A 72,089-nucleotide genomic window follows, 5' to 3' on the forward strand; every position below is an offset into this window, starting at 1 on the left:
GACCCTGCTGCTCCCCCCTCTATGGACATTCTACCCTGCTACTGCCCCTTTTGACACTTACCATGCTCCCACCCCACCACCCACTGGAGATGTATCATTGCTACAGTTGTAAATGTGTCTATATTATTATTATTTTTTGTTATTATTGTCTCACTCACTTCTCTTTTGACCTGCAGTGTTGGAGCTCTGAGCATAAGAATTTCACTGTATCCTGCAATTACATTGGTTTAGATTTTGGTTGAGATAAACAAATGTAGTTCGCTAGCAAGTTAGCTCTGCTCCACTTCTTAGTAAAGTAACCAATTAAATATTACCCCAGCGGCCAGTGCTTGCTTGTAGACTAAGCGTAAACATTGCTGACAATCTGAAATGGTCCACCCACACAGACAGTGTGGTGAAGAAGGCTCACACTCATGAGACTAAAGAAATTCGGCTTGGCCCCTAAGACACTCACAAACTTTTACAGATGTACAATTGAGAGCATCCTGTCAGGCTCTATCACCGCCTGGTACGGCAACTGCACCGCCCGCAACAGAAGGGCTGGCCAAAGGGTGATGCAGTCTACCCAACGCATCAACGGGGGCACACTGCCTGCCCTCCAGGACACCTACAGCACCCGATATCACAAGAAGGCCAAAAAGTTAATCAAGAACATCAACCATCTGAGCCACGGCCTGTTCACAACACTACCATCCAGAAGGCAAGGTCAGTACAGGTGCATCTAAGCTGGGACCAAGAGACTGAAAAACAGCTTCTTGAGAAGGCCATCAGGCTGTTAAATAGCCATCATTGCAGCCCAAATAAATGCTTTACAGAGATCAAGCAACAGACACATCTCATCATCAATTGTTCAGAGGAGACTGCGGGAATTAGGCCTTCATGGTCGAATTGCTGCAAAGAAACCACAACTAAAGGACCAATAAGAAGAAGAGACTTGCTTGGGCCAAGAAACACAAGCAATGGACATTAGACCGGTGGAAATCTGTCCTTTGGTCTGAATAGTCCAAATTTGCGATTTTTGGTTCCAACCACCATGTCTTTATGAGACGCAGAGAAGGTGAACAGATGATCTCCGCATGTTTGGTTCCCACAGTGAATCATGGAGGAGGAGGTGTGATGGTGTGGGGTTGCTTTGGTGGTGACACTGTCAGTGATTTATTTTAGAATTCAAGGTACACTTAACCGGTATGGCTACCACTGCATTCTGCAGTGAAACACCATCCCATCTGGTTTGCGGTTAGTGGGACTATCATTTGTTTTTCAACAGGACAATGACGCAACACACCTCCAGGCTGTGTAAGGGCTATTTGTCCAATAAGGAGAGTGATGGAGTGCTACATCAGATGACCTGGCCTCCACAATCACCCGACCTCACCCCAATTGAGTTGGACCACAGAGTGAAGGAAAAGCAGCCAACAAGGGCTCAGCATATTCGGGAACTCCTTCAAGACCGTTGGAAAAGCATTCCGGGTGAAGCTGGTTGAGAGAATGCCAAGTGTGCAAAGCTGTCAATGCAAAGGGTGGCTACTTTGAAAAATCTAAAATCTAAAATATATTTTGATTTGACACTTTTTTGGTTGCTACATGATTCCATGTGTTATATCGTAGTTTTGATATCTTCACTATTATTTTCCAATGTAGACAATAGTAAAAATAAAGAAAAAACTACTTTTGACTGGTACTGTACTTTTTTTTCTATTTTAATGTGTATATACTGTATTCTATTCTACTCTATTTCAGTCAATGCAACTCCGACATTGCTCGTCCTAATATTTATATATGTAATGAGTTCGCTGAGAGTCGGGAAGCAAGTTCAGGGAGTGAGTGTTTTAATAAATAAAATAAATAATGAACAAGAAACACAAACAATGCACCGACATGAAATCAGCGTGAATAACACCTAAGGAAAGAACCAAGAGGAGTGACAGATATAGGGAAGATAATTAGAGAGGTGATAGAGTCCAGGTGAGTGTCATGAGGCGCAGGTGCGCAAGACGATGGTGACAGGTGTGCGGGATAATCAGCAGCCTGATGACCTAGAGGCCAGAGAGGGAGTATACATGACAACATATTTATTATACTTTTACTTTTAGATTTGTGTGTATTGTTGTGAATTGTTAGATACTACTGTACTGTTGGAGCTTGGAAGATAAGCAATTCGCTACACCCGCAATAACATCTGCTAAATATATGTATGTGACCATTTTGATTTGATTTAGTGAGGAAATTCTTGATTTTTATGACATATTATATGTTACTAACATATTAATGGACATATACAGTGAAAGAGCAGCAGTGAAATTTCCCCTTTAAAAACCTGTTATTGTTTTTCGTTCAACAGAAGCATGCCATTCCCCAAGGAAGTAAGTGGCCGACATCCGCATAGCAGATGTTTTGGCAGTGTTGGAAGTGTAACTGCAAAAACCACTCCCTACCTATTATCCCTAACGCATTAGTTCAAAACAGCGATAAAGTATAGGCACTATCGATGATAGAAATATTGATAGGCTTATGCATATTTTGATGTTCATTTGGATGGGGACCGTCAGTCTAATCGAGGTGTAGACAATAGAACATCACGCGTTCGAGCATTTAAACTTGTAACGCAGCTGCACAAACTTCTAACGGGCTTCATTGGAACTTGTAACGCAGCTGCACAAACTTCTATCGCTTCATTTAAACTTGTAACGCAGCTGCACAAACTTCTAACGGGCTTCATTGGAACTTGTAACGCAGCTGCACAAACTTCTATCTGGCTTCATTGGAACTTGTAACGCAGCTGCATAAACTTTTAACGGGCTTCATTGGAACTTGTTACTTGTTTACTGTATGCTTCCCAGTCTAAACAGTTTGTGCATATACTGTATTCAGTGGCAATTTTAGCATGTAAATCTTGGTGGGGCAAAAAAATAAAATGTGGGATGCATGCCAGCAAAGCCACCACACTTCACAACACAACACGAAACAATACATTAATTGCACTATAATGGCGACAAACGGTGTCCACAAACTGTTAGGGCCTATATAAAGCTGTACCAACAGCAGAGTCCCAACAGCAGTCCCAACACCTTACCACTACTACACCTGGCTATAAGCGGAGCCTTGTCTGGCAGCGAAACAGTTCATTCAGTCTCATTTACTGCTTTAAAAAAAACATTGCTCATATGGCTGACTTGCTTAAACAAATGTGGTTTCTACTGACAATTGAGATGTACAAACTATGGTATAAGGGGACGACAAGCGGATAAGAGGCATCCGTAATTTCGATTAAGGCATTAACGAGCGAGTGACGACGGACGTAGTCAATATAACTATTTGTTCAGCACTTTTGAAATGTACAGCGACAGAATTCAGAACATGGGCCGTTCTTACAGTGTTCCTATGGTTCTGTACACCAAGTCAGAACCATAGGATAAATAAAGGGCTCTTACAATATTCAATGATTACATTTCTCTAAAACAGGTTATAGGCTACATGTGCACCACCAAATTAGAACAGCAGGTGAAATTAAGAGGTGAAAATAGACCAAATTACTGGGGTGAGGCACATTGAACGCCTTGCATGTCAAAAAAGATGCATGTCAAATAACACTATTTGACATGTTAAATAAGCTTTTAATTTACACGTCAAATAACACAATTCTATTATATAATGAATTTGCATGTGCAAGCCAAGCGCCACCACTATTATCAGTAGCACTGTCAAAGCTGTACAAAAAAAGTCTGCAAACAAGCACACACCGGCCAATACCGTGTTATTGAAAACAGACCAAATTATTAAAGACACATATGCTACAGCTTACTACACAACAAACACTTAGTATTACTTTCTTAGCTACAGTATACATATCTCCCTTGCATTTCTCATTCAACAACAGACGACTAGTTTTCATGTACATGTTTTCACTTGAGAAGTACTGCATCAAACATCTTAGTTGGATGTAAAAATGTGCATCTAAGTCCACCTCTGCAAAAATGTCCAAATTATTATTAGTGTACTGGTTTACGGCATCTCAAGAGGGACAATCAGTAATATTGTCGCTTTTTCAAGCAAAGGTATTTAATGGTAATGGGAGCAGAGACGTTCACTTCGCCTAGACAAATTCTGCTAGGAGCAAACCGAACCTATGTATGTGGACACCTTTATGGACCAAGGTCTCTTTCACACCAATACACATCAATTATAGACACCAATATACACATCAATATTAATTCACATCAATACAGGAAAAGCAAAACACAATCATAGAAAATGAACACATTCTTTAGTCAGCCTTTTGAATTGTCCTCGATGCACCAATTCATTGAATTTTAGAGAGCCTTGGAGATTATCCACAAGTAAGGTGCAAAAAAACTAAAGGCAAATTGACCTAACTCAGTGGAGATAGAAGGGATATCCGTAGATAGTCATCCCTGAGACCAGGTCTGGTATCTCCTACGTTAACAATGAAGTATACGGTGGAAGGTCATGCAGGAGGGTTTTATATAAGAAGAGTGAAACGCATCGATCTACGAGACTTCAGGCCAGTCTACTTTCTGATACAGAATGCAGCAATGTGTTCTGAACCTATCGCCCGTAATAAAGAGTAGTGAGCTATGATGATAAACGGCATCCAATGGCTTCGATACAGTGGCAGTTGTATTCATATAGACAATATCCCCATAGTCTATCACCGAAATGAATGTTGACTGAATGATTTGTTTTCTACTATTTAATGAAAGGAATTACTTATTCATAACAAAATAACAATTCTTAACTAACTCAATAAAATGCTTTTTGAAAGATCACTTTTCGTCAACCCAGATGCCCAGATATAAACAGGGACACGCTCATAAATCAGCAGGTGCATTTTACGTGATTTGGAAAGGACTGTACTTGGTTTTACCTGCTTGTGGATTTAACATCTCTAATGCTGTTCCACCTCCGACACTGGCAAAAAAAACCTACTATGCAGATATCAGCTAGCACGGATCTGATAGAATCTAGCCCGAGAAATCAGATTTGATGGTAAATTAGCCAGCCTTAAAGGCCCAGCGCATTCAAAAACGTGATTTTCTGTGTTTTTTATACATTTTCACACTTAGGTTGAAATAATACTGTGACATTGTGAAAATGCCCTTTTAGTGTACGAGCTGATTGAAAAGGCCACCTGAAATGTCAGCCTGTTTTGGTGGGATGGAGTTTTGGACTGCAGTATAAATTTGGCAGTATAAATTAATAGACCAATGACAGACAGCAATTTTTTTAGGCTCAGTCAATAAGACCCCACAATCAGATCACTCACAGTCACTCCTGGCAAACTTACTTATTGAGAAATTGCTCTTTGCTAAGATGCTACTGTATTTATTTTTTGACCATTTTAATTGAAAACATTGAAAACAAGGTACTTAATTGTTACCCAGAAATGATTTGATATTGAGATAAAAACAGCTGCATTGGATCTAAAAAAAATAAACAGATTAGTGTGTTGGTGACAGAATGGACCTCTAACAGTGAGCATGGGTCCTCCATGTGTCCTCTTTTTCATTGGTCAGTTGATATTCCTCCATGTATGGGCCATTTTTGCCATTCACATTGAAGAGGCCCTGATTTCCATGTCTAACCCCAGTGTCAGTGGGCCACATAGCTAACCCATCAGTGCTTCATCAGCAGGTGCAGCATGTCAGCACCTCACATGATGCACTTCGAACAACTCCCCTACTGCACATGTAGGCCCTGACGTTCATTTGCTCAAAATATTGTCCTTAGACTGTTACCATCATCTTTTCTCCCCTGGGCTTTCAAGAAAGTCAACTCTGTCTGCTAATAAGGACAGTGAGTTTGAAGATGTTAAGGGTGCTGCCTAGTGTTGTCTATGATGTTTGTGAAGTTAGGAGAAGGGATGGTTAAGCCCATGTCTTTGAACTACGGTGTTGGGTCAGACAGTCAAGGCAGATATTTGCACAGCAAATATTTTAATCCCTAACTAATCACTTGGTGAGTCCAGTGTGGGTGGAGGTTTTTGGGGGTGATGGAGGGGTACGGGGGGCTGACGTGGTGGCCTGGCACATTCCTCATGTCAATGACACCTTTGTTCCAGGGGATTGTGGGAAAAGTCAAACAGGGTGATCTCTAGAGTGGGCCACTGGATGGCCGGAGCTGTCGACTAAATGCTCCTGTTCCGCTTCCAGCTAGGCCACATGGATGGATGCATGCACGAGACCCACACAAACTTACAGCCATGCTAGCCCTAGCCAGACCAAGGCACACTGCATGGCTCCAGGGCCAGGCTTAGTTAGTTATCCCAGGGGCCTTGTCCACAGGATGCCTAATGTTTACTGGATGCCACAGGTGTGTCTGGGAATACATTTTAGAAGTACCTCTCAGGTTTTACACCTAGTGACATATGGCTCTGGGTTGGACAAACTAATCAAATGTCTTCCAATGGCCATCCTGCATCCTGCTTTCTTGATTCATGGTCTCAAAAAGGCTAGGCGCACGCACGCACGCACGCACGCACACGCACACACACACACACACACACACACACACACACACACACACACACACACACACACACGTAATACTACACATGTTAGCATCCTTCCCTAGTCACCCGTTTGGTGACTGTCTGCATTTACTTTTTATTAAAATATTCCTAATCACCATGGAGACAGCGCCAGCCGAGAGAGCAGACAGGAAGCGTGATGGACAAATTAGTCAGAAGTGCTGCCTAAATGGATGGTAAGGGCAGAGGGGGGGAAGGGAGAGTGAGTATATATGTGAGAGAGGGAATCAGAGAGAGAGACCAGGAAAGAGAGAGGAACAGAGAACCATCTCCATTTCACCATTCAGCTGTGCCTCATATTGCCGAAGCACTCCGCCAGATCACAACCCACTAACTGATAGAGAAACAAATTAAGGAAAGGCTGTTCAAATAGATATGCTTCTAAAGGAGATTTAAGGAGTGGAACTGATTGTTCATGTTGGATTCCGGCGCTTCAGAGCCCTCACCCAGGGGGCTTGGCTTTCAAAGCTGGGTGACTCGCACACAGAAACAGTCCATTAACAAAGTTCACCTCTCCTCAGTGCCCCTTCCTCCTCCTTCCTTACAGCCCCCCTCTCCTCTCATCAGTGCCCCCTTCCTCCTCCTTCCTTACAGCCTCCCCTCTCCTCTCCTTCCACACCAGCCCTCTCCTCTCCTTTCCTCAGTACCCCCTTCCTCCTCCTTCCTTACAGCCCCCCCCTCCTCTCCTTCCACACCAGCCCTCTCCTCTCCTTTTCTCAGTGCCCCCTTCCTCCTCCTTCCTTACAACCCCCCTCTCCTCTCCTTCCTTACAGCCCTCTCCTCTCCTCAGTGCCTCCTTCCTCCCCCTTCCTTACAGCCCCCCTCTCCTCTCCTCAGTGCCCCCTTCCTCCTCCTTCCTTACAGCCCCCCTCTCCTCTCCTTCCACACCAGCCCTCTCCTCTCCTTTCCTCAATGCACCCTTCCTCTCCTCTCCCTCCACACCAGCCTTCTCATAAGCAGCAAAGTAATTATCTACTGACTTTTAGCTACTCAACTGAACGCAGCAGCCCAGTTCTTGCTAATGATGTTCCAGGGAGCTGTGCTTTAATATATAGGCTGGGGACAATCTGAGTGTGGTAAATAGAGGGTCGGAGTTACAGTCCTGATTACGATGACTACTGGGGGGGGTTACAATAAAATAAATAGCTGCAGGTTTAAAGAAGGACAGAGATCATTGGCCATACACAGAAACAGAATGGTTCTGAACAGCACAGAGCACAGTGCAGTAGCTCGGCCGTTGAGTTCCTGGATTAGAGTGTCATGGGACCAGGCAGGACCATTACCCTTGCCTGGCTACCCATCCACATCACACCGGCCAACTGACATTTCTTTCCCACAATGAGTCTTGATTTGCCTCCCTCCCCAATGATTTCTAGAAAGAGAAACACATTCTGAACATTCTGATTGGTTCCAGAAACCAACACGATCAACTTTGATACTCTGATTGGTTAGATTTGTTCGAGACGATCCAATCGCTGATTCATTTGTTTTGTACAACGCCCCTCATTTTGAAGTCACACAAACAACTTGTAGGATGGTAGTTTCATACTGAATGTATGTAGCGATCAGTAGATCAAGGGAATTACATTCAGGGTGAGTCCTCAGGCAACCATTACCCCTGAGTAAAGGAGCTCAAACCCAACCCTCTCACTCAGATGGAGAGGAAAAGACTGCCTGATAGAATGAAGCCTGCCGCAGTCTAACAGATAAGTGCCGCAAAATTACTGTAAGTGGAGCAGAATGAGGAAGATGGGTTTCTTCCTGATGGTCTGAGAGTCTCAAGATCAATTTTCATTGATGAATGCTTCAGAAGATGATCTCTTTTGGACTTGGCGGTGAGATAAATGAACTGGTGACCAGAGAGGTTCAGGTTGAAATCCCAGGTTGGGAAATGTTGATATAGGTTGTTAACCTTCACTTTAGTCAGTCTTGGATTATTCTAGCCCTGGCCTTCAGATTCCCGCCCAAGTTGTTCTTTAAAGTTGTTATTTATCATTTTTATTTCTCTGCATTTGTTGTAACTTTATCGCTGTGCTCTGTTCTGTGTGTCTGTGGTCTTGAGGGCAAGGAAATATTTCAAGATGATATGCTTCAATGTGAGCAAGGTGCATTATACAGATTTCACAGACAGTGCTCTGCTCAAGACATGGAGACTTGAGATTAGTGTGAGAGTCAGACATTGAATGAGGTGCAGTAGTGAAGGTTTTTATTTGATGGGAAAAGAGGAGTGGAAAAGGAGAGGAAATCTCTGAGGAGGAGAGATAGAGAGAACAAGAGCCAGAGAGGGAGGGAGAGAGAGAGAGAGAGAGAGAGAGCGAGAGAGAGAGAAATATATGGATGGCAGGCAGCAATTACTGAGGCTCCATGTGCAAAGAGCTGTGTGTGTGTGAGAGTGAGAGAGAAAAAGAAAGATAGGGAGGGAGGGAGAAAGAGAGGAGGGAGAGGGAGGATTGAGATCTCTGCCTGGGCCCCTGCTGACACTCATACAGGCAGATCACAGGCTCATCATGTCAGCTCTGTTTGTGGCAACCCTCCCTCATCAAATGACAAATTTGCTCCACGTTTACCTTTATCAGATCTGGGGAGGGGAGCGAAGGAAAAGAGATGAGAGAACGGGGAGGGGGGGGGGGGGGGGGGGGGTTGCGAGTGCCTCTCTGCCACCGCCATCGTCAAGGGGCCAATTACTTGCTCCTCCGACAGCAACTCTGCCATCCCAGCCTTTCATTCGGCCGCCTGCCCTCTTCCTCCTCGTCGTCTCTACTGCCACTGCAACATCTGCCTCTGAATATGCAATGAGTTTGTCAAGGAAGAGAAAACCCTACATCCTGCACAAAGATAATATTTGTGAACATCAAACCTGTCTGTTGTGGCTTGAGCGGGATGCTGCCGGTGCTGCTGGGAGTCTCTCCTCCTCCAGCGGTAAGATTACTGGCCCTGTTACTGACTCCTCGCCTCGCTGCCCTCCTACTCCTCCTCCTCTTCCTCTCTTCCCCATTGGCCATCCTCCCCTTATCGCCCATGCTGGTCCATCATTTTCTAATGGAGTCTTAATTAACTGGACCAGGGCTCATCAGTGTGGTAATTACTGTGGAATGCTTGCCTTTCAAAATGAAAACACTATATCAACAATTTCTTTAATTTTAATTTTCATCAGAAATGATTGCTTATGGGTACCTTCATGTGTGTGTAAATTATTACTGTTCTCAGATTGTTAATTAATGATTTTTGATGTGTATGAAAATGTTTTTATTTTTGCAAAATGCTATATACTACATCCATTGTGTAGCTGGAATAGAATGTTCGTATCATGTATATTTTAAATGTGAAATGTGGTTTTCTCACCTAGCTATCTTAAGATGAATGGATAAGAGCATCTGCTAAATTACTAAACTGTAAAATCTAATACTGAATACTTAATTTTTTGTATTTTTTTTACCGTGTCACAAATGCGCCATTTGTACATTTCTTAATAAAAAACGTAGCTATTTGTTCAACTTGACTGTGTAAAACCTAGCAGTGAGGTGGATATACAGCATTATTTGTCCCTGTGAACTGAAACCGTCAAGGGATAGATTTTAAACAAATACATGTCTGTCCTAGAACAACCCCATGTGAAAAAACACCACTCTCTTTCATCATTTACCAATATTTCTGAAAATATATATAGCGTTTTGGAATTAAACTCTTCAATTTATCAAAGTTTGACCCCCGAAAAGGAGACAGTGAAGGCTTGGGACTAACTGTGTTGTTTTTGTATAGCTTTTGTATTTGTAGTATATTATGACCTGGTAGGCAGAATGATCAGGACAAGAGGATCACAGGAGTGCCAACAGTGACTGTAAATGAATGAAGATCCCCTTGAATAAAGATCTCCATCATCTGACTACACTATCAACACTTAATGAGTGAGAGAGATGAAGAGAGAGAGTGAAATAGAGAGAGATGAAGTGAAAGAGTGAAATGGAGAGAGATGAAGTGAGAGAGTGAAATGGAGAGAGATGAGACGAGAGAGTGGAATAGAGAGAGATTAAGAGAGAGTGAAATAGAGAGAGGTGAAGTGAGAGAGTGAAATAGAGAGAGATGAAGTGAAAGAGTGAAATGGAGAGAGATGAGGCGAGAGAGTGAAATAGAGAGAGATGAAGTGAGAGAGTGAAATAGAGAGAGATGAAGTGAGAGAGTGAAATAGAAAGAGATGAAGTGAGAGAGTGAAATAGAGAGAGATGAAGTGAGAGAGTGAAATAGAGAGAGATGAAGTGAGAGAGTGAAATAGAGAGTGAAATAGAGAGAGATGAAGTGAGAGAGTGAAATAGAGAGTGAAATAGAGAGAGATGAAGTGAGAGAGTGAAATAGAGAGTGAAATAGAGAGAGATGAAGTGAGAGAGTGAAATAGAGAGAGATGAAGTGAGAGAGTGAAATAGAGAGAGATGAAGTGAGAGAGTAAAATAGAGAGAGATGAGGCGAGAGAGTGAAATAGAGAGAGCGACAACGAGAGGGAGACACTCTGACAGCTGTCTTTTTCCCAGGCAGCTCTCTGTCTCTGCAGGCTGATGAAGATTATATATATATATATATATATATATATATATAGAGAGAGAGAGAGAGAGAGAGAGAGAGAGAGAGAGAGAGAGAGAGATGGGAGAGATGAAAAGAGGAGAGGGGCAGAGAAAGAGATTATAGAGAGAGGGACAGGAGATTGACAGAGAGGGAGTGGGAGAGAATAGAGAGAGTGAAAGAGAGAGAGATATTGAGGAAAGGGAGAGAGCATTAGCATAATGTCCTCCACCACAGTAGGTCCCTGAGGCTCCCCGTGCTGGATAACAGAGGGCCAATACTCTTAATTCAATCTCTTTATTTTTTCTAATACTTCAGAAATTAATAATTCTGCCCCCCCCCCCCCCCCACCCCCCCACCCCACACACACACACACACAAACCACCGTGAGCGCTGAGCTGAGCTGCCTAACTTTGTAACTTTAACCCAACCAATTGATGTGAACAGGCCTTGAGGCAGACCTGCTAATGAATGGATAGAGGAGAAAGAGGAAAGTTAAAAGATGGTCTTTTATAAAGTAATTTAAGAAAATCCTGTTAGCTGGATCAAGTACAAGAGTATAATTTCTCAAAATGGGAAAAATAAGAGCTTTTTCCCCTCACTCACTGAAAATGTAGGAGTTAGAGAGATAAAGAGAAGGAATCAATTGAGCCAGTAAATAGTGCTGATTGCAGAGGGGTTGGGATGGTAGGATGGCACATGGCGGTGGGATGGGGGCACTGTGTTAAAGTAGATAGAGCCCTGCCACAGGCTCACTAATCACACTGCACCACCCACATTGACAGGCCAGTTCAGGGCTAGGCTGAGGTTGTGGCTGGGTAGCCGCAGGCACTCAGGATGGTTGCCCATAGTGGATACAGTATGTAGGACTGAACAAGCCTGTTCATGTTTGCTAATGTTCACTGCAATAAGCCAGTCAAATCAAATCAAATTGTATTCATCACGTTTTGTAAACAACAGGTGTCGATTAACAGTGAAATGCTTACTTATTGGCCCCAACGTGGCGGCAGGCAGCCTAGTGGTTAGAGCATTGGGCCAGTAACCGAAAGTTTGCTGGATCGAATCCCGAGCTGACAAGGTATAAATCTGTCATTCTGCCCCTGAGCAAGGCAGTTAACCCACTGTTCCCTGGGCTCCGAAGACGTGGATGTCGATTAAGGCCCCCTGCACCTCTCTGATTCAGAGGGGCTGGGTTAAATGTGGAAGATATATTTCAGTTGAAGGCATTCAGCTGTACCACTGACTAGGTATCCCCCTTTCCCAATGCAGAGAGAAAGAAAATAGAGAAATAATAGAAAGGTAAAACACGTAATGATAAATATACATTGAGCAAAGATAAATTAGCTAGATGTACCAGCACCGAGTCTATGGAAGAGATGTGAATGACATTTAATGAAAAATAAAATGTTATTATAGTTGCGAATTTAATAAGGAGTATTGTAAATGACTGTGTGTAACTGCATTTATTTTGACGTCATTGTTTTTACATAAAGAAAATAAGCTATAATATAAATAAATATAACTTTGCCGAGAATATCAAGTCTGAAAAGAGATCATTAACATAAAAACAGTTTTTTTCTTCGGTTTGATTTGATTTACCTTACAAAAATATACATGTTGTTTGTGTGAACTGAGGTGTCCAGGTTATCTGCTGTAGTCAGTGTGTCCCAGTGTTGTCTTCTCCAGGCCTTGTATTAACACTGACACTACAGTGTGGACACATCCACAGCCTGTTAACCAGACAGACGATATACTGCCGGAGATCAAATCAGATCATCACACGGTTGCCATCTCAAAGGGAAGTGATCCGTCACAAAGGCTTGGCCAGGCTCAGTCAGTCAAGAGTGTCAGTAAGTTAATTGCAGAAATGTGGTGGTCTCGTAAAGGTATATTCAGCGCGAAGAGATACCTGAACCTCTATTCACTCTTTTATAGACTTGATAAACTCGATGGCCTTGATAGCTTTGGTCTCAGGGATTGAGTGAAGGAATAATACAACCATTATGAAGGTATGATAATTATATGTTCAAGGTCACTTTATAGGTTGCTTTTTAACAGAAATGTTCATTACCGTAATATGAGTAGCATGTGTTGAAAAATGTGTCTAAACTGCAGTGGACAATTTCCCCTGGATAAGAAAACACTTGCTTCATGTGCACTATAAAACATCTTCTAATACAATATGATAACGTTAATCATTATTTTAGAATATATATTTATATTGTAATATCCCCGTGTCTAATTGTGTGTTATGTTTAAGTTGTTGCAAGTGTAGAACTGATATCTCAAACAAATATTGCTTCCACATTGGCCTATCTACAATTACAATAATATTAAACTAGCCTTAAAACACTGTAATTACACAATTATAGATTATGAATTATATCAAATACAAAATCTATCCAAATGTATCCTTTAATCATTAACATGTAACAACAGTGTGTTACGTGTGAGACAGTGAGATAATTACATTTTAATATTGAAAATAAAGGCCTAATTGCATCCTATACACTCACAGGATATTTAGCAAAACAGAAATTGTTGTGCAAATGATTTAGATGTACATGTAGTACAGTAAGCCCAGACATTGTTGTGCAAATGATTTAGATGTACATGTAGTACAGTAAGCCCAGACATTGACCATAAAACCCCTCGATCAGGCGATCCCCCTCTGTACAATGCTCTCATTGATACAGTGTGGATGACTGCTCTCTGAAGGTATGCCAAACAGCGTGTGTATTTGATGTTAAATCCCCTGTGTATTATGACTGCTCTCTGAAGGTATGCCAAACAGCGTGTGTATTTGATGTTAAATCCCCTGTGTATTATGACTGCTCTCTGAAGGTATGCCAAACAGCGTGTGTATTTGATGTTAAATCCCCTGTGTATTATGACTGCTCTCTGAAGGTATGCCAAACAGCGTGTGTATTTGATGTTAAATCCCCTGTGTATCATGACTGCTCTCTGAAGGTATGCCAAACAGCGTGTGTATTTGATGTTAAATCCCCTGTGTATCATGACTGCTCTCTGAAGGTATGCCAAACAGCGTGTGTATTTGATGTTAAATCCCCTGTGTATCATGACTGCTCTCTGAAGGTATGCCAAACAGCGTGTGTATTTGATGTTAAATCCCCTGTGTATCATGACTGCTCTCTGAAGGTATGCCAAACAGCGTGTGTATTTGATGTTAAATCCCCTGTGTATCATGACTGCTCTCTGAAGGTATGCCAAACAGCGTGTGTATTTGATGTTAAATCCCCTGTGTATCATGACTGCTCTCTGAAGGTATGCCAAACAGCGTGTGTATTTGATGTTAAATCCCCTGTGTATTATGACTGCTCTCTGAAGGTATGCCAAACAGCGTGTGTATTTGATGTTAAATCCCCTGTGTATCATGACTGCTCTCTGAAGGTATGCCAAACAGCGTGTGTATTTGATGTTAAATCCCCTGTGTATTATGACTGCTCTCTGAAGGTATGCCAAACAGCGTGTGTATTTGATGTTAAATCCCCTGTGTATCATGACTGCTCTCTGAAGGTATGCCAAACAGCGTGTGTATTTGATGTTAAATCCCCTGTGTATCATGACTGCTCTCTGAAGGTATGCCAAACAGCGTGTGTATTTGATGTTAAATCCCCTGTGTATTATGACTGCTCTCTGAAGGTATGCCAAACAGCGTGTGTATTTGATGTTAAATCCCCTGTGTATCATGACTGCTCTCTGAAGGTATGCCAAACAGCGTGTGTATTTGATGTTAAATCCCCTGTGTATCATGACTGCTCTCTGAAGGTATGCCAAACAGCGTGTGTATTTGATGTTAAATCCCCTGTGTATTATGACTGCTCTCTGAAGGTATGCCAAACAGCGTGTGTATTTGATGTTAAATCCCCTGTGTATCATGACTGCTCTCTGAAGGTATGCCAAACAGCGTGTGTATTTGATGTTAAATCCCCTGTGTATTATGACTGCTCTCTGAAGGTATGCCAAACAGCGTGTGTATTTGATGTTAAATCCCCTGTGTATTATGACTGCTCTCTGAAGGTATGCCAAACAGCGTGTGTATTTGATGTTAAATCCCCTGTGTATTATGACTGCTCTCTGAAGGTATGCCAAACAGCGTGTGTATTTGATGTTAAATCCCCTGTGTATCATGACTGCTCTCTGAAGGTATGCCAAACAGCGTGTGTATTTGATGTTAAATCCCCTGTGTATCATGACTGCTCTCTGAAGGTATGCCAAACAGCGTGTGTATTTGATGTTAAATCCCCTGTGTATCATGACTGCTCTCTGAAGGTATGCCAAACAGCGTGTGTATTTGATGTTAAATCCCCTGTGTATCATGACTGCTCTCTGAAGGTATGCCAAACAGCGTGTGTATTTGATGTTAAATCCCCTGTGTATCATGACTGCTCTCTGAAGGTATGCCAAACAGCGTGTGTATTTGATGTTAAATCCCCTGTGTATCATGACTGCTCTCTGAAGGTATGCCAAACAGCGTGTGTATTTGATGTTAAATCCCCTGTGTATTATGACTGCTCTCTGAAGGTATGCCAAACAGCGTGTGTATTTGATGTTAAATCCCCTGTGTATCATGACTGCTCTCTGAAGGTATTCCAAACAGCGTGTGTATTTGATGTTAAATCCCCTGTGTATTATGACTGCTCTCTGAAGGTATGCCAAACAGCGTGTGTATTTGATGTTAAATCCCCTGTGTATCATGACTGCTCTCTGAAGGTATGCCAAACAGCGTGTGTATTTGATGTTAAATCCCCTGTGTATCATGACTGCTCTCTGAAGGTATGCAAAACAGCGTGTGTATTTGATGTTAAATCCCCTGTGTATTATGACTGCTCTCTGAAGGTATGCCAAACAGCGTGTGTATTTGATGTTAAATCCCCTGTGTATCATGACTGCTCTCTGAAGGTATGCCAAACAGCGTGTGTATTTGATGTTAAATCCCCTGTGTATCATGACTGCTCTCTGAAGGTATGCCAAACAGCGTGTGTATTTGATGTTAAATCCCCTGTGTATTATGACTGCTCTCTGAAGGTATGCCAAACAGCGTGTGTATTTGATGTTAAATCCCCTGTGTATCATGACTGCTCTCTGAAGGTATGCCAAACAGCGTGTGTATTTGATGTTAAATCCCCTGTGTATTATGACTGCTCTCTGAAGGTATGCCAAACAGCGTGTGTATTTGATGTTAAATCCCCTGTGTATTATGACTGCTCTCTGAAGGTATGCCAAACAGCGTGTGTATTTGATGTTAAATCCCCTGTGTATTATGACTGCTCTCTGAAGGTATGCCAAACAGCGTGTGTATTTGATGTTAAATCCCGTGTATTTTATGACTGCTCTCTGAAGGTATGCCAAACAGCGTGTGTATTTGATGTTAAATCCCCTGTGTATTATGACTGCTCTCTGAAGGTATGCCAAACAGCGTGTGTATTTGATGTTAAATCCCCTGTGTATCATGACTGCTCTCTGAAGGTATGCCAAACAGCGTGTGTATTTGATGTTAAATCCCCTGTGTATCATGACTGCTCTCATGAAGGTATGCCAAACAGCGTGTGTATTTGATGTTAAATCCCCTGTGTATCATGACTGCTCTCTGAAGGTATGCCAAACAGCGTGTGTATTTGATGTTAAATCCCCTGTGTATCATGACTGCTCTCTGAAGGTATGCCAAACAGCGTGTGTATTTGATGTTAAATCCCCTGTGTATTATGACTGCTCTCTGAAGGTATGCCAAACAGCGTGTGTATTTGATGTTAAATCCCCTGTGTATCATGACTGCTCTCTGAAGGTATGCCAAACAGCGTGTGTATTTGATGTTAAATCCCCTGTGTATTATGACTGCTCTCTGAAGGTATGCCAAACAGCGTGTGTATTTGATGTTAAATCCCCTGTGTATTATGACTGCTCTCTGAAGGTATGCCAAACAGCGTGTGTATTTGATGTTAAATCCCCTGTGTATTATGACTGCTCTCTGAAGGTATGCCAAACAGCGTGTGTATTTGATGTTAAATCCCCTGTGTATTATGACTGCTCTCTGAAGGTATGCCAAACAGCGTGTGTATTTGATGTTAAATCCCCTGTGTATTATGACTGCTCTCTGAAGGTATGCCAAACAGCGTGTGTATTTGATGTTAAATCCCCTGTGTATCATGACTGCTCTCTGAAGGTATGCCAAACAGCGTGTGTATTTGATGTTAAATCCCCTGTGTATTATGACTGCTCTCTGAAGGTATGCCAAACAGCGTGTGTATTTGATGTTAAATCCCCTGTGTATTATGACTGCTCTCTGAAGGTATGCCAAACAGCGTGTGTATTTGATGTTAAATCCCCTGTGTATCATGACTGCTCTCTGAAGGTATGCCAAACAGCGTGTGTATTTGATGTTAAATCCCCTGTGTATTATGACTGCTCTCTGAAGGTATGCCAAACAGCGTGTGTATTTGATGTTAAATCCCCTGTGTATTATGACTGCTCTCTGAAGGTATGCCAAACAGCATGTGTATTTGATGTTAAATCCCCTGTGTATTATGACTGCTCTCTGAAGGTATGCCAAACAGCGTGTGTATTTGATGTTAAATCCCCTGTGTATCATGACTGCTCTCTGAAGGTATGCCAAACAGCGTGTGTATTTGATGTTAAATCCCCTGTGTATTTTATGACTGGAAAGTAATTGTAAGTATTTGTATTTGTTTCTTTTGCTGTGGTGTGTTCTGGGTAATTCTTAATACCTTCCAGAGATTATACGGTAACTCCCAAACTCCCATGATTATAATTAAGCCTGACTTGGATATAAAATGAGCAAATACCAATTTAGTTTTGCAACGTGTGAGGGAGCATCTCTGTGTTTCTCCTCTGTGTCCCCTTGTGTCTCTATTTCTGTATATCCTCTGGTATCTGTGTTTTATGTTTGATGGTTGTCTCTGTGTGTGTGTGTGTGTGTTGTGTATCTGTTTGCCTGTGTGTGTGCGTGTGTGTGTGTGTCTGTTTGCCTGTGTTTGTGTGTGTGTGTGTGTCACTGTGTCAGAGGAAGGTCTTGCTGGAGAAGAAGACGGGCAAAGGGCAGGTTTGGTGAGGCATGGAGACTGCAATCATCTCCCCTCTGGCAAAATTCACAAGCATTCCCCCATCCATGCTCTCTTCTTTCTGTTCTTTATCTGTCATACACTGTCTCCTCAGCTCTCTCTTTCTCTGCGTCACTTACAAAGGCAGCGGTTTCCTCCTCCAAAATGAGGCCACGCACGGAAGGTATGCAAATTAATCATTGCTCGTGGATTAGAATGGGACACCATATACCCTAAATCATGATTGTCAATCATGGCTGGGGATTAAGGGATATGGGCTTACAGACCTAAAAAAGCTACATTTCACCCCTCAGGAAGATCCCCATTGTGAGCAGCTCTGAGGAAGAAAGAGTTCTTCAGGGGAGGAGAGCAATACTAGAGCACTACTGCCCTCTGCTGGCCTACTAGAGGTACTGAACCATTTCTACTACAGCAGCACGGCTACTCATTCCACATGGGAAAATACTTGGGAGGAGAGCACAGAACACATTCATTTACATTTGATCTACCCTCAAGGCAAATGCTTGATGAAACAAAAGCATGTGTTGTTGTGTTGACGTAGTGTTTCATCTTTAGTCGAGGAGAGAGCGGGAGCTGTTTCTCTCTGCCAAGTATGGTGGCTCAGTGGGGTGCTGCAGATGTTTCTATTGGAAAACAACCCAAACCCATGATCAAGACACCTAACTGCTCACATCCCAGGGTTGGGTGAGTGCTATTGAACCTAGCTGTTGTTTTGTGTGTATGTGTGCGTTTGCGTGTGTGCACTATGCATGCGTGTATGGGTAAGTGATACAGATTAGAAACTAAAAGTAGCATTGAGACAATTTATATTGGGATTTCTTGTGAGATGTCAACCCTGTTTATCACAGACAGAGATTCATGCTTAGCGGATTTTGTGTGCAGGCCCCGAAGCCCGGAGCCCTCAGTCAGAGTGCCAGTCTGTTCCTGTGGAGCAGTCAAACAGACAAGCCCAGCCAAGAGCGTGCACCGCACAGGCATCGAGCCAGGAAACAGGGAAATGATGAACAGTATTAATAGAGTTATGGCATAGAGGGAAGGAGTGGGAGAGAACAAAGCACACCACCGCACGTTGGTTTAATATTATCAAAAGGATGGTGGTGGATGATTAAATTATTCGAGGGAGGGCTCAATTGGGCCACATTGGACTAGGCCTTCACTATGACAAGAGTGAAGCGAAGGAGGAGAGCATTGGCATCAGTCTCATTCTGCCTAGTGAATTTCCAGGATGCCCAAGACTAAAGGTGGCATGACACCTGTGCCATGTTGGGCCTGGCTGGCACACTCTGGGCAGTGGGTCAAGGCCAGGGCAAAATCTACAACACATTAAGAGAGCCTGGCGGGGTAAGTGTCTGGCACGATGCCCACCTCCTGACTCCTGTAGTGACGTAGTGACATCCTGGAGAATGGCTTTTGAAAAGGGGCAGCACATGAACAACAACCCATTCTATCTATTCAGTTGGAAAGCACCCTGTTTGCAACCCCTATCATAGCTGTATCCAACCTGCCTTTTGATTATGCTCTATTAATATGCACTGGGACTCCTTTTGCATCTGGACTCCCTCTTTCCAAGCCATACTGTAGATGTCAAGTGACAAATGTCTGATATGAAATGTAGATAGGGTCAACAGGCAGTTAAATAGCACCAGTTATTGCTGGCTCTGGCATCATTAATCTGATTCCCACATCAAAGAGGCTGATGAGGGGTGTGGGGGTGCTGCCCACAATACAAGTGTTAATTACTTGGTGTCTAATTTGAAGGGGGATCCTTAACACCCTCCCAGCCTGGCTGCTACAGCTCCCACACCTGAGTCATCTCTCTGATGATGGCAGGAAAATCAAATACATAAGTGAAATTGATACAAGCCGCCGGCAGACGAAAGAGCAAGTGCTAATCACTATGCATCATTAGGTGAAGATTTAGCTTAAACGTGTTTAGCAGGAATTAAGCAAAGCTGTTGTTGACATGGATTGACTGCTGTAATGCTTTATTGTCAGTGCTCCAGGAGGCAGAGGGAGGACCGGCATGTATAGGAGGGAGACGCCGAAAGCAGGGATTTGTGGGATTCTGAAGGACTAGCTGGGCTTGTAGCGTAGAGAGTGGACAAACTGAAAGTGCTATGACATCTTAGTGTGGAAGAGGGGGTTGCTGGAAGACTGGTGTTGAGTGGGGATGATGGGGGAGAATATGAGCTGCGGAGAGAACAAAGATATTGACGGACAGAGCAGAGGACTGGAGGAATCAGACTTCCTCTTGACAGAACACACAATAAATAGAGTTTCAAGAGTTGTTGCTGTTGAATATGTAGCTTAAGTAGAACACTCAAGAGGCTAGCGTTTGAAACAGAATGTCTTTCATTTGAATACAATAACACACGGCAAGAACAAATGACAAAACAATCAATCCACTTTTTATATTGCCTAATGGAGATCACTCTTGACAAGGAGACATCTTCCTTCCTGAGGGTGTGAGTGACAGAGAATTAGCCTGGTGACACTGCAGGTTGGCAGGTTTGGTAGCTTAAGAGAGGGGCACTCCGTATCTGGCCACTAATACAGGTGTAATTGCTGGCTGAGCTCTACCTGAGCCTGCTGGGTGAGGATAAAGCTCAGGGAGAGTGGAGGAAAAGAGAGAGGAGGGAAAGTGAATTAATGGGTTTGGATGCATGTTCTGCATTTCCTTGTTTAGGAAGTTCAGAAATGATTGATAGATAAAAACATGCACAGTACATATTTGGTATTTTTACAAGTTGAATAAGGTTCTTTGGCTACATCCAGATGCTTGCATTCTTGCAGAACTGCCTTTCAATCTGAACAGGAAAAAGCAAATAGGAAATAGTGCCATCGGGAAAGTATTCAGACCCCTTGACTTTTCCACATTTTGTTACTTTACGGCCTAATTCTAAAATGTATTAAATTAGAAACAACAATGCTCAGCAATCAAATTTTGGCAAAAATAAATACAGATCTGTGGAAGGGTACCAAAATATTTCTGGAGCATTGAAAGTCCCAAAGAACACAGTGGGCTCAATCATTCTTAAATGGAAGAAGTTTTGAACCACCAAAACTCTTTCTAGAGCTGGTTGCCCAGACAAACTGAGCAATCGGGGGAGAAGGGCCTTGGTCAGGAAGGTGAACCCAATGGTCACTCTGACAGAGCTCGAGAGTTCCGCTGTAGAGATTAGAGAACCTTCCAGGAGGTCAACTCCACCAATCAGGCCTTTATGGTAAAGTGGCCAGACGGAAGTCACTCCTCAGTAAAAGGCACATGACAGCTCGCTTGGAGTTTGCCAAAAGGCACCTAAAGACTCAGACCAGATGAGAAACAAGATTCTCTGGCTTGATTCTTTGGCCTGAATTCCAAGCGTCACGTCTGGAGGAAACCTGGCACCATCCCTACGGTGAAGCATGGTGGTGGCAGCATCATGCTGTGGGGATATTTTAGCAGCAGGGACTGGGAGACTAGTCAGGATCGATACAAAGATGAACAGATCAAAGTACAGAGAGAACCTTGATGAAAACTTGCTCCAGAACACTCAGGACCTCAGACTGGGGCAAAGGTTCACCTTCCAATAGGACAATTGACCCTAAGCACACAGCCAAGACAACGCAGGAGTTGCTTCAGGACAAGTCTCTGAATGTCCTTGAGTGGCCTAGCCAGAACCAGGACTTGAACATCTACGGAGAGACCTGAAAATAGCTGTGCAGCGACGCTCCCCATGCAACCTGACAGAACTCTGCAGAGAAGAATGGGAGAAGCTCCCCAAATACAGGTGTGCCAAGCTTGTAGCATCATACCCATGACGACTTGAGGCTGTAATCGCTGACAAAGGTGCTTCAACAAAGTACTGAGTAAAGGGTCTGAATACTTATGTAAATGTGATATCAGTTTCTTTAATAAATTATCAACCATTTCTAAAAACCTGTTTTTGCTTTGTCATTATGGGTTATTGTGTGTAGATTGATGAGGGGGGAAAAAAACTACGTAATGCATTTTAGAATAAGACTGTTCGGTAACAAAATGTGGAAAAAGTCAAGGGGTCTGAATACTTTCCGAATGCACTGTATATCTTCCTCAACCAGGGGTTTGATTGAATGTAGAACAAGAACAGTTTTCAGTTTTTTTTGTCTCCGTCTCCAGACAGAGTGCGTGTGTTTGTGTGTGTAAACGTGTGTCGATGCAGGAGCTGCTCAGACTGTGGCGGCTGACGAGTAAGAGGGAACAAGTCTTATCCAGCTCTCCAGTATTGACAGTGTTACTAATCCCCTCCAGCTGCTCAAACACCCCCCCGAAAAAAACCATCCCTCCCATTTACCCATGCAGGGCGTCCCTGGGGGCAGGCTGTGCCTTAGCCTCCTCTCCAGTTATAGTCTATAGCCGGGGCCCATTCCCCCCACCCCTACCCAGGCAGCATGTATTAATCGCTGCTAAAACAAATAGTTTTCAAATGTTCGGTAGAAGGCCCAGTGTTTGCACCAGGGCCTAACAAAATATTTTTACAAGCTATCCAGTTGTGATTAGGGCTGGGAGAATTTAATTTCCGTGGCATTGATAATAATATTAGCCTAATTAATGATGTTGTTTGACTTTGCTCAGCACTCTGTGTACCTTCTACACAACACTAGCCAGCCGGAGCTGTGGCTGAGTGCTCAGCCATCTCCATCTCGCCCCGTCTCTCCAGTCCATGACGACTGCACACATTTCATGAACCGCTAGATGTCTAATCCCTCGAACAGATTCTGTTCCTGGAGTCTAGAGAACTTTACTCTTTTAGGGAGAAATTACTCTGAGTCTGGCATGTTAAGAATACCTAATGAGTTATATAAGTCTATTCCTATCATTTCCAGGACGAAGCCTACTCTCTCACTGAGTTCTTACATTTCAAACTCTTTCTTCACAGTTATTGTTAATGAAAATAAGACTAATTAAACACAATTTTTTTTTATGACTCATTAAGGTAAACAGCAGTATACTGGGAATAGCTTAGCATAATACATAACTTCAGGTTTGGTCTCACCGACACTGATAGACAGACAAACAATTACCACCATAGAGAACACAGAGGCACAGCGATCTTGACCCTCCCTGGCCTCCTGTAGGCCCCGTGAAGTCCACTTAACTTTCACTCATTATCTCCTTAAGCGGTGAAGAGAAGTCCACAATGGAGAGCACGGATGGTAAGTCTCGTTGGATAAGCAGGTGTTGATCTATGCAATTACAATGACACATTCACTGACCTCTCGGACCTGTCATCTTAGCCACAGACGGACCACCCAGGACCCCCGAGTGGTTCTCAGACATGATTACGGCTGGGATCACAGCCAGTGTGTTGACCCCTCACCTCTCCCTTGAGGTCAGGGGTCGGAGAGAGGTGGTCATGTGACTCTCTCTGGCAGGCACAGTGGAGCTCTTTAGCAGGCTTGGTTCGGGAGGAGAGAGAGAAGGATGTTGGTGAGAGTAGATTCCTCTGGGAGTTCTGTATGAGGGGTGGCTGTTTCCAGTATGCAGTCAGTCAGTGCCATGACAGGCCTGAGCTATGAAGAGCTCAACTTTCTCTTTGCAGTAGCTTTAAAGTCTGTTCCTGTGTACAAGTGCAGCCACAGAATATACATTTGGCACAATCAAAACAAAATGTCGCTTTATGTTAAAGTTGAAAGCTTGGAAATCCAAGGTTGATATTACCGGTAATATGACAATCATGTTTTGGTGGATTAGTATTTCAAAACAAGAGTCATATACATTTAAATTCTTTGTGTTGCAGAAGTCAAGGGCAAATTTTAGGTGAAAGGTGCAGTGGAAATGTGTTGTTTTACAGCACGTGTCAAACTCATTCTACGGAGGTCTGAGTGTCCGCGGGTGTTCATCCTCCCTTGACCATAATTCATCAATCAAGTACACTGATTCGTAAGGAACTCCTCACAACTGGTTATCCAGGTCTTAATTGAAAGAAAAACCAAAAACCAGCAGATACTATGCCCTCCGTGGAATGGGTTTGACAGCCTTGTTTTACAGGGTCAGTCATAGTAGTATGGCACCCCTGGAGCAAACTAGGGTTAAGTGCCATGCTCAAGGGCACATAAACAGATTATTCACCTTGTCGGCTCGAGTATTCGAACCAGCGACCTCTCGGATACTGGCCCAATGCTCTAACCCAGGGTTTCTTAAACTTTATCAGCTCGAGATCCAAATGAGAAATTGACCGTACCCCTGTGACCCAAATCGTCCTCCAACAAACCAAATTAAGAAGAAATAGTGTTTGATTATATATGTATTCTCATAACTCGCGACCCACCTCCCACAAACTCAGGGCCCACTTTGGGTCCCGACCCATAGTTTAAGAAACCCTTCTCTAACCTCTAGGCTATCTGTAGACCAACTGTGAATGGCGGTGGTCTTTCTTGGCCTCTAGGATGGACAAAGCAAAAGGTGCTACTGCAGATGAGAATGAAAGACTAACTCAGTGAAGACTCCATCCAGGTTGGCTGAATTCCATTTCCATGGTGAGTTTTGTGAAATCATAGGCCGTGGTGATTGGACGGACCGATGGCTGGACAGTGACGCATTGGCCAGGGCCATTAGCTGAAGTGTCGTCCCAGTCTGGCCTGGCGGTAGTCCACTCTCAGCTGTACGAAGGCGTGCAGAAGGTTCCGGTCCAGGTTGGTGAGCTGCTCACCGGAGCAGACCTGTTTGAGGTTGTCTGGGGCAACCACCAGGAGGTTACACAGGGCGTGGAGCGTGTCAAAGAGCTGCAGCACAAGAGGAACCTGGGGGACAGACAGTGAACCATTAAGAAACAGAGGATCCTGGGGCACAGACAGTAAACCATTAGGAACCAGAGGATCCTGGGGCACAGACAGTAAACCATTAGGAACCAGAGGATCCTGTGGGACAGACAGTAAACCATTAGGAACCAGAGGATCCTGTGGGACAGACAGTAAACCATTAGGAACCAGAGGATCCTGTGGGACAGACAGTAAACCATTAGGAACCAGAGGATCCTGTGGGACAGACAGTAAACCATTAGGATCCAGAGGATCCTGTGGGACAGACAGTAAACCATCAGGATCCAGAGGATCCTGTGAGACAGACAGTAAACCATTAGGAACCAGAGGATCCCGTGGGTCAGACAAACCATTAGCGTTCTGCTAGGAGGAATAAACCAAACCTTTAACTAGGCCAAGAGGCATTTATTCAGTATCATTCCTAGCTCTACATGATGTCAACTGTTGCTACATGCGTAATGATGCTAACTCTGGTGTGACCTCTCACCCGGAAGTCCTTGGCACTTTTGCGGTACTCAGCCACGTCGCAGATGGCCAGCATGCCTCCCATGGAGCTGTAGCTGTACTGCTGCAGGTGCTCGTGGATGAGGCGGTGGAAACGCACACCCAGCTCCGTCAGCACTGTGTCCACGTTCTTACCATCCATGGACTTCCGCACACGCTCCACCTGCCGACTCACATACACACACACCTTGGAGCAGGCCTGGGGAGCACAGGGAGGAAGTAGGAGTCGGACTGTGTAGTTCTGGTGTCAAAGGTCAAGTGAATCAATGTGCAAAAAAATAATTTGCAACTTCTACAACTATGAAGAATTCTCTGGTACTTGCATAAAACAGATGACTTTCAAGTTAAATAGTTTTGTTTTTTAAAATACACTGAAATTCAACAACATATTCTGAACTGCCAGGAGCAGCGTGTTTAACATGGTTTGATTCTCGCTTTGCTTTTCATAAATTAGAGCAGAGGTGGAGGATGGGTGCAGTTCACCCCTTACTGCGGTGCACTGGATCATGACGTTGTTCTCATCTTCAGGCCTGAAGTCTGTCTTCTTCTGTTCCGTAGCCAGGATGTGCTTCATCTGTCCCACCATGCAGTTCAGTGTCCTGCAGAGAGAGGACAACACCATGACGACCACCCCTAACACACTAATAGGATACATTCACTCATTTCCCATGATGCTGTTGATAACATTTACAACACTTTGTGGTTTACTGACCTGTCTATGCCCGTGTCCAGTTTCACCTCCATCTGTTCAATCACCTCCTTCTTCTTGTGCAGGCACTCTGTCAGTTTGGGAGATGAGCTGGTGGAGACAGAAGGTCCATGAAAGGTCAAAGGCAATAAAAACCTAACACAGAACAACTATCTGGACAGCATGAAGCTATCTAGAGAGTTGCTACCTTTTAATGGGGGGGGGGGGGGGGGGGGGGGGGTGTGATTGACAGTTCAGGCCCCACGCTAACCTGATAAGAGGCATTAGGTGGTCGTTGAACTGCTTATCAAACAGGTGGAAGATGGTGTTGGCTTGCTGGACCACATCCAGGAAGTACAGGTTGGCATTCTTGGCATCAGCTGAGGGAATGGCTGTAGAAAGAGAGAAACACACCACTTTTCTTTAGAAAAAAGGCAAAAGAGAACAACAGAAGGATAGGAAGATGAATATACAACACCTACAAATGAAAAGTATCTGCTCAAGGTTTCACAGCCTTGACGGTGTTAGTGAGAGTTAGATGTACCGGAGAGGCCGATTTCCAGTGCGTAGTCGATGTGGTCCATACACAGGTGTTCCACCAGCAGCAGGAAGATGGAGAAGGCGTTCTTAGGCAGGTCCGAGGGATCTGAGAGCTGGTTCACAACACACAGAGACAGGAACTGATTTACTCTCAGCACTCTACAGGGATTTACTGCATGCAGTGTTATTGTCTCTCCTGTAGGTGGAAGCATAGCAGCCTTACCCTGTTGCACCTCTCGAAAGCGTGGCGCGTCTCCTGCAGCAGGTTGACCACCACCTCCTGGGAGAGGAAGGTCTCTCCGTGGGTGTCGATGCTGGGCCCCAGGGGCAGGTTGGTGCGCTGCCTGATCCGCTCCTTCAGCTCCTGGATACTGGGGAGGGGGGGGGGGTGCATTAAGGAAAAGGGAAGAGTGAACTCAAAGACCTTGCTATGATGAGGAGTGGAGAGATGAGGAAGATACTATTTAAATCCATTTAACTATTTAATCCAACTGAGATCTGACCCCAAGGATGAACAAGAAGTTTTGGGTAAAGGAAGACGAGATGGAAGAGAGGGTCAGGGGGTAGTGGGGTAGAGGTGGTCAGTCACTTCCTACCTGCCCCCACCCTGTGGACGTTTCTGGTGGTTCTTGGAGTCGTAGTAGCGCTGGAGGATCATGGCACTGCGCGTGCGGAGGTAATCTTTCTCCATTTCAATGTAGCTCTCCAGATAGGTGGAGAAGATATTTTTAATGAGCTTGGACAGGAAGGTGTGTTTGTCTGAGCCCAGGTTGAACTCGGTCAGCTTGGAAGCCAAGGCCGTTGTCCTGGAGACACAGGGTTGCCGCGGTTTCAAAAAAGTCAGAATAGATGGTATGAGGTGCTTAGAGTGAGAGGTCAAAGGGCGAACAGCAGTATTACCTGGTATAAAGGTCATAGAGGTTTTTGAGGTATTGTTCGACATCAGAGCGGCGGGTTTCATCCAGTTTTTCTTTTACGTGGGCCTGGAACACAAAACTGCTTAGTCAGTCCATCAGAACTGGGTCAGAGAACTAAGACATTTTTAAACCTTGTGGCAGCTGAAGATTTGGTCAATAGGAGAGACTGTCCACTGTACCTGTAGTTTGTTCTCAAAGATGTTCTGGATGAGTTTGGCCATGACGGTCTCTGGGCTCTGGAAGACCTCTCCCACCTGCTTGTTGACCCGCTGGCAGAGGAGTGCAGTGTCTTCAAACACATCACTACGCATGTACGCCCCCTGAACACAGACAGTCAGACAGAGTGAGAAAGAGAGAGAGCGAGAGAGAGGGTTAACCCCATAGAATTAGGAATTAGAATACTAGAATGGATAAAGTATTATGCCAGTAGAAAAGATCAGCCATTTTGGTCAGGGAGTTAGTCAGCCAGTGTGCTGTGATAAGATGGTGTAAAACAATGAATTTGAAGATTATCTGCACAGTATGTTTATTAGCTGACTTACCAGCTAGTTTAAGTGGAATGATTCCATATATTTTCAATTTAACTGCCAATATTCCATACAAATGCAGTCAATCCACAGCCAGACACTGGCTGAAATCAGTTAATGATAGGACTTAGACAAGTCAGAAATGCGAAAGTACTGATTTTGTATTATAACACTCACAGCTTTCCAGGGAAACAAACATTGAGACATTTATTGTCCGTTTACATATACACTGCTCAAAAAAATAAAGGGAACACTTATACAACACAATGTAACTCCAAGTCAATCACACTTCTGTGAAATCAAACTGTCCACTTAGGAAGCAACACTGATTGACAATAAATTTCACATGCTGTTGTGCAAATGGAATAGACAACAGGTGGAAATTATAGGCATTTAGCAAGACACACCCAATAAAGGAGTGGTTCTGTAGGTGGGACCACAGACCACTTCTCAGTTCCTATGCTTCCTGGCTGATGTTTTGGTCACTTTTGAATGCTGGCGGTGCTTTCACTCTAGTGGTAGCATGAGACGAAGTCTACAACTCACACAACTGGTTCAGGTAGTGCAGCTCATCCAGGATGGCACATCAATGCGAGCTGTGGCAAGAAGGTTTGCAGTGTCTGTCAGCGTAGTTTCCAGAGCATGGAGGCGCCACCAGGAGACAGGCCAGTACATCAGGAGACGTGGAGGAGGCCGTAGGAGGGCAACAACCCAGCAGCAGGACCGCTACCTCCGCCTTTGTGCAAGGAGGAGCAGGAGGAGCACTGCCAGAGCCCTGCAAAATGACCTTCAGCAGGCCACACGTGCATGTGTCTGCTCAAACGGTCAGAAACAGACTGGGTGGTATGAGGGCCTGACGTCCACAGGTGGGGGTTGTGCTTACAGCCCAACACCGTGCAGGACATTTGGCATTTGCCAGAGAACACCAAGATTGGCAAATTCGCCACTGGCGCCCTGTGCTCTTCACAGATGAAAGCAGGTTCACACTGAGCACGACAGACGTGACAGTCTGGAGACGCCGTGGAGAAAGTTCTGCTGCCTGCAACATCCTCCAGCATGACCGGTTTGGCGGTGGGTCAGTCATGGTGTGGGGTGGCATTTCTTTGGGGGGGCCACACAGCCCTCTGTGTGCTCACCAGAGGTAGTCTCACTGCCATTAGGTACCAAGATGAGATCCTCAGACCCCTTGTGAGACCATATGCTGGTGTGGTTGGCCCTGGGTTCCTCCTAATGCAAGACAATGCTAGACAACCTCATGTGGCTGGAGTGTGTCAGCTGTTCCTGCAAGAGGAAGGCATTGATGCTATGGACTGGCCCGCCCGTTCCCCAGACCTGAATCCAATTGAGCACATCTGGGACATCATGTCTCGCTCCATCCACCAACGCCACGTTGCACCACAGACTGTCCAGGAGTTTGCGGATGCTTTAGTCCAGGTCTGGGAGGAGATCCCTCAGGAGACCATCCGCCACCTCATCAGGAGCATGTCCAGGGGTTGTAAGGAGGTCATACAGGCACGTGGAGGCCACACACACTACTGAGCCTCATTTTGACTTGTTTTAAGGACATTACATCAAAGTTGGATCAGCCTGTAGTGTGGTTTTCCACTTTAATTTTGAGTGTGACTCCAAATCCAGACCTCCATGGGTTGATAAATTTGATTTCCATTGATAATTTGTGTGATTTTGTTGTCAGCACATTCAACTATGTAAAGAAAAAAGTATTTAATAAGAATATTTCATTCATTCAGATCTAGGATGTGTTATTTTAGTGTTCCCTTTATTTTTTTGAGCAGTGTATTTTTTAGGCTATTTATACATAACATTTATAATTATATTACAATATTTTAGGGTAACAATAATTCTATAACAGTAATTATAATATATCCCACATGTTTCTGCCTAAGTAAAAGCAGGAAATGCATCACTTCTTTACTAATGCCTCTATTGCCATTCATTCCAATTAGAATGGTTTGTATTTTAACAATGGCTACCATTTTCACCCCATTCTGGAACTTTGAGGGTATATGACATAGAGATCCTATTAAATTACTAGAGGGGCTATGTTGAACCCAGACCTCAGGACTAACCTGTGGTGAGACGACAGAAGCGCTCAGGTACTCTATACTGAGCTGTTATAAAGGGTTCATGTTCAACTGAACACTGCACACTCACCTCCTGGCACTGCTTGATATATACATCCACACAGTGTGCATAGCCCTGCAGGAAACACAGACATGTCACAATCACACCTGCATGACTTCCACAATCTAACATCACCAAAAAATGACAACAAACTGTATGCATGGTTGCATAGACGCTTAATGAGACAAGAGCATATTTGTAAGTTACAACACAACTCAAACAATAACACACATATTCCTTTAATATGGAGACATATCAGAGTGTGTCCAGTGTTTGTGGGTCACCTTGAAGTGTAAGAGGACCGCAGCGACTTCCTGCATGCGGCCAATCTCGCCCCTACGCTGGGCCGCCGTGAACTCCTGGATCAGCTGGCGCTCCAGGTCATGGTATTTACCTAGACACACACTCAACAGATTTAGTTGCCTTTCTTAGCATGGCTGTGTTATCACTTGTTCATCAATCAGCAACAAATGAGCATGTTGAACGCAAACACTCACTTGCAATCTTGGCCTTAACATCTGCAAACCTGTTAAGAGGACAAGGATAGAGGCATTCATCAGAGAGATATCGGACATTTAAAAAGACTCAAACCCAAAATTATATAACGTGTAGTCCCTTTAATTTGAAGTGAGTTGAATACATTCTCTCCCTCAGAAACAACAGTTAATGCAACCTAACATTGACAAAAATATTTCTGATTTTTCTATGAGATGGGCTAGAGGCAGAGTAGCAGCACCTATACTGTTTACATTATACCACAGAGATCGTGTAATGCTGCCTCCAGGACTACTCACCTGTCGAATGGCAGCTCCTGGGCTATGAGATGCAACTTCTGAATGATATCAGCAGCTTCCTTAATCTGGGAGAGGGAGAAATAGGGGGGAGGGAGACAGAGGAACATAAGAAATGGACATCCAGAGAGCAGACCAGCATCTCCATTTAGGGGATCATGTTAAACCAGCCCTCCTACACCTCTCTGTACACCACGGAGATGATAACAAGCAGCCGCTGCTCACCTGGCTAACGGCATCCACAGCAGCCCTGAGTTAGCAGCATATCCAACTCTGTATTGGTATGCCTCCTCTGAATGGGCTGTAATCCCACACGAGCCTAAATCGCCTTCAATAATCTGTCCGGCCAGGGATATCTCTCTAAAGAGATGCCCTGTCAAGAACCGCCCACTCCCCCCACAAGACATACACACTCTGGCTGAAAACCCCAGACCTAGGACAGGCCCGCCGTCCGCAACTCCCCGGTTTCTGCAGATGCCTGCCTCAGCTAACATTATTACTCCGCTCCCGTGAGGAGGATCCAGCCTTTCTGCTCGGCAAAGGTTTTCTAAGTATCTGTCCCCCAGCTAAGATTAGCTAAATCCCATGTAAGTAATGTAGCCGTCTCTCTGCAGTCAGGGTTTAGCAGCACTTGTCTCCACGCTGGCGGCCCAGCCCTCCCTTTCAGAAGGATTAGCAGAGCCTTCCCCCTTCAGCTATGCACTTGCAGCTTTCCTCTTTCCTCCTCGTCTGGAGGTATGCTCAGAAAAAGGGATCTGTCTGCAATTTCCACATCATGCCTCTCTGGAAGCATTCTCATCCCATATCCAGCTCCCGTCTCTGAGATTGATTACGGTTTTCCCACTAAAAGGAATTCATTGAGAGAATCCCAAACTCTTCAAAAACAGCTATGATATTCTGATAATACACTATCAAATTTTTGAGGGTTGATAGGGAGGTCGCTCAGATAGTTTTGAACCCTATAGACGGGTTAGCTGACAACTTCACAAAAACAAATGCGAACGCTTCAATGGGGCAGAAGGCTTCGGTGTGTTGCTGTGATTCCGGATGGCCAGATAGCTAACAACAAGGACAAGAAACTGCCATGTTGAGAAACTGCCACATTTCAACTCATTGTACACTATATATACACAAAAGTATGTGGACACCTTCAAATTTGTGAATTCGGCAATTTTAGCCACACCCGTTGCTGACAGGTGTATAAAATCAAGCACACAGCCATGCATTTTTCATAGACAAACATCGGTAGAATGTCCCGTGCAGAAGAGCTCAGTGACTTTCAACATGGCACCGTCATAGGATGCCACCTTTCCAACAACTCAGGTAGTCAAATTTCTGCCCTGCTCGAGCTGCCCTGGTCAACTGTAACTGTTCTGTTATCGTGAAGTGGAAACGTCTAGGAGCAACGACGGCTCAGCCGCGAAGCAGTAGGCCAAACAAGCTCACAAAACAGGAATGCCGAGTGCTGAAGTGCGTGTAAAAATGGTCTGTCCTCAGTTGCAACACTCACTCCCGAGTTCTAAACTGCATCTGGAAGCAACGTCAGCACAATAACTCTTCGTAGGGAGCTTCATGAAATGGGTTTCTATGGCCGAGCAGCCGCATTCAAGCCTTAGATCACCATGCGCAATGCCAAGTGTCGGCTGGAGTGGTGTAAAGCTCACCACCATTGGACTCTGGAGCAGTGGAAACGTGTTCTCTGGAGTGATGAATCCCGCTTCACCATCTGACAGTCTGACGGACAAATCTTGGTTTGGCAGATGCCAGGAGAACGCAACCTGGCCCAATGCATAGTGCCAACTAAGGTTTGTTGGAGGAGGAATAATGGTCTGGGGCTATTTTTCATGGTTCGGGCTAGGCCCCTTAGTTCCAATGAAGGGAAATCGTAACACTACAACATACAATGACATTCTAGACGATTCTGTGCTTCCAAATGTGGCAACAGTTTGGGGAAGGCCCTTTCCTGTTTCAGCATGACAATTCCCCCGTGCATAAAGCGAGGTCCATACAGAAATGGTTTGTTGAGATCGGTGTGGAAGAAATTGATTGGCCTGCACAGAGCCCTGACCTCAACTCCATCAAACACCTTTGGGATGAATTGGAACATTGACTGCGAGCCAGACCTAATGCCCAACATCAGTCCCCGACCTCACTAATGCTCTTGTGGCTGAATGGAAGCAAGTCCCCACAGCAATGTTCCAACTTCTAGTGCAAAGCCTTCCCAGAAGTGTGGAGGCTGTTATAGCAGCAAAGGTAGGACCAACTCCATATTAATGCCCATTATTTTAGAATGAGATGTTCGACGAGCAGATGTCCACATACACCACATGACCAAAAGTATCTTGTTACTGATACTGTCTCTTTTTTGGGGGGTGTTTGACTGATGTCACATCTATGCTAATATGGCTAAAATGTGTAAGCTAGCTAAACAACAACCAGAGAAATGTCTTTGAGAGACAACAAATGCTAATTGTGAAAATTAATTTGTTTTCAATAAACATTAGAGACGAAATATAGTTTACATGTTGTCAACAATCTAAGTCAACTACGTCTGTTTTGCCCCATAGTTGCACATGCATCGTTTGTTGCTAAACAACCAACCCATCATTAGGAAACATAGATTCATTAGGCCCAGTCTACCTCGCAACTTAAGGCAATTAAGCCAGACATGAGCATGCTGACATCCATACCAGTCAATCCGTTAGCTATTGTCAAGAAGTAAATGCGAGTATATTAATCCAAATGAGCTAAAGGTTTCAATTAAAGGGATCAATTCCACAAATTAAAATGGGTGGTTACTTCATAATCCTGTTCATTAACTAATTTCAGTTCTTAATATCTTTCACTGCTGTAGTTTTTTTGTTTGTTTTCAATGGTCAAACTCAATCTCTTTAGGACTACATGTGGGTGGATGGTAGTGTATGCATCCTGACTTTTTCTGGGTTGTTGAAGACATCACTGCGAAGCTCCCCATCCAGGAACTCATTAAAGTAAGTCATGAGACGCTGGGCCTCCACAGCCCTCTGCCTGGGCGTGTTCACTCCCTCCAGCTGGTCACCAAGGTGACACACCTTGGTGGCCACATAGCTGATGTGCTCGTCCAACTCCTGGAAGTGCTGGAAGGCTACCTGTATGGAGACAAAGAAGTCACATGTTTAGTGACATGATCGATGAATGTGGATAAAACAAAACATTTTCTTCAGAAAAGTGTCTGTCGACAGGAGGAACTCCTGGGGATTTGGGGTTGTGGTGGGTGGTTGAGGGTCCGGTGGGCCGTGAAGCTGACCTGGTTGCTCCTCTGTAAGTCCTGCACTTTGTGGGCAAACTCCTTGGCTTCTCTGTGACACTGGTGCTCCAGCTTCTCCACCCGCCGCTGGATCTTCTCATCCAGATGCTTCAGCTCCTCTATGTGGTTCTCAAACTCCTCCAGCAGCCTGGAAGGGAAGCAGGACAAGGGCTTTATTAACACACTGCAGGCCTACCTCACATTGGTCTAGAGTAAACACTCTATAGCCATAAGGCCCCTTACAGTACAAGCTGGCCTTCAACACTCTTCATTGATCTACAGTCATGAGTTTTACAGCAAACAAAGGGTAGGGAAAAACTGCTTTACTATATTACTAGCATGAGTGACTGAGTAATATGGGGTTAGATTTGTCCTACTAACCTTACACTCTCTCTGTTAATATTTATAAATAGCATTGGGGGCTTAATTCTTGGGTCCCCAGATTTCAGAATCTCTACAAACTGGAAGCTTCGTCAGCTGCATTTAAAGTGAGGACTGTGGAGCAAATGTTGTAAGTCAGCACCATATTTAACAGAGTTGGAAACATCCCAAAATGATGAGTATATAATCTTTTGGCTAATTCCTTAGGTGGTGGCTACAGCTTAGGCACATTGCCCATCCCTTCCCAACGCGCACACATTCCCTCTCTGTCAGTTACTGTATGACTCAGAACTTAGTGGCCTCCCATAATGCTCTGCCTCAGAGTTATCTTCAATGGAGGTTTAAATAAAGCTTGCTGTATGGTTGGGACTAGAGCCATGATTACAGTGAGTCTGAATAAAGCCATGTCTTTAGTACAAGACTACCTTTTGGGGTCGAATGCCTCTGCTCCTCCTTTGGACCCTCCTCCAGGGGTTCTCCAGGCCAACCTCTCTATGTACTCGTCTGCATCAAAGGGCTCCTGTGAATCATATCATATCACACACACACAGTAAATCAGTGTAAATGGTGTGTATCTTACATGACATGAGCAATACTGGACCTAGCTGAGGAACGCTCAACTCTGTTCTCTTATATCGAGGTGGGGTTGAGTTTTTATAAGTGGGTCACAGGATTTGAGTCACCATCTTTCGATTCCTGTAAAAATTTAAATTCGGAAAACGCTTACCTGTACCTATGTTTGTCCTGTACAACTGCGGTCCTTCTGCGGGGTGCTGAAATTCTACGTAAACTTAAATCCCTTCAAAAAGTAAGCTACCTGCCAGTTCGATTCACCATAATAATTCCTTAATAATTTTGCCAACTATAATTAATATAAGTATCTGCTTATAATTTAATACATTTGGTAGGCCATATTCTAATTTCTGACATTTGGTAGGCCATTTGTATGTCAACTATAGTTTGATACATGCAGCTTCTCTTCTGTCATAACTTGTTACCCCAGAAGACCAAATAAAGTAGTGCTCACCAGAATAATGTCTTACATCGATGGAATGAATGCATTAGTAATCTAGTTAACGCTGGTAAAATTGTCTGTTTTGTTTAGTGACCGGGGAGAAAACAGTGGAAAGATTAGTCCTGTGCAAAATGTCATCAGCTTGACCAGTTTTAAGGAAATGAAAAGCTGAGAAAAATACCAAACACGTTTCTGATAAGACTGCAGTTTGGGTGCATATTTGATATGGTTGAAATACTGTCTGATGGCATAACAGTGTCGAAGATGGCACATTACACACGCATTTGTATTTTCTCAAAGAGATGTTGAAAGAAAAACATAATATTTCTCCACTGCTGTTCCCGAGACAAAATTAACATTTGTTGTATAATTACACTGCAAGAAATGAATAATTGTCCAGGAGTTAATATTATATTACGCTACATGTGAGAGGTTACAGGCCGACACTCAGTGTCCATATTTCAGTGACTAACCCATATAAACGTAAATGAAGAATATGATGTTTATTCGTGTTAACAGGGATACCCATGAGCAGGATATCAAAGGTGCATGTAAACAGCTTTTCCCGAATAAGACCTTAAACGGGATATGAGCTACTATCCGTAATAATATGCGCATGTAAACGTAGTCACTGCTTATAGCTGGGCAAGCCCATTCACAGACAGTAGTATATTATTGGGCCAACACTGGGCGTGACAAGCTTGCAAATGCAACTGTACACAATAACAAAAAACATAGTAGCTAGAATTAACATTCACTGCTGGAAAGGCTCTGTTGGTCAACATATGTAGGTAACGTTAGCTACATGTTTGACAATATCACATCAACATATCCCTGGATAAACACAGCACTGTCAACTGTATAGCGAGTGGTAGCTAGCTAGATGATGGCAGCTTCCTTTCAAAAACGCGATTTACACTCATTATAGTTATCTGGCTAGCTAGCTATAGCTAACGTTAGCCAGCTAGCTATAGCCTAATCGGTTAAACAATAGGCTGGCTGGCTTGCTAGCTCGGAATTTTTGTCATATGGATGGATAGCTAGCACGGACTTCTCCTTTCTCCACCTAGCTAACATTAGCTAGCTACCTAGAACTAGCAGACAGCTACCCCAACAATACTAGAACATACAGTTCAATTTACCTCGAATAGTTGAGCAGTCGTTGACATGTTTTACTTCGATTTGCAATGTAGAAATTGCAATTCAGGCAAACTAACAGTCGGGTATGACAGACAACTGATTGACCAACTGGATTTATGTTTTGCCCTTTATTGACAACAGTTACACAGCTCTACTTCCTGTATCCAAAGCAATACAACTCCCGTGCTGAAGAAAAAAAAAGGGTTGGGACTGGTCGTTGCCAGAATACACTGCGTAAAACGCATGCACCAAATGATTATTGATTGGTCCAGGCAGTCATATTATTATAAAAATAGGAAGTACAGTTTGCAGTGAAAATAGAACGAAACAGAACCTCAATGTTAATTTGGTAGAACATCAGCCGTGTAAGTTTAAAATGAAACAAAATGGTATTATTTTTAATTTTAGGATTTTACTCATAGATGTATCACTGAACAGTCCTGGTTACCATATTTATTCATAACCTTAATCCCAGTCAATAACAGTCATTCCTGGCCAAAATGAGTGTGAGGGCATTGTGGATTACACAGTAACGTTAAATACGAGAGGGGGAATCTGTAGTTGTGCGTTTTTCCAGATTTGTAATGCTTTTTTTCCTTCTTTTCCCTGATTGTACTGTGCATGTACTCTTTTTTATTATTCTACTTTCAACACTGTCATCTGTGTGATTGTGCAGTATTTTGTCTTCTTCTCTAACACATGCAATACCCAACAGTGGAGCAGCGTGCTAAGTGTCTGGCCGGCTCCCTCTGTCCTCTGGCCAGTGTTGGCCATTTGCCCCTGGTGGATGGCCCCTTCCTCCTCTGGCCAGGCTGTTCTCTGTCCCACAGGACCTCACACTGTTCAAATCAAATCAAATCAAATCAAATTTTATTTGTCACATACACATGGTTAGCAGATGTTAATGCGAGTGTAGCGAAATGCTTGTGCTTCTAGTTCCGACAATGCAGTAATAACCAACAAGTAATCTAACCTAACAATTCCAAAACTACTGTCTTGTACACAGTGTGAGGGGATAAAGAATATGTACATAAGGATATATGAATGAGTGATGGTACAGAGCAGCATAGGCAGATACAGTAGATTGTATCGAGTACAGTATATACATATGAGATGAGTATGTAAACAAAGTGGCATAGTTAAAGTGGCTAGTGATACATGTATTACATAAGGATACAGTCGATGATATAGAGTACAGTATATACGTATGCCTATGAGATGAATAATGTAGGGTAAGTAACATTATATAAGGTAGCATTGTTTAAAGTGGCTAGTGATATATTTACATCATTTCCCATCAATTCCCATTATTAAAGTGGCTGGAGTTGAGTCAGTGTCAGTGTGTTGGCAGCCACTCAATGTTAGTGGTGGCTGTTTAACAGTCTGATAGCCTTGAGATAGAAGCTGTTTTTCAGTCTCTCGGTCCCAGCTTTGATGCACCTGTACTGACCTCGCCTTCTGGATGATAGCGGGGTGAACAGGCAGTGGCTCGGGTGGTTGATGTCCTTGATGATCTTTATGGCCTTCCTGTGACATCGGGTGGTGTAGGTGTCCTGGAGGGCAGGTAGTTTGCCCCCGGTGATGCGTTGTGCAGACCTCACTACCCTCTGGAGAGCCTTACGGTTGAGGGCGGAGCAGTTGCCGTACCAGGCGGTGATACAGCCCGCCAGGATGCTCTCGATTGTGCATCTGTAGAAGTTTGTGAGTGCTTTTGGTGACAAGCCGAATTTCTTCAGCCTCCTGAGGTTGAAGAGGCGCTGCTGCGCCTTCTTCACAATGCTGTCTGTGTGAGTGGACCAATTCAGTTTGTCTGTGATGTGTATGCCGAGGAAAACTTAAAACTTAAAACTTGCTACCCTCTCCACTACTGTTCCATCGATGTGGATAGGGGGGTGTTCCCTCTGCTGTTTCCTGAAGTCCACAATCATCTCCTTAGTTTTGTTGACGTTGAGTGTGAGGTTATTTTCCTGACACCACACTCCGAGGGCCCTCACCTCCTCCCTGTAGGCCGTCTCGTCGTTGTTGGTAATCAAGCGTACCACTGTTGTGTCGTCCGCAAACTTGATGATTGAGTTGGAGGCGTGCGTGGCCACGCAGTCGTGGGTGAACAGGGAGTACAGGAGAGGGCTCAGAACGCACCCTTGTGGAGCCCCAGTGTTGAGGATCAGCGGGGAGGAGATGTTGTTGCCTACCCTCACCACCTGGGGGCCAGTACCCAGTTCAGTACCAAGTCCAGTTCAGTACCAAGTCCAGTACCCAGTTGCACAGGGCGGGGTCGAGACCCAGGGTCTCGAGCTTGATGACGAGCTTGGAGGGTACTATGGTGTTGAATGCCGAGCTGTAGTCAATGAACAGCATTCTCACATAGGTATTCCTCTTGTCCAGATGGGTTAGGGCAGTGTGCAGTGTGGTTGAGATTGCATCGTCTGTGGACCTATTTGGGCGGTAAGCAAATTGGAGTGGGTCTAGGGTGTCAGGTAGGGTGGAGGTGATATGGTCCTTGACTAGTCTCTCAAAGCACTTCATGATGACGGAAGTGAGTGCTACGGGGCGGTAGTCGTTTAGCTCAGTTACCTTAGCTTTCTTGGGAACAGGAACAATGGTGGCCCTCTTGAAGCATGTGGGAACAGCAGACTGGTATAGGGATTGATTGAATATGTCCGTAAACACACCGGCCAGCTGGTCTGCGCATGCTCTGAGGGCGCGGCTGGGGATGCCGTCTGGGCCTGCAGCCTTGCGAGGGTTAACACGTTTAAATGTCTTACTCACCTCGGCTGCAGTGAAGGAGAGACCGCAAGTTTTCGTTGCAGGCCGTGTCAGTGGCACTGTATTGTCCTCAAAGCGGGCAAAAAAGTTATTTAGTCTGCCTGGGAGCAGGACATCCTGGTCCGTGACTGGGCTGGATTTCTTCCTGTAGTCCGTGATTGACTGTAGACCCTGCCACATGCCTCTTGTGTCTGAGCCGTTGAATTGAGATTCTACTTTGTCTCTGTACTGACGCTTAGCTTGTTTGATAGCCTTGCGGAGGGAATAGCTGCACTGTTTGTATTCGGTCATGTTACCAGACACCTTGCCCTGATTAAAAGCAGTGGTTCGCGCTTTCAGTTTCACACGAATGCTGCCATCAATGCACGGTTTCTGGTTAGGGAATGTTTTAATCGTTGCTATGGGAACGACATCTTCAACGCACGTTCTAATGAACTCGCACACCGAATCAGCGTATTCGTCAATGTTGTTGTCTGACGCAATACGAAACATGTCCCAGTCCACGTGATGGAAGCAGTCTTGGAGTGTGGAGTCAGCTTGGTCGGACCAGCGTTGGACAGACCTCAGCGTGGGAGCCTCTTGTTTTAGTTTCTGTCTGTAGGCAGGGATCAACAAAATGGAGTCGTGGTCAGCTTTTCCGAAAGGGGGGCGGGGCAGGGCCTTATATGCGTCGCGGAAGTTAGAGTAACAATGATCCAAGGTCTTTCCACCCCTGGTTGCGCAATCGATATGCTGATAAAATTTGGGGAGTCTTGTTTTCAGATTAGCCTTGTTAAAATCCCCAGCTACAATGAATGCAGCCTCCGGATAAATGGTTTCCAGTTTGCAAAGAGTCAAATAAAGTTCATTCAGAGCCAACGATGTGTCTGCTTGGGGGGGGATATATACGGCTGTGATTATAATCGAAGAGAATTCTCTTGGTAGATAATGCGGTCTACATTTGATTGTGAGGAATTCTAAATCAGGTGAACAGAAGGATTTGAGTTCCTGTATGTTTCTTTCATCACACCATGTCACGTTAGTCAAAAGGCATACGCCCCCGCCCCTCTTTTTACCAGAAAGATGTTTTTTCCTGTCTGCGCGATGCGTGGAGAAACCTGTTGGCTGCACCGCTTCGGATAGCGTCTCTCCAGTAAGCCACGTTTCCGTGAAGCAAAGAACGTTACAGTCTCTGATGTCCCTCTGGAATGCTACCCTTGCTCGGATTTCATCAACCTTGTTGTCAAGAGACTGGACATTGGCAAGAAGAATGCTAGGGAATGGTGCACGATGTGCCCGTCTCCGGAGTCTGACCAGAAGACCGCCTCGTTTCCCTCTTTTTCGGAGTCGTTTTTTTGGGTCGCTGCATGGGATCCACTCCGTTGTCCTGTTTGTAAGGCAGAGCACAGGATCCGCGTCGCGAAAAGCGTATTCCTGGTCGTACTGATGGTGAGTTGACGCTGATCTTATATTCAGTAGTTCTTCTCGACTGTATGTGATGAAACCTAAGATGACCTGGGGTACTAATGTAAGAAATAACACGTAAAAAAACAAAAAACTGCATAGTTTCCTAGGAACGCGAAGCGTGTTGTCGGACCTGCGGGCTTTCCTCTGTGGGTCTGGGAGTAAGCCTGACAGTGAAGGGCTGGCCTATCGCCTGGCCATGATACCCTCTATCTTCCTGCAGGTCTGCCCCTTTGGGACCCCCCCTGGACATCCCTCAGCCAGGGGCCTCATCAGCATCAGCAATGCCCTCTCCTGCAAGGATCCAGAAACACCAAGCCTAGAAAACGGCTGCAGCATGGTGGGGCTGTGGTGAATGTAGCTCTATCGGAGATGGTACGCTCCATGCAGTATGGAAACTGCACAGTGTCTACAGTGAATTGCAAGGTGAGCACAGTCTATGGTACAGTAAATGTAATGCTAAAGCTTCTTGTTGCCTTCTGCTGTCTCCTAATTTTCACAAACCCATTTGTTATTTTCCCCTTTGTGTAATCTGTGTGACGTGTAAGGGGTCCTTCCCAATGTGACGGTCACTCTCTCGCTGCGACCCAATGGCTCACCACTGCTGGATGTCCTTACAAGCCCTTAACCAACAATGCAGTTCAATAAATGGAGTTAAGAAAATATTTACTAAATAAAGTAAAATTGGATTAATTGTTCAGCAGTCTTATGGCTTGTGGTATAAGCTGTTAATGAGCCTTTTGAACCTAGACTTGGCTTTCCGGTAGCGCTTCCTCTAAACACAATACATAACATCTCACATTGATGACGGGCTTCCTGATGTCAACATAGTAGCTTATTACACATAATCATCACTTTTTGTCGCTTGAAATAGTGTTTCAGCTATTTTTTTAAGAAACACATCTAGACTTCAAGTTAAATTTAACCTCTGACCTATGTGTCCCTGTATGGACCAGATGAGTAGTGTGGATGTAAAGGTGAGCTCAGGACAGCTGGAGGTGTTCAAGGAGAACCTGCTGGTCTGGGTCCTCTGTATGTCTCATTGGTCTGGCGACAACATTTACACTTTGCAATGACCCAGTTTAAGCCATATTACATGTTCAAATAGCTTTTGTTTATGGACAAGCATGCCTATTCTGCCCTGCCCCTCTTTAGGCCAGAAGTTCCCCAAGTCCAGTTAGGGGTCACTAGATAGCACTGAGTTTCTTAGGGCAGCTCCCAGGACCTACAGATCCTCTCTGCACAGACCTTACAGTCTACATCAAAGTAAGTCAGAATCTTTCTAGAAAATGGAGATGCATCTAAAACCAAACAAACCAGAAACTTTTCATTTATGTTTTTCAGTTGAACTTTCGAGTGCCAGACTTGACTCTGTCTGGATGTTGTGTAGCCCAGCATTCAGTGCAGGTCTATTCCTCTGCAAAACCTTGCATAGTCACATATTTGGGTTCTAATGCTGGTTTCATTGTTATGTATGAAAATAGGTATATTTGTGTGAATTCTGAATGCACATTCTCTTTCTCCTCTCTGCAGCAACTGGACAACAGGATTCTGGTGACCAGGTTTGAAACGGACAGCATCCAACGTTATGAACCCAATGGTCAAAGTACTGTAACTGAATGGTTTGTTTCTGCTGTTGTTCTTACAGTCTCGGTCTCTTCTAAGATGCAAAATGCTGTTTCTCATCTGTTCTGAACACAGACCAATCCCTTTTTTGTGAAAGAATGTGCCTTATTAAATAGAGATAATGGTTATTTAACTGAATTATAGTAAAGAGTAGTACTACTGGATAGGCATATTGACATTTAAAAAATGTTATTGATGCTGTCATTTTTGGAACTTGTTTGGCCATCCCACTCCACATCTCTTTAGAGTGTTGCCACCCTTCGCTCTGACAGTCCCACTTCAGTCCCACCCCTCCATCAGCCGGATAATTAGCAGCTGGGGCCTTGTTGTCAGCTGGAGCTGAGGGCCTGTGGGAGACGGGGCTTGGGCTGTGAAAGGGTAAGCTGATCTGGGCAGAGTCTTTGCCACAAAGGGCCCCTCTGGAGAACTGGCAGGACTCACTGGTTCCTCCCTGTGACTGCCCTGCCTGTCAGCCAGTGGTCTCTTCAAATACCCAGCCTCTCCACTGAACCGCCCTCTAAAAAGTTGAGGCCCCAGCTGGCCAGATGACTGGCTAATTGGAGAAACTGGGTGTGGTGGCATTAAATATTACATGACAAAAATAGGTTTAGCGTAGGGGTCCGGATTCAGGTCTTAATTGCAATTTGATTAGAGTAGAGCTCATCCATGCATGGCCATGATAAAAAAAACTGTAAATTAAAAGAAAATGCATCGGCATGTCTACAAAATGTAACAAAAAAGAGAACGAAGCTGTTTACCAAGACATACTATATGTAGACCCGGTTTTTAGCAAGGAAGGCACACTGAACAAAAATATAAACGCAAATTAATTTGGCCCTAATCTATGGATTTCACATGACTGGGCCTGGGAGGGCCCACCTGGGAGGGTCCACTCACTGGGGAGCCAGGCCCAGCCTATAAGAATACGTTTTATCCCACAAAAGGGCTTTGTTACAGAAAGAAATGCTCATCAGTTTCATCAGATTGTCGGGTAGTTAGTCTCAGATGATCACGCAGGTCAAGAAGCCGGATGTGGAGGTCCTGGGTTGTCATGGTTACACGTGGTCTGTGCTTGTGAGGCCAGTTGGATGTACTGCCAAATTCTCTAAAACGATGTTGGAGGTGGCGTATGGGAGATAAATTAACATTCAGTTCTCTGGCAAGATCTCTGGTGGACATTCAGCATGCCAATTGCATGCTCCCTCAACTTGAGGCATCTTGAGACAACACATTTTAGAGTGGCCTTTTATTGTCCTCAGCACACGGAGCACCTGTGTAATGATCATGCTGTTTAATGAGCTTCTTGATAGATGGATTATCTTGGCAACGGAGAAATGCTCACTAACCGGGATGTAAACACATTTGTGCACAATATCTGAGAGAAATAAGCTTTTTGTGCATTTTCAACATGTTGCGTTTATATTTTTGTCCAGTGTATATATAATGGTCATATAGACACTGCTAGGTATGTGCACATCTGGTAGTTGAAGAGTTAAAACAGGGGGAGATTGTGATCCACTGTGAGTGTGTTCCACTGTAGCCAGATTCCTCTGAGTGCTCTATTGTTCAGCACTGGCCTCTCTTGCCCTCTTGCTGGTGCAATAGCCACATTCTCACCAGGATTTCCACCCAGGAGACTGACCATGACCAATCCTCTGTCAATTGGAACCAATTGCTAACATGGCATCCTTCACCTTTTTATGTAGCAGTATGGTATGGCAGACACCAGGACCTCTGAGCCTTCCCTTTCTCCACATTGATTTGGCTTTAAGACCCTGTGTGTGTGTGTGTGTGTGTGTGTGTGTGTAGTGAACTGGTAAAGGGTATGTTTAAAAAAGTTGCCGACTGATCTAAAGCTCTTGAGCATCCCATCCTGTTGTCAGCCTGACTTCTGAGGTCTGTGCAGTTACTGGGTTCCCACTGGCAGACATGGCATTGTTGGTTAAGTGATATTATACAAAGCACAAAGGGGGCACTGCTTAATTTGGACCATTAGTTTTTTTTAAAGCTGTGGATTGTTTCAAATCATAAGTGTGTAGGCATATACAGTGCCTTGCGAAAGTATTCGGCCCTCTTGAACTTTGCGACCTTTTGCCACATTTCAGGCTTCAAACATAAAGATATAAAACTGTATTTTTTTGTGAAGAATCAACAACAAGTGGGACACAATCATGAAGTGGAACGACATTTATTGGATATTTCAAACTTTTTTAACAAATCAAAAACTGAAAAATTGGGCGTGCAAAATTATTCAGCCCCTTTACTTTCAGTGCAGCAAACTCTCTCCAGAAGTTCAGTGAGGATCTCTGAATGATCCAATGTTGACCTAAATGACTAATGATGATAAATACAATCCACAATCCAAGTTCAAGGGGGCCGAATACTTTCGCAAGGCACTGTATGCCTATTTGGGTAGCCCACAATTTGTGCAGTGCAGGTAGCAATAGGCCTCGCTGATTATTGAGATCTGGCTGTCAGTGACATCAATGCATCCCAAAATGTGTGTAAGATAATGTGTCTTGAGGAAAATTTGAAATGTTGAGACAAGAAGGGGAGGAGTGTGTGACAAAGACATTTGGTACACCTCTCTCCAGAATGTGCTCAGCTCTCTCCAGAATATGTTGAGCTGTCTCCTGTTAATTGTTTGCACTTTTATTGTTTATTTTTATCAATTCACCAGTAGTACATTTACAGTTAACCCCATCATTTGGTTACGTACATTTCTGTTAATGCATGGATTAATTAGGCCTACAGTCATTTACTGTACTTATTATCGCAGTGGAAACATTGTTTGCAGAGTTCACAACCTGCTCCACTTGTGAGAAACAAGTTTTGGTTGTCATACCATCATTTCTGAGTGTTGCCAATTTTTTAATTGTGTTTTGTTTGGAGCGCTCCATGTGAGCAACGAGCATGTGTCTGATTTCGCTGTCTTCTTAATGTTGATGGAGCGTGGGCGCCTGAGCGCGCAGAGAAGTACTACTGGCCTGCTGCGGAGAAATGTAGGAAAGTGCCCATTTGGGGATGTCCGATTTCTGATTGTCTTATTAACTCACCATGACTAGAGCTGTTGCGTTACCAGTCATGAGTCATGACTGCAGTAAAATTCTACGTGACCAGTGAGTCATGGTAATCTCCACTTATGTACTCTGGACATGTGTTAGTAGAACCCAACTCACTAATGATCATCAGGTAGCTAATGGCCTGATACTCATGGCTCTATTGTCCCTCTAACCACTCTGACATCAATGCAAATGTAATTGAAAATCACATCAAACACTTATCAAAACAGTATCATGCTTTTAAAACTCACCTCACTGTGATTGATCAATTTGAAACTGAGTGGAAAACATGGTCATTGTGGATGTTGTTTCAAAGCCTAACACAACGAAATGGACAGCACTTTCTAAGGCGATGATCAATTAAAACACTCATACATATAAGGGCTTATGAGTATTTAGACCCCTTGACCTTCTCCACATTTTGTTACATTACAGCCTTATTATAAAATGGATTAAAAAAATAACAAATCCTTAGCAATCTACACACAATACCCCACAATGACAAAGTGAAAACAGGTTTTTAGATTTCTTTGCAAATGTATAAAATGTTCAAACAGAAATACCTTATTTACATAAATATTCAGACCCTTTCTATGAGACACGAAATTGAGCTCAGGTGCACCCTGTTTCCATTGATCATCCTTGAGATGTTTCTACAACTTGATTGGACATAAATTCAATTGATTGGACATAATTTGGAAAGGCACACACCTGTCTATATACAGTAAGGTCCCACAGTTGAAAGTGCATGTCAGATCAATAACCAAGCCATGAGGTCAAAGGAATTGTCCGTAGAGCTCCGAGACAGGATTGTTTCGAGGCACAGATCTGGGAAAGGGTACCAAAACATGTCTGCATCATTGAAGGTCCCCAAGAACACAGTGGCCTCCATAATTATTCAATGGAAGAAGTTTGGAACCACCAAGACTCCTCCTAGAGCTGGCCGCCCCGCCAAACTGAGCAATTGGGGGAGAAGGGCCTTGGTCAGGGAGGTGACCAAGAACCCGATAGTCACTCTGACAGAGCTCTAGAGTTCCTCTGTGGAGATGGGAGAACCTTCCAGAAGGACAAACATCCCTGCAGCACTCCACCAATCAGGCCTTTATGGTAGAGTGACCAGATGGAACCCACTCTTCAGTAAAAGGCAAATGACAGCCCACTTGGTTTGCCAAAAGACACCTAAAGACTGTCAGACTATGATAAACAAGATTCTCTGTTCTGATGAAACCAACATTTAATTCTTTGGCCTGAATGCCAAGCATCATATCTGGAGGAAACCTGGCACCATCCCTACGGTGAAGCATGGTTGTGGTAGCATCATGCTGTGGAGATGTTTCTCAGCGGCAGGGACTAGGAGACTAGTCAGGATCGAGGAAAAGATGAATGGAGCAAAGTACAGAGAGATCCTTGATGAGAACCTGCTCTAGAATGCTCAGGACCTCAGACTAGGGTGAAAGTTCACCCTCCAACAGGACAATGACCCTAAGCACACAGCCAGGACAACACATGAGTGGCTTCGGGACAAGTCTCTGAATGTCCTTGAGTGGCCCAGCCAGAGCCCGGACTTAAAGCGGATCAAACATCTCTGGAGAGACCTGAAAATAGCTGTGCAGCAACACTCCCCATCCAACCTGACAGAGCTTGAGAGGATCTGCAGAGAAGAATGGGAGAAACTCCCCAAATAAAGGTGTGCTAAGCTTGTAGCATCATACCCAAGAAGACTCAAGGCTGTAATCACTGTCAAAGGTGCTTTAACAAAGTGCTGAGTGAAGGGTCTGAATGCTTATGTAAATGTGATATTTCAGTTTTTAGTTTTTTTATAAAGTTGCTAAAATGTCTAAAAAACTGTTTTTGCTTTGTCATTATGGGGTATTGTGTGTAGATTGATGAGGGAAAATTTGATTTAATCCATTTTAAAATAAGGATGTACCCTAACAAAATGTAGAAAAAGTCAAGGGGTCTGAATACCTTCCGAAGGCAGTGTATGAGCCCAAGCCCAAAAACCTTGAATTAAAATGATTGTACAATACATAGCCTACCACAGAAAATTGTAAAAACTGATTCAAGATATCTTTGGTACATAATTGGTGTAGCCTAAATTAAACAAATTCAGAGTTAGCCTACAATTACAGTGAATTTGTATTTGATTTTGAATAGCCTAGTAATATGGCATTTGTTATATTTTCATAATTAATAGGCTGACACATTACCTTTAGCTACTTAATATCTCACCACCATGGGTTTTCATTTCCTCTCTCTCCTTCATTCCTCTCTCCAGCACGCAGAGAGAGGGTCTGTCAACAGTTTAATGAAATATGTTTAATTGTGAAAACATGTTACTATCGATGCTCCCAAACAGATTTCACTTGATTTCCCAACTGAAGCACTGGGTAGCTTCAGGAAGAGGGTTGGAGAGCCCATGGCATAAAGAGTTTGGGCGGAATGTCACCTGTCACGTGGTGAAATAACCGATGTATCCTACCTGACATGAGTGAAACTAACCATAGGAAAGCGGCCTCCATTAGCTATTCGAGTGCATACGGATGACATGTTTTTTCCCTTGCCACTGTTCCTGCCTATTTGATAGTGGGCAATTCTAAATCAAAACTAATTTTACATGTTAGTAAAGACAATATTAAATTGAGAACAGTCTGATGGGTGAAAATGTGATAATTTTTTCACAAACAGCTGTGTTTGTGTCTGTGGGCCCGGAATAGGCTAGTTGATACAATGTTCGATAGCTACAGCAAGTTCGATAAACTGGGGCTGGACTTTCATGTATACAGTCACTGAGCCAGACCAGCCCAGTTAATTGATTTGATACAATGTTGCACTTCCCTAGCTATAGCTCAAGTCAAGACCGATAGAAACGGAGGCAGACAGGCGGAATAGGGAGATGAATGCGATTGAATGAACCTGCAATTTCATCAGGATATGTTCTGTTTTTATTTGTCGGCTATATGTATTTTTACTTAGTTGACAAATGAAGTTATTGCTACATTGGCCTAGGCTATCTCTTACTTCCATGCACTCATTTCTTTAGCCGCCAATGGCTCATGGTGAATCCATGTGTCCATAATGGCAGGAGCTGATTTTGAGAAACAAAACCGTTATTTTTTTAAATGAAACTGTTCCATGAAAATGCACATATAATATTCATAACTGGCACCCAGATCGGTAGAAATGGTAAGATAAATTGTAAGCGTCCCCAAACTTGAAACTCACAAAATTTAAACTCATGCACTGCCTAGGTGCACATGCCTACTGCATAATTACAATGGGTGTGTGAGAAAGAGAGATAATGAGAAGGGGGCTGTAAGTATTCTGCCTTAAAACTGAGCACAAATGGACAGCTTTGTGATCCACCCATCACGGAAAGCACCACTCGCTGTGCCTTGCCCAGCATGGTGTTGCTTGCTAAACTAGTGGGCTAGTACACCTATGTGTTTGACATGGACAGGAGCAGGTCTGCAAGCCAAGATTGAGAGAATGCCATGTTCCTTATTTGATATTGTTCCAGTTCAGTGCAGGGTACTGGGCGGAGGTCAGCTAGCAGTGACTATTTAACAATCTGACGGCCTGTTTTTCAGTCTTGGTGGTCTCAGCTTTGATGTACATGTGCTATCTCCGCCTTCTAGTTGATAGCGGGGTGAACAGACTGTGGCTTGGGTGACTGAGGTCCTTGATGATCTTCTTCGCCTTCCTGTGAAAATGGGTGCTGTAGATGTCCTGGAGTGCAAGCAATGTGCCCTGGTGATGCGTTGGGCCGACCGCACCACCCTCCAGAGCCCTGCGGTTGTGGATGGTGCAGTTGCTGTACCAGGCGGTGACACAGCCCGACAGGATGACTCTCAGTGGTGCATCTGTAGAAGTTTGTGAGGATCTTAGGGGCCAAGCGCTGTTGCGCCTTCTTCACCACACAGTCTGTGTGGATGGACAATTTCAGGTTTTCAGTGATGTGCATGCAAAAAAACAGTCCCTCTGCTGTCTCCTGAAGTCCACTATCAGCTCCTTTGTTTTGTTGTGTTCAGGACCCAGTTGCACAGGGCGGGATTCAGACTAAGCTTAGTGATGAGCTTGGAGGGTACCATGGTATTGAAGGCTGAGCTGTAGTTCATGAACAGGATTCGTACATAGGTATTCCTCTTGTCCAGAGGCAATGGCGATTGTAGTGGGTCTAGGGTGTCGGGTAAGGTGAAGGTGATATGATCCTTACCTAGACTCTCAAAGCACTTCATGATGACAGAAGTGAGTGTTACGGGGTAATAGTCATTTAGTTCAGTTACCTTTGCTTTCTCAGGTACAGGAACAATGGTGGACATCTTGAAGCAAGCGGGGACAACAGACTGGGATGGGAGAGATTGAATATGTCCGTAAACACTCTAGCCAGCTGGTCTGCACATGCTCTGAGGGAGCGGCTAGGGATACAGGCTGCTCCCCCAGCACCGGAACTGGGTTTTCCTTGAAGGGGATAAAGAAGGTGTATAGCTTGTCCGGAGCAAGGAATCGGTGTCCGTGACTTCGCTGGTTTTCCCTTTATAACCCGTAATTTATGGTTTTTGGTTTTTGGTTTGGATAAGTTCTAATTGTCACAGTGGGAACAACATCCTCTATTCTCTTCCTCTTATTCTCAGTGGCAACCCGGAACCTATCCCAGTCCGCATGATCAAAGCGATCTTGAAGCATAGATTGGTCAGACCAACATTTGAACAATCCTTAACACGGGTACTTCCTGTTTAAGTTTCTGCCTATAGGAAGGGAGGAGCAGAATGGAGGCGTGATCTGATTTGCTAAAGGGAGGGCAAGGAAGGGCCTTGTAGCCATTATTTACCTTTATTTAACTAGGCAAGCAACTTCTTATGGATCAAATCCCTTTAGCGGGATCGATTTGACAACATCCGGTGAAATGGCAGAGCGCCAAATTCAAATTAAATTACTATAAATATTAAACTTTCATGAAATCACACATACAATACACCAAATGAAAGCTACACTTGTTGTTAATCCTGCTGCAGAGTCAGATTTAAAAAATGCTTTACGGCGAAAGCAAACCGTGCTATTATCTGAGGACAGCACCCCAGCAAACAAAGACAAACAATCATAATTCAACCAGCCAGCAAAACTCAGAAATAAAGATATAATTCATGCCTTACCTTTGACGAGCTTCTTCTATGTCCCATAAACATCACAATAATTCCGTCGTTATGTATCCAAAATGTCAATTTATTTGGCACGTTTGATCCAGAAAAACACCGGTTCCAACTCACTCTACATGACTACAAATCTCTCATAAGTTACCTGTAATCGTTGTCCAAACATTTCAAACAACTTTCGTAATACAACGTTAGGTATTTTTTAAAGTAAATAATCGATCAAATTTAAGACGGGATAACAGTGTTCAATACCGGACGAAAACAAAGAAAGCATGTTCTAGGTCGCGCACCAAATCAATAGATTTGCACCTGGAGTGACACAGGGGAAATAACAGTGCTACTTCTTCATTTCTCTAAAGAAAAACATCCACCAATTTCTAAACACTGTTGACATCTAGTGGAAGCCATAGGAACTGCAAGGATATTTCTATTAAAATGGCCTTGCCATAGAAAACCAATGGAAAACAGATTGACCTCAAAATAAAAATTCCCTGAATGGATTGTGCTCGGGGTTTCGCCTGCCAAATCAGTTCTGTTATACTCACAGACTTTATTCAAACAGTTTTAGAAACTTCCAAATCTACCAATTACATGCATATCCAAGATTCTGGGCCTGAGAAGCAGGCAGTTTACTTTGGGCACACTTTTCACCCGGACGTGAAAATTGCGCCCCCAAGCCATAAGAATTAAGAACAAATTCTTATTTTCAATGACGGCCTAGGAACAGTGGGTTAACTGCTTTGTTCAGGGGCAAAACAACATATTTTTACCTTGTCAGCTCGGGGATTCAATCTTGCAACCTTTCGGTTACTAGTCCAACGCTCTAACCACTAGGCTACCTGCCGCCCCACCATCCCGGAAGGGGGAGTAGCAATGGTTAAGAATTATTGATGAGTGAGTAGCGCAGCTGTTAAAACTTCTTTAGCGTTTCCCCCAGATTTGATTTATTAAAGTCCCCAGCTGCAATAAATGCAGTCTCAGGATAGGCAGTTTCCAGTTTGCATGAAGTCCAGAGCTGTCGTGGTGTCGGCTTGAGGGGAAATATACGCAGCTTTGACGACGAACAAAAAACATTTTCTTGGGAGGTAATGTGGTCGACATTTGATAGTAAGGTATTCCAGATCGGCAAAACAAAAGGACTTGAGTTCCTGTACGTTACCACAATCACACCATGAGTAGTTAAATCATGAAACATATACCTCCGCTTTTTTCCTGGAGACCTATTTTATTCCTGTCCGCACGATGTACTGAGAACCCCGCTGGCTGTATGGATATCCAAAGAAAGCCATGATTCCATGAATGTTACAGTCCCTGATGTATCTCTAGAAGGAGATCTTCACCCTGAACTTGTCTACTTTATTGTCCAGGGACCGAACATTAGCGTGTAATATGCTCGGAAGCAGTGGATGGAATGCACACCTTCTGAGTCGAACTAAAATCCCACTTCATATTCCTCTTCTCCGTCAGTGGAGTCTTAGAGCAGCCCATGGTGAAAGAAACGTTCTGAGCAAATAATGTAAGAAATAAATACACAAAAAAATACTACAAAGTTAGCTAGGTGCTAGGAACAGGGCGACCATGTCTGTTGGTGCCATCTTGTTCATCTCACCACCAGTGGGTGCTGCAGCATCTCCAGCACCTGTACTTCTCACAGCTATGGTGAGATGCAAGACTTCACTCTCACACAGTCACACACAGTACCTGTGCATGTGCACGGTTTTGCTTCATGCTCTTACAGCGTCTGAGCCACAGGACCAAAACAGTTGAAAAGTTGAGCCTTGAGCTTCTATACTCTTAGTTGTTGCGGAAATTGACCCACTATGCTGTTTACTTTCTTTGTCTACGTCATATTGCTGAGTATGCCTTTAATCTCCTTACGCTTCGATCACACCGACAGCATCATTGCACAAAATAGTACGCAGCATCATCTGGATATGTATGCAACAAACAATCAACATTCACCTTCTGCTACAATTTATGTCAAGCCATTTACGCATACAGTTTGACGCATACGTCGATAAATCCAATGTATGCACCACACCGAACGCACTGCAACTGCCTCTGCAACACAATGCTGCAAGACGAACACAGCGTTTCATTGGAAATTAATGTAATTCTGGTGTACCAAAATGCAACGACAGTGTCCGGACGAAGTGCTACCCTCACACTGTCAAGCCTTCAACGACATCCAGTGATATGGATGGAGAACATGTTATTGAGCTCTGTCTCTTTGACACACTAAACAAAAAACGTAATTTAGATTTATAGATATGTCATTTTATTTCTGCATTCAATTATTTCATAAAATGTGTAGACTACTTGATAGTACACTGTTCCAAAGATTACTTCTCAGACAGAGTTCAGTGTCAAATCGGAGGGCCTGTTGTCCGTACCTCTGGCAGTCTCTATGGGGATGCCACAGGGTTCAATTCTCGGGCCGGCACTTTTATCTATATACATCAATGATGTCGCTCTTGCAGCTGGTGATTCTCTGATCCACCTCTACGCAGACGACACCATTCTGTATACTTCTGGCCCTTCTTTGGACACTGTGTTAACTAACCTCCAGACGAGCTTCAATGCCATACAACTCTCCTTGTTGTATGGCCTCCAACTGCTCTTAAATGCAAGTAAAACTAAATGCATGATCTTCAACCGATCGCTGCCCGCAACTGCCTGCCCGTCCAGCATCACTACTCTGGACGGTTCTGACTTAGAATATGTGGACAATTAGAAATACCTAGGTGTCTGGTTAGACTGTAAACTCTCCTTCCAGACTCACATTAAGCATCTCCAATCCAAAATTAAATCGAGAATCGGCTTCCTATTTCACAACAAAGCATCCTTCACTCATGCTGCCAAACATACTCTCGTAAAACTGACTATCCTACCGAACCTTGACTTCGGCGATGTCATTTAGTCTCCAACACACTAATCACAAATTGGATGCAGTTTATCACAGTGCCATCCGTTTTGTCACCAAATCCCCATATACTACCCACCACTGCGACCTGTATGCTCTCGTTGGCTGGCCCTCACTTGATATTCGTCGCCAAACCCACTGGCTCCAGGTAATCTATAAGTCTTTGCTAGGTAAAGCCCCGCCTTATCTCAGCTCACTGGTCACCATAGCAGCATCCACCGATAGCACTCACTTCAGCAGGTATATTTGACTGGTCAGCCCCAAAGCCTATTCCTCCTTTGGCAGGCTTTCCTTCCAGTTCTCTGCTGCCAATGACTGGAACGAATTGCTGAAGCTGGAGACTCATATCTCACTCACTAACTTTAAGCATCAGCTGTCAGAGCAGCTCACAGATCACTGCACCTGTACATAGTCCATCTGTAAATAGCCCATCCAACTACCTCATCCCCATATTGTTATTTATTTATTTATTTGCTCCTTTGCACCCCAAAATCTGAGGTCTGTTCAACGCTGGTCCGACCAATCTGATTCCACACTCCAAGACTGCTTCCATCACGTGGACTGGGATATGTTTCGTATTGCGTCAGACAACAACATTGACGAATACGCTGATTCGGTGAGCGAGTTCATTAGAACGTGCGTTGAAGATGTCGTTCCCATAGCAACGATTAAAACATTCCCAAACCAGAAACCGTGGATTGATGGCAGCATTTGCGTGAAACTGAAAGCGCGAACCACTGCTTTTAATCAGGGCAAGGTGACCGGAAACATGACCGAATACAAACAGTGTAACTATTCCCTCCGCAAGGCAATCAAACAAGCTAAGCATCAGTATAGATACAAAGTAGAATCTCAATTCAACGGCTCAGACACAAGAGGTATGTGGCAGGGTCTACAGTCAATCACGGATTACAAAAAGAAAACCAGCCCCGTCACGGACCAGGATGTCTTGCTCCCAGGCAGACTAAATAACTTTTTTGCCCGCTTTGAGGACAATACAGTGCCACTGACATGGCCCGCAACTAAAACATGCGGACTCTCCTTCACTGCAGCCGACGTGAGGAAAACATTTAAACGTGTCAACCCTCGCAAGGCTGCAGGCCCAGACGGCATCCCCAGCCGCGCCCTCAGAGCATGCGCAGACCAGCTGGCTGGTGTGTTTACGGACATATTCAATCAATCCCTATCCCAGTCTGTTGTTCCCACATGCTTCAAGAGGGCCACCATTGTTCCTGTTCCCAAGAAAGCTAAGGTAACTGAGCTAAATGACTACCGACCCGTAGCACTCACTTCCGTCATCATGAAGTGCTTTGAGAGACTAGTCAAGGACCATATCACCTCCACCCTACCTGACACCCTAGACCCACTCCAATTTGCTTACCGCCCAAATAGGTCCACAGACGATGCAATCTCAACCACACTGCACACTGCCCTAACCCATCTGGACAAGAGGAATACCTATGTGAGAATGCTGTTCATCGACTACAGCTCGGCATTTAACACCATAGTGCCCTCCAAACTCATCATCAAGCTCGAGACCCTGGGTCTCGACCCTGCCCTGTGCAACTGGGTACTGGACTTCCTGACGGGCCGCCCCCAGGTGGTGAGGGTAGGCAACAACATCTCCACCCCGCTGATCCTCAACACTGGGGCCCCACAAGGGTGCGTTCTGAGCCCTCTCCTGTACTCCCTGTTCACCCACGACTGCGTGGCCACGCACGCCTCCAACTCAATCATCAAGTTTGCGGACGACACAACAGTGGTAGGCTTGCTTACCAACAACGACGAGACGGCCTACAGGGAGGAGGTGAGGGCCCTGTGTGGTGTCAGGAAAATAACCTCACACTCAACGTCAACAAAACTAAGGAGATGATTGTGGACTTCAGGAAACAGCAGAGGGAAGACCCCCCCTATCCACATCGTTGGAACAGTAGTGGAGAGGGTAGTAAGTTTTAAGTTCCTCGGCGTACACATCACAGACAAACTGAATTGGTCCACCCACACAGACAGCATCGTGAAGAAGGCGCAGCAGCGCCTCTTCAACCTCAGGAGGCTGAAGAAATTCGGCTTGTCACCAAAAGCACTCACAAACTTCTACAGATGCACAATCGAGAGCATCCTGTCGGGCTGTATCACCGCCTGGTACGGCAACTGCTCCGCCCACAACCGTAAGGCTCTCCAGAGGGTAGTGAGGTATGCACAACGCATCACCGGGGGCAAACTACCTGCCCTCCAGGACACCTACACCACCCGATGTCACAGGAAGGCCATAAAGATCATCAAGGACAACAACCACCCGAGCCACTGCCTGTTCACCCCGCTATCATCCAGAAGGCGTGGTCAGTACAGGTGCATCAAAGCTGGGACCGAGAGACTGAAAAATAGTTTCTATCTCAAGGCCATCAGACTGTTAAACAGCCACCACTAACATTGAGTGGCTGCTGCCAACACACCGACTCAACTCCAGCCACTTTAATAATGGGAATTGATGGGAAATGACGTAAAATATATCACTAGCCACTTTAAACAATGCTACCTAATATAATGTTTACATACCCTACATTATTCATCTCATATGTATATGTATATACTGTACTCTATATCATCTACTGCATCTTTATGTAAAACATGTATCACTAGCCACTTTAACTATGCCACTTTGTTTACATACTCATCTCATATGTGTATACTGCACTCAATACCATCTACTGTATCTTGCCTATGCCGCTCTGTACCATCACTCATTCATATATCTTTATGTACATATTCTTTATCCCCTTACACTTGTGTCTATAAGGTAGTAGTTTTGGAATTGTTAGCTAGATTACTTGTTGGTTATTACTGCATTGTCGGAACTAGAAGCACAAGCATTTCGCTACACTCCCATTAACATCTGCTAACCATGTGTATGTGACAAATAACATTTGATTTGATTTGATTTGATTTTATACCTACATGTACATACTACCTCAATAAGCCTGACAAACAGGTGTCTGTATATAGACTTGCCACTCTTTTTTCAAATGTCTTTCTACTGTTGTTTTATTTCTTTACTTACCTACATACACACCTTTTTTTTGGCACCATTGGTTAGAGCCTGTAACTAAGCATTTCACTGTAAGGTCTGTAATACCTGTTGTATTCGGCACACGTGACAAATACACTTTGATTTGATTTGATTAATTTGCATAGCAGCATTGTATTCAGTACGTAGATTCAGTACAGATCTATACTAAATTACTTGATTTTATTGACTTCAACAGTTGGTGCAAGAGACTAAGATCACCAACCTATCAGCCCAGAAACTGTATGAGCACCTGGGCTTTGTGAGGGACAAGAAGCTCTTACGATACTATTTAAATGGACTATTTAAATGGAGCTCTACAGGCTCAAACTAGCTTTGGTAGTCATTGGCTCTGACTCTGGCTCTGAGACCTCTTCCCCCCCAGTCTCAGGAAGAAATGTTATCCCTATAAGGGGAAACATCAAAGCCACAGAAAAGCCAGCAAGATTAGGAAGAAGGAAAATGAGACAGGTACCACAGTTTTCTTTGGTGTATTGGAAGTACTGGTGGCATTATAGTGGCCAGTGGAAATGAACAGAAAATGACCACACCCTAGCTCTTGACCTGTACTAAACTAGAGCTATTACAAACAAAACAACAGCTTGCTTCTGTCCTTGTTTCTTAGAAGACTGAAAACATGGCACAAGGAGAGTAACTACACAAACTGAATCTTCATCATAAACCCTTTATAAGGGCTAAATACAGTAGCCTAGATGCTTCAGAAATCATTGGAAAAGTGGACACCTCTCACTCAATTCAAGAATGAAATGCACCTGACCCTGCTCTTGTTGTGTGTTCAACATTGTGGACCCAGGTGTTTGGTAGTTGGCCAGTTATACTTTGTCTCTCTAGTCCTGCTAAGAGCTTCAATCTGGGCTTCATTGAGGTGGAGAGGAGTGTTGCAATAAGCAATTTACTGTTGTAATGGTAAAAGGAGACCTGAAGTGCAATAGATCTTTTCAATGTTGAAGGGAACTAGGGAACATAAGAGATCTTCTGTGTGCTTCTCACAAAACAAAATACATTTTTTGAAATTTCTCTTTGAAGCTTGATCAAATGGCCATTGAGGGAACACATTTTCCCATTAAGATTAAGCATTGAAATTGATGAGTCTTTGGGTCCTTGAAAAAATATATAAAAATACCATCCCACTGGGCACAGACATCAGTTCAAAGTGTAGCTTTGACTTACATTTGGTTGAAAACATGAATATATATCACCATGTCATTGGATTTCGGTTAAAAGTTGTTATTTTGATGACTTTGCGAATTCAATCAGTTTTCCACGTTGATTCAACATCATCACATTGATTTTGTTGGTTGAAAAGACATGGAAACAACGTTGATTCAACATCATCACATTGATTTTGTTGGTTGAAATGACATGGAAACAACGTTGATTCAACCAGTTTTTGCCCAGTGAGAGGTATTAATCATAATAATGAAATAAGATTGAAAACTAACAAATAGATTAAAGCCACTTTGGTTCCTTGCAGAGTATTGTATTTTTTAACTAGGCAAGTCAGTTAACAACAAATTCTTATTTACAATGACAGTGGGCTAACTGCTTTATTCAAGGGCAGAATGACAGATTTTTACCTTGTCAGCACAGAGATTTGATCCAACAACCTTTCAGTTACTGGCCCAACACTCAAACCACTAGGCTACCTCCCACCCTTAAATCTCAATACCATGTAATCCTAAGACTTATTTAAGATTGAAAAGAAAACAATCTCTCTCTGAAGATGACACAAGACAAATGTATTCTTTTGAATGTGCTTTCTCACCTTGTGAACATTACACTGGTGTTGCAATACGCACGTTAGTCCTTTCCACACCTGGATTATCACTATCATCCCTAGAGGGCGCCCCATGCTGGGCCTTCAAACATATTGGAATAAGAGACTGACGCACTGTCACAAACACATTTATTTGTTATGGAAAACGGAATGGTTCCCACAATGAGACTTATTTTAACCACAGTGACAAAATGATCAATTATCTGGTGAGAGAGAACAGCTCTACACAGAAGCAGCAAAACATCTATTTTATCATGGTAAGGATGCCAGCTGCTATTCACAATCCTATTAATACATTCAGGTGATCGTTTAACACTGGTGGTGGACACATTTTCTGAAATACTTTGGTTATGACATACAGTGGCAAGAAAAAGTATGTGAACTCTTTGGAATTACCTGGATTTCTGCATAAATTAGTTATGAAATTTGATCTGATCTTCATCTTAGTCACAACAATAGACAAACACAGTGTGTTTAAACTAATAACACACAAATTATTGTATTTTTCTTTCTTTCTGTATTGAAAACATAATTTAAACATTCACAGTGTAGGTTGGAAAAAGTATGTGAACCCCTAGGCTAATGACTTTTCCAAAAGCTAGTTGGAGTCTTCGGTCAGTTAACCTTGAGTCCAATCAGTGAGACGAGATTGGATATGTTGATTAGAGCTGCCCTGCCCTATAAAAAATACTCATAAAATTTGAGTTTGCTATTCACAAGCAGCATTACCTGATGTGAACCACGCCTCGAACAAAAGAGATCTCAGAAGACTTAAGATTAAGAATCGTTGCATAAAGCTGGAAAGGGTTACAGAAGTATCTCTAAAAGCCTTGATGTTCATCAGTCCACGTTAAGACAAATTGTCTATAAATAGAGAAAGTTCAGCACTGTTGCTACTCCCTAGGAGTGGCCGTCCTGCAAAGATGACTGCAAGAGCACAGTGCAGAATACTCAATGTTAAGAAGAATCCTAGAGTGTCAGCTAAAGACTTACAGAAATCTCTGGAACATGTTAACATCTCTGTTGACGAGTCTACAATACGTAAAACAATAAACAAGAATGGTGTTCATGGGAGGACACCACGGAAGAAGCCACTGCTGTCCAAAAAAAACATTGCTGTACGTCTGAAGTTTTAAAAAGAGCACCTGGATGTTCCACAGCTCTACTGGCAAAATATTCTGTGGACCGATGAAACTACAGTTGAGTTGTTTGGAAGAAACACACAACACTTTGTGTGGAGAAAAAAAGGCACAGTACCACAACATCAAAACTTCATCCCAACTGTAAAATATGGTGGAGGGAGCATTGTGGTTTGGGGCTGCTTTGATGCCTCAGGGCATGGACAGCTTGCTATCATCGACAGAAAAATGAATTCCCAAGTTTATCAAGACATTTTGCAATAGAATGTTAGGCTATCTGTCTGCCAATTGAAGCTCAACAGATGTTGGGTGATGATTCAGGACAACAACTCAAAACACATAAGTAAATCAACAACAGAAGAAAATACACCTTCTGGAGTATCCCAGTCAGTCCTGACCTCACCCTGATTTAAATTCTATGGCAAGACCTCGAGAGCGGTTCACACCAGACATCCTAAGAATATTGCTGAACTGAAACAGTGTTGTTAAGATTAATGGTTCAAAATTCCTCCTGACCGTTGTACAGGTCTGATCCGCAACTACAGAAAACGTTTGATTGAGTTTATTGCTGCCAAAGGAGGGTCAACCAGTTATTAAATCCAAGGGTTCACATACTTTCCCCACCCTACTCTGTGAATGTTAACGCTGTGTTCAATAAAGACATGAAAACATATAATTGTTTGTGTATTATTAGTTTAAGCAGACTATGTTTGTTTATTGTTGTGACTTAGATGGGGCCAGTAATCGAAAGGTTGCTGGATCGAATCTCCGAGCTGACAAAGTAAAAATCTGTTGTTCTGCCCCTGAACACTGTTCCCGGTAGGCCGTCACTGTAAATAAGAATTTGTTCTTAACTGACTTGCCTAGTTAAATAAAGGTTACATGTTTATTTTTTAAAGATCAGATCAAATTTTATGACCAATTTATGCAGAAATCCTGGTAATTCCAAAGGATTCACATTTTCTTGCCACTGTAATTGATAACAAACCAACATTTAACTTTGCCATGCGATCATACAGTAAAATGCAAACATTTTACCAAATAAATTAGATACAATTTCAGCTTTTTCTAAATAAATTGTCCATGAAAAGTTAATTAGCATTTTGCAACATGAGATTGGAGATCCAGTTTAGTCCAGATTACTAAACCTCATAAACAGCTCCTGTTCAGGTTCCCAAATCACGCTCTCCACATGATATAGCCCACTGGGCACAGACGTCAATTCAACGTCTATTACATGATGGTTCAACGTAATTTCATTGAAATGATGTGGAACAACGTTGATTCAACCAAAGTCCCACCTCTGCCAGTCTATCAGAGGCCTGGGCCTCATGTCCCACCTACTAGCCCTCTCACTATCCCCTAAAGAGTTCAAGTGTTTGGGAACTGGATCTCCTTGTTTCTCTGTCTTCCAGTCCAGCATCCAAGGTAAGGTTTTCCTCAAAGTCGGTCCACCATGTATCCCTTTGCTGCTTGGTGCTCCAACTATAGAGGCCAAGAGAGAAAGGCAATAATACAAGTACACCATTTATCTATGGACTGTATGCGTCAGTTAGAACATGTTCAAGTTGGTGGGGGTGGTACAAAATGTCTCCAGTCTCACAATTATCTGTATAGAAGATCCTCTCGTGCTCCCGCTGTTCTCTGACTTGTCTCTGGTGGGCTCTCTGTCTCTGCTGGGCTTGTTGACTGAGGACCATCTGTGCCTCCAGGAGACCTCCCTATCCAGCACAACCCAACCCACACAGCCAGAAAGACCACACCATTCATGGGTCAGCAACAAATGGTTGTTTGAAATATAATATAGTCACATGCCATGTTATACACATAATGCACCAACGATATGTTACAGATAATTCACCCAAAATATGCGCTAGAAAAAAATTGGATCTCTAGATCATGCCCTAAGCAATAATTGTATTTTTTACCTTTATTTAACTAGGCAAGTCAGTTAAGAACAAATTCTTATTTTCAATGATGGCCTAGGAACAGTGGGTTAACTGCCTGTTTAGGTGCAGAACGACAGATTTGTACCTTGTCAGCTTGGGGATTTGAACTTGCAACCTCTACAGTTGCTAGTCCATCACTCTAACCACTGGGCTACCCTGCCACCCCTGCAACCTCTTGATTGCTAGCCCAACACTCTAACCACTAGGCTACCCTGCCACCCCTGCAACCTCTCGGTTGCTAGTCCAACACTCTAACCACTAGGCTACCCTGCCACCCCAATGAGTGTATGTCCACATACATGCTTGCGTGTGTTTGCATGGTCGTGGGGATTTTCTTGTTCCCCGTACCCTGAAAGAGCATCCCATTGAGGGCCAGTCATGGCTGTGGCCCACCCCACCAGCACTGCAGTCAGGCCCACTGGAACAGGAAGGGCCCGGGCTGGCAGCTCCCCAGCTCTCTCTCTCTCTCTCTCTCTCTCTCTCTCTCTCTCAGACCAAGCACAGTGCTATCTTGCTACACACGTACATTTCCTCTTATAACAACTGAGTAACTTAAGCATGTTAATCCATTACAGTATCTATCTGCACCTGCGGCAGGCGGCCGGTGCCACCGTGTGCCCCCTGGCTGGGTGTAGAAAAGTGGAGGACACCCCCATCTCTCCGGTCCCTGCCCTGTGACAATATAGAACAAATTAAACTGAAGCATAAGGCCATTTAAACAGATTCAAAATTGACACTATACTGAAATGCAATTTACCTCACATAGAGATAGGAAAATAACAAAATAGGAATTTAGTAACAGTTGAACAAGAATGCTAGTAATAGTTTGTAGTACAATTTTAGTGAAACCTTACTGTTCTGACCTGTAGTCTCCGTGGTGGCTGAGGATGAATGATGCTTGGACCCCAAATGTTGATTTGACTTTGTGGGAGGCTGCTTGATACATATGATGATACTTACACACACACACACGCACATGCACACATATACACACAATACAGTTCATCCTTCATGAGGATGACAGCAACATTTTGAATAATGTTCTGCTTGTATACCAACCTGTAGATAGCGGTGGGAAGGTTGCAGGGTTTTCCAGTTTCAGTGGGGGCAGCTGGGTAGTCCTCCTATGTCCCAGCGGCTCATGTTGATGCTCCAGTGGGGTTGGTATGGCAGGGATGGTCCAATGTGAGGTGGGATGACTGGCCTGCTGGTCCAGGTCTCCCTCTGTCTGACTGTGACACGGGGCCACCTGACTGAGCCTGGACCTGGAGCCTGTAGAGCCCATACTCCACTACTAGTCCCCTGCTATGGCCGTCAGGCTGCTATGCTATGCTAGGCTTTTGCTTTTAGTCTGTTGGTCAGCCAAGCAGGAATTTGGGTGTGTTAATAAATTACCTTTAGTGTTGAAATCAGAGGAACTTGTCTCATCTCACTTGTTTTAGAGTCCTCCGCTCAGGCTCTTTCATTCGCTTGGCTGTATGTGGTGCGGCATGCTCCGCCACGGCTGCTACGGATCTTGATATACTGTAGTTGACTTTTCTTTCTTGATAAATTAGCATAGCCCTTTAGTATGATACCATTAATTACATAATAACTTTATTTGCTCGTTGTGGTGGCATACCTCTCAGATATCCATTTGTCATCTATAGCTATCAATCAAAGTGGGCTTCATATCCTCCCATTGGAAACATGAGCATTTCCCCTCTGAAACCACCTCGCTGTATGTTGCAACTGTACAAGTGCAGTAGCCAGTTTTAGTTGTGGTTAACATGGAAGGTTTGTGCAACCCCCCTGTCTTTATACTTTTTCATTATAATGAGCTGTGTTTCTATGGAAACTCTCCCTACAGGTTACTTTGTAACTCCAAGTTAATGCTTGAAAGACCCTGTTCTTTTTTCGAGCCCCATACCTCCTCCCCTCCCCGTTCCAAACTGCCCAGGCATGGGTAGAGAATCAGAGACAGAGCTGCCTCATCAACATACACTCTACTTTCCCAGGATTCTGTTTTCAACAAGGAAGTCATTCACAGCAGGAAATAAGGGTCAAAGTTGGAGCATGACTTTTCCAAAAATGAGGAAGTTCAGACTACCTGCATAACATGGAGATGTTTCCTTCTCTCCCGTCTCAGTGTGTGGATATGTAAATATATCAGTGATGAGGGGTTTAAAGCCCTCCCTACATTCCTCCTACTCCTCTTTTCTTGCTCGTTTGCTTTAATGAGGCAGCAGCCACAACAGTCTGTGTCTGTGAATCTGTCACTTCAGCAAATGCTTCATTAGAGGGCATGTCTCACTGACAGTACACCAGCCATCACAGCACTGACTGGGGACTGAGCTCTGTGTATCAGCCTCAGAGGAGAACAGCTCCAACAAACACACTCCACTTCGTCTCCAGGAATAAAGCAATTCAAGCGCCCTGAAATGAATTTAAGATTAAGTTGTTCCGTCTTTCATATTGGTTTCATTGTATTTCTATCACAGTGAAAGGCTGCTGTTCTTACTGCTCCTCTGTCACTGTCTGGTTGTGGAGGACCTGCGAGATGCTACCTTCACGTGAATCAGTGCTAGGTTGCTGCTGGGCTATAAAAGCCTTTATCCCGTAATTACCAGAGATATCTATGAAAGTGAGCAGGGGGAGCAGAGAGAGGAAAGATGGAGAGCATTCAGGAGAGCCTGTCACACAGAGCATGCAGGAGAGGCTGTCATCTCCTCACAATTCATTTAAATACATTATTACTAAGAATGGATGAATCCCACTCTCCATATCGCTGGATATGTTTGAAACTAAGAAGAATCAGGGCAGAAGACAAGGTAGTGACCTTACTGGTTGTGACAGATGGCATTAAGTGTGGTTCACAGCCTTCTAAAGCTCATAATAAAAAGTACTGGTATAGTTGATCTGAAGAAGGCAATATATTCTCAGGCCTTTGTGAGCAGATCTACTGAGCAGTTAGTTAAACATATAAACATGAACCTGCTGTCTGTGTGCCGCGTGCAGAAGAGATATGATAGGAGGATCTGAAGGCCCTGCCTGTATGGAGAGAGAAACTTCAGAAGCTCTGCCAGGAGCCAATGTCCAATGTGAACCTGATCGACTTCTCTGGCAATTGATATCTGAAATATCAATTTATAGCCATCTCAATCATTTTCATGTTTTGAACATACCATGTGCTTAGGAGTTTATAAGACAATCTGAGCTGATAGGCACCAATAACAAGAAGCTATTGGTCTTTTTATAATATTTTATTAAAAAAGAAAAAGAGCCTGTACATTAAGCGGATACAGTGCCCTCAGAAAGTATTCATACCCCTTGACTTGTTCCACATTTTGTTGTGTTTCAGCCTGAATTCAAAATTGATTAAATATATGTTTTCTCTCACCCATCTACACACAATACCCCATAACATTTAGAAATGTTTGAAAATGTATTGAAAATTAAATACAGAAATATCTTATTTACAGAAGTATTTACAGCCCTGAGGCAATACTTTGTAGAAGCATATTTGGAAGTGATTACAGCTGTGAGTCTTTCTGGGTAAGTCTCTAAGAGCTTTCCACACCCATTATTCTTCTCAAAATTCTTCAAGTTCTGTCAAATTGGTTATTGATCATTGCTTTGACAACCATTTTCATCTCTTGTCATAGATTTCCAAGTAGATTTTAGTGAAAACTGTAACTCGACCACTCAGGAACTGTCTTCTTGGTAATCAAGTGCAGTGTAGATTTGGCCTTGTGTTTAGGTCATTGTCCTGCTGAAAGGTGAATTCATCTCCCAGTGTCTGGTGAAAAGCAGACTGATTCAGGTTTTCCTCTAGGATTCTCCTGTGCTTTGCTCAATTCCATTTACTTTTTATCCTGGAAAACTCCCCAGTCCTTAACAATTGCAAGCATACCCATAACATGATGCAGCCACCACTTGAAAATATGGAGCGTGGTAGTCAGTTGTGTGTTGCATTGGATTTGCCCCAAACATAACACGTTGTATTCAGGACAAAAAGTGAATTGCTTTGACACATGCTTTTGCAGTATTACTTTAGTGCCCTGTTGCAAACAGGATGCATGTTTTGGAATATTTGTATTATTTTAACTCTGTCAATTAGATTAGTATTGTGGAGTAACTAAAACGTTGTTGATCCTTCCTCAGTTTTCTCCTATCACGGCCATTAAACTTTGTAACGGTTTTAAAGTCACTATTGGCCTCATGATGAAATCCCTAAGCTGTTTCCTTCCTCTCTGACAACTGAGTTAGGAAGGACATCTGTATCTTTATAGTGGCTGGGTGTATTGATACACCATCCAAAGTCTAATGAATAACTTCATTATCACAGGGATATTCACCCATCTACCTTCTTTTCGAGCAATTGGAAAGCCTCCCTGGTCTTTGTGGTTGAATCTGTGTTTGAAATTCAGTGCTCGACAGAGGGAACTTACAGATAATTGTATGTGTGAGGTACAGATATTAGGTAGTCTTTAAAAAAATCATGTTAAACACTATTATTGCACAAAGAGTGAGAGCATGCAACCTATTTTGTGACTTGTTTAAGCACACTTTTACTCCTGAACTTATTTAGGCTTGCCATAACAAAGGGGTTGAATACTTATTGACTCAAGACATTTCAGCTTTTCATTTTCAATTCATTTGTAAATTTAAAAAAATAAAAAAACATAATTCCACTTTGACATTATGGAGTATTGTGTGTAGGCTCGTGACAAAAACATCTAAATGTAATTATATTCAGGGTGCAACACGAAATGTGGGAAAAAAACACTTTCTAAAGGAACTGTATTTCCCAACCCATTCCTGTACATAATACTATATAAGAAGTAAAATGTAAATACTATACTGATACACCTCTGAGTAAATTCAATAAATACATATAAGATTGAGCCAAACTGGCCCATTCAATATTTATATTCACAGAATACAGTCCGTGTAGCAGGTTCAAGGTTGAGCTTACGTGGTCTAGGCTAGTATTTCCCAACTCCGGTCCTTCAGTGCCCCCAACAGCACATATTTTTGTTGTAGCCTCGGATAAAAACAACTGATACAATTTGGCAAGTGCTAGATGATTAGATGTGCTTGTCCGGGGCCACAACAAAAATATGTACTGTGGGGGTATTGGAGGACCAAAGTTGAGAAACACTGGTCTAGGGGCATGTGACGGGCAAGACTGGGCGTGGCAAGGAATTCAAGAAAGTAAATAACACTTTCCAACTTTCTGCTCACCAAACTCAGCAGTAAATGTTCTATTTTCACTCCCCAGTAGTTCCTGGGGAAAGTGACAGAACTGTGATAGTTTCTCTCAGTCCTAGTTACACATCCTGTTCTCCTGATTTTGGACTTCCTGGTCTGTAAGTCAGCACCAGAGTCATCTCGCCACGCTTCCCAGATGGGACATGTAGAAGCGTGTGAGAATGGGGGTTGGTGATGGGACAGGGCAGTGGAGGATCATGGGATCATGCCATAGGGATTGAGACTGTGCCATTGGCTCGGCTGCGGCTGCGCGTGTGGATGCTGGACTCGGTCAGCTCCTCGCCATGCTCCTCAGACTTCTTGTCTGCGAAGGCGGCGAGGAAGCGCAGAGTGACGGAGTCCCACTCCTCAGGAAGCAGCAGCAGCAGGAAGCCCAGGCAGATGATGCAGGTGGCAGCCAGACGCACCACACTGAAGATAACCTCATGTTTCAACACATCTACCGCTACGGATGGGAGGGAGAGGGGGGGAGAGGGGAGAGGGGGGGAGGAGAGGGAGGAAAGGAGGGGAAGGAGGTAGGGGGTACAGAGAGAGAGATGTTTTGATTAATTAAGTAGAAGTGAGGTATAAGAAGAGAGAGCGAGAAGAAGATGTTCTGATTAATTACATAAAGTAACAAACCACAGGACACAGGTGGGGGGACAAACTGAACTGCAGGGGGAGATAAAAGTAGCTAACAATGCGGCTTACAATCAGCACAAGATTGCAAACGTTTCCTCTCTGCTCTATTGGCCTACAGTCTTAGAAAAGAATGTGCTATCTAGAACCAAACAGGGTTCTTCAGCTGTCCCTGTAGGATCAGTTGTAGATAGAACTCTTTTGGGTTCCATGTAGAACCCTTTCCACAGAGGGTTCTAAATGGAACCCAAAAGAGTTCTACCTGAAACCAAAAAGGGTTCTACCTGGAACAAAAAAGGGTTCTCCTATGGGGACAGCCACAGAAACCTTTTTTCTAAGAGTGTAGACCCCTGCCCCGCATAGCTGTCGTAACCCACTGACCTTCATACAGGCCTCTGTGGTTGAGGAAAATAACTAGTCTGCAGGCATTTATTGTTGCCTTAGAAACCTAATCCACCTTAGTGAGGGATAGTTGCTGCGTCTGTGTGAAGGCACATTGATGATTGGGTTTCCGAGGTGAGAGAGTCAGACTTGCTGTGTAATCTGTTTGCTGTGGGGGCCTAAAGTGCTGACCTCTGGATACAATACCTCTGCATGCACTAGAATAAATAGGCCTAAACACAGATTTCAGAGATGATACAGACATTGAACATTTGCACATTATAAAGATGAAGAAAAGAGCCAGTCTGTTTATTAACAAAAGTCAATGTCAGTTTAAACTTTACTTCACCCACACACGGATGCACGTACACACGCACACACACACACACACAGACACATACCTGCATTGCCGGGCACACTGAGCAGTGTCCCTATAGAGATGAGGATGGGGTAGGTAAGCACCACACCAACATTAACCAGGATATTGAACACTGGAAGAGAAATGAGAATGTTAACCAAAATATCTTTCCTGTACGCGTGTGTGTGTCCCATAGTTGTGTCCACTCACCCAGCCAGAGCCCAGCCAGGCCACACAGGTATCCCCAGGGCAGTGAGGACAGAGAGCCCCAGTGCTCCACTTTGGTGAAGTAGAGGATGAGGGGGATGAAGGAGATGAAGATGAGATTGAAGACACCCATGGTGGAGAGGAAGTGAGCCACCTCACCCAGGCTGGCACTGCCCAGGAACATCTTAAACAGCACCTGCAGCAGAGGAAACAATGTCCAGGTATGTTATACTGATGGCACTTTTTGTAAAACTAATTGAGAATACTAAGTATTTCAGTAAACAGACACATGCTTATTAAACAAACCTTGTAGAGAGCCGATGTGGAGGCAGAGCCCACAGCCAAGGCCACACCTATGATGGAGTCCCCATGGAAACCATCTGCGTATGCCATCATGACAATGCCTGTGATGGCCATTATGGCTGCCACAATCTGCAGGTAGGGATGAGGGAAGTAAACCAATCAACCTTAATACTTGTGCCTACTGTCCCACTCCCCTGTATGATTTGTTAGATAGCTGTGTGACCAAGCCCAAGGAAGTAATAGTAGTGGTAGAGTACTGACCCGTACACCCATGAAGCGGTCCTTCAGGACGATCCATGACAGCAGGAAGACGAAGGCCTTGTGGCAGCAGTAGAGGGCTGAGACGTCAGTGGCGGTCAGCTTCCTCAGGGCCAGCAGGTACAGGTAGTTAGTCAGGGTCCACAGGATGGAGAAGGGGGCGGTCCTCTTCAGGAACAGCTTGAGTGTCATCCCATCTTCCCCGAAAAGCCTGCTGCATTCTCTGACGAATAGAATTACAGAAAGGAAATGAGGGATAAAGGAATGGGAGAGGCTATTTACTTCTCAAAATTGTTGTTTTTGGTAAGAGCACTTATCAAAGGAATTAGTTCTAGGTCTATTCCCATGAGGAAATGTAAGAGTGGGAATCCAAAAACTTTGGATGGAAGTCAAAACTGTTCGGGTAAATTTGATAATTTTTGTTTGTTTTTCCGGCTGAGAGGCAACGCTTCATTGAAATATGCAGACATCACAGTTACTACAATGGCCATTTCTCCTGGTTGCGGTCAATATTCCCATTCACACGCCTGAGTGCCAATGGTAATTAGAGGAGTGATGTGTCATATAAACAGCGTCTCACTGAGCACTGGAGGAGATTAAAGCCACTGAATAGTGAACAAACAGCATCGTACAAATCTGATAACTACTGTAGCTCCGGTAAACACTTTCGGGTGTCACCACTGATTCAATACACTCCATATAGTCTATGGAGCATATGGCTTCTCAAAGAGAAATACATGTATTATCCCTTCCCCACTGTCATAAGAAATCACCTGAATTTCTGTATAGGCGTTTGCTTGTCCCGGGTGGTGACCACATGGCCTCCGTAGTAGAGAGGGAAGAGGAGGATGTTCCAGTTGGTGCTGAACCAGGAGACGAAGAAGGGACAGGAGAAGGACTTGAAGGTGAGCTGGACCAGCTGAGTGGTGCCCACCCAGGAGGAGGACACACATAGGACCAATAGGAGGCCCCCCAGCACCTTCAGCACTGTGTTAGCACACGTCTGGTACGATGTCCCCTCTCCACTGGCCTCGCTGCCTGGGGTGTCTGCACGAGACTCAGAACCCTCCTCTCCTGTGGGGGGAAAGCACATGCTGTTGAACTATGTAGGGAATAGGGTTACACCTATGGGCGTAGGTGTGTCTGAAGAGTAAACACTTCAGCACCACGGACAGTGGAACTGGCTTCAGTACAACGGACAGTGGAACTCGCTTCAGCACCAACAACAGTTGAATGGCTTTAGAACCATGGACAGTTTGTGGTTGTTGATGACAGTACACAACTAGTACATGTGTACCACTTGAGTAGCCATTGGCATGAGAGATTAATGACATGCAATTGTGTAATTCAGCAGTGGCTGACCCTCTTTCCATCAACAGACAATCAATTTGAATGTTCAGTTTTCACAATAAAACACTTAGCACTTCAGAATACAGGTGATGTGGGATAGTTTTCACAAATACATTTAAAGTGGATTGTTCCATTGTTCTCAATGGGTTCCATGCTCCATTCTTTGACACTATCCTGGCTGCCTCGCTGAGGTAAGTAAGCAAGAATTGATCATTCATCCTTAGTGAGCAGTAAATCCCCCAGATTGAATAACCTTAGCATAGTGGTTGCTGGTTGCCGATGTCAGAAATAGCACCATGAAGTCATGTGGATACAGTCCTAACATAGTCATGTAGTCATATGCGTACAGAAACCTGATGTCCCAAAACAACTATCCACAATATGTATGTGTCAGTCCAATCACGTGACATCCATCCACCTCTCTAAAGAAACTACAGGATTACAAGAGGTCTGACTATTGAGGAATGAGACTTTTCAAAAACACCTTTACAGCACTGAGCAAGATCTTCCACTAGGACTTTCCCTTGTGGACATAGCAGGGCAACTACGGCAGACTGCTGACATCTTTACAACCGCAAGAAAACATTGTTAAAAGGTTAGCAGACTGGCCTTTTTGTTTTTGCTTGCGACTGTAAAGAGAATAGATTAGCAAAGCTCTGAGTGTGCATTTATGTGTTCAGTGGCTTCAGTGCAAACTGAGTGGTATTTGGACTGGTGCAGTGTGCGCAGGGAGACTGGGAGCAAGGAGAACCCTAAAACTAACTGTGAGCACACACATCACACCCACTACAACAGACAACCAGGAATTGAGAACAGAAATGTAAGGAATTATATTGAATGCCTTAATGGATGATTGTGGGACTGAATGCCTTATGGGCCATTGCTTACTTGCTGTAGTGTGTGTGTGTGTCACTGAGATGATGTGAGGGTGTTTCCGGAGAGAGCTAGGATCCGTTATATAACCCTCCAGAGCATGATCAATTTACACCAGGGCAGGAATAAAATATGACATGTGCTGGGTGTTTGCTGCTCGCTTTCAGCTTGCTGGTTCAGCACTATGGGCTCAGCCCAGCCATTTCCACCATGGCTATAGACATTACATTACAATAGAGCAGGAAGCAGCAGCCTCTCTCACTCTTTGAGGAGGAGCATTATCAGTGCTCAAAGCAATATGAGTACAATCAGTGCCTCAAAGTTATCCAATAAACCCCCTAACGTGCACCACTAGGCATCGACCCCCTGCTCCCAGAGAGAAAACAAACTGTTGGTTCAGAGCAGTCTACCCCCCCCCCCAAAAACAAAATCTAATCAAAACTATAAAAGTGGCACTAAGATTCATACCTTGACTCTTCCCCCTAGGTTCTCTAAAACAGAAAGCAGAGTGTAATGGAATATGTATGAGATGGAACTCTTTCAAATCCATTTGATTGAAAGAGAACAAGGGTAACATTAATTGCTGGCTTAAAATGTCATAGATGCTTAAGAGTGTGTGTGCTGGGTTCTGTAAAACTTGAACGCCTTAGAAGTAA

The 72,089-nt window shown here is 43.8% G+C and overlaps 2 protein-coding genes and 1 long non-coding RNA gene across 3 annotated transcripts in view; 1 reads left to right on the forward strand and 2 right to left on the reverse strand.

Annotated features, from left to right (window-relative positions):
- Positions 1-20,532: 20,532 nt before the first annotated feature.
- On the reverse strand, positions 20,533-37,114 carry LOC139375206 (exocyst complex component 5). The gene is made up of 18 exons (XM_071116790.1): positions 36,912-37,114; positions 35,180-35,274; positions 34,374-34,521; positions 34,021-34,215; positions 31,091-31,155; positions 30,794-30,822; positions 30,581-30,690; positions 30,327-30,371; positions 27,807-27,947; positions 27,611-27,693; positions 27,307-27,516; positions 26,934-27,081; positions 26,715-26,823; positions 26,442-26,562; positions 26,195-26,281; positions 25,973-26,081; positions 25,466-25,681; positions 20,533-24,960 (listed from the first exon to the last, which is right to left on the reverse strand). Exons 1-18 carry the CDS (start codon positions 36,936-36,938, stop codon positions 24,772-24,774), a joined length of 2,127 nt encoding a protein of 708 aa, XP_070972891.1. The 5' UTR covers positions 36,939-37,114; the 3' UTR covers positions 20,533-24,771.
- Positions 37,115-37,231: 117 nt separating this feature from the next.
- Positions 37,232-43,240, forward strand: LOC139374262 (uncharacterized). The gene is made up of 3 exons (XR_011627655.1): positions 37,232-37,274; positions 41,342-41,544; positions 41,667-43,240. It is a non-coding gene; the product is annotated as an uncharacterized lncRNA (long non-coding RNA).
- Positions 43,241-66,987: 23,747 nt separating this feature from the next.
- The window catches only part of LOC139374263 (solute carrier family 35 member F4-like), a 19,576-nt gene continuing 14,474 nt past the window's right edge, over positions 66,988-72,089 (reverse strand). Inside the window, exons 2-7 of the mRNA XM_071115292.1 lie at positions 69,984-70,284; positions 69,214-69,433; positions 68,956-69,081; positions 68,653-68,845; positions 68,486-68,575; positions 66,988-67,530 (exon numbers count right to left, since the gene is read on the reverse strand). Of these exons, the coding sequence (XP_070971393.1) occupies positions 67,289-67,530; positions 68,486-68,575; positions 68,653-68,845; positions 68,956-69,081; positions 69,214-69,433; positions 69,984-70,284 (1,172 nt within the window). The 3' untranslated portion in view covers positions 66,988-67,288. The remainder of the gene's footprint in view (positions 67,531-68,485; positions 68,576-68,652; positions 68,846-68,955; positions 69,082-69,213; positions 69,434-69,983; positions 70,285-72,089) is intronic.

This window comes from Oncorhynchus clarkii, chromosome 19 (assembly GCF_045791955.1).
Source record: "Oncorhynchus clarkii lewisi isolate Uvic-CL-2024 chromosome 19, UVic_Ocla_1.0, whole genome shotgun sequence".
NCBI lineage: Eukaryota > Metazoa > Chordata > Actinopteri > Salmoniformes > Salmonidae > Oncorhynchus > Oncorhynchus clarkii.

Bases quoted from the DNA above. Each gene is read 5' to 3' on its own strand.
- LOC139375206 (XM_071116790.1), bottom strand. From the start codon at position 36,938: ATGTCAACGACTGCTCAACTATTCGAG. The intron at 30,691-30,793 runs GTGAGTGTTTGC...GTGTGTGTCTAG, and splicing joins TGTTAAGGCCAAGATTGCAA to GTAAATACCATGACCTGGAG. The intron at 27,517-27,610 runs GTAATACTGCTG...CTGTGTCTCCAG, and splicing joins CTCTATGACCTTTATACCAG to GACAACGGCCTTGGCTTCCA.